At 38.0% G+C, this 61,557-nt stretch overlaps 4 protein-coding genes and 1 non-coding gene across 8 annotated transcripts in view; 1 reads left to right on the top strand and 4 right to left on the bottom strand.

Moving 5' to 3' along the window:
- Window positions 1,175–2,985, top strand: LOC109240509 (thaumatin-like protein). The gene is made up of 3 exons (XM_019407167.1): window positions 1,175–1,261; window positions 1,618–2,278; window positions 2,680–2,985. Exons 1-3 carry the CDS (start codon window positions 1,195–1,197, stop codon window positions 2,816–2,818), a joined length of 867 nt encoding a protein of 288 aa, XP_019262712.1. The 5' UTR covers window positions 1,175–1,194; the 3' UTR covers window positions 2,819–2,985.
- On the bottom strand, window positions 3,669–30,511 carry LOC109223647. 2 transcript variants are annotated; one of them, XM_019388035.1, is made up of 11 exons: window positions 30,158–30,511; window positions 29,301–29,523; window positions 25,285–25,432; window positions 24,419–24,526; window positions 22,811–22,974; window positions 16,840–17,005; window positions 16,459–16,595; window positions 13,621–14,308; window positions 11,997–12,109; window positions 5,199–5,454; window positions 3,669–3,742 (listed from the first exon to the last, which is right to left on the bottom strand). In XM_019388035.1, exons 1-11 carry the CDS (start codon window positions 30,360–30,362, stop codon window positions 3,713–3,715), a joined length of 2,238 nt encoding a protein of 745 aa, XP_019243580.1. In that variant the 5' UTR covers window positions 30,363–30,511; the 3' UTR covers window positions 3,669–3,712. The 2 variants fall into 2 exon arrangements, with proteins under 2 accessions (XP_019243580.1, XP_019243589.1); XM_019388044.1 differs by having other exon boundaries at window positions 25,285–25,440; window positions 30,158–30,510.
- LOC109223639 (patatin-like phospholipase domain-containing protein 2) lies at window positions 40,992–45,873 on the bottom strand. The gene is made up of 7 exons (XM_019388026.1): window positions 45,103–45,873; window positions 43,624–43,767; window positions 43,092–43,164; window positions 42,881–42,986; window positions 42,704–42,800; window positions 41,627–41,722; window positions 40,992–41,530 (listed from the first exon to the last, which is right to left on the bottom strand). Exons 1-7 carry the CDS (start codon window positions 45,691–45,693, stop codon window positions 41,375–41,377), a joined length of 1,263 nt encoding a protein of 420 aa, XP_019243571.1. The 5' UTR covers window positions 45,694–45,873; the 3' UTR covers window positions 40,992–41,374.
- Window positions 56,412–60,685, bottom strand: LOC109223619 (probable plastid-lipid-associated protein 4, chloroplastic). Of its 3 annotated transcripts, XM_019388017.1 has the most exons (7): window positions 60,290–60,381; window positions 59,851–59,919; window positions 59,602–59,715; window positions 58,307–58,405; window positions 57,662–57,736; window positions 57,379–57,446; window positions 56,412–56,785 (listed from the first exon to the last, which is right to left on the bottom strand). In XM_019388017.1, exons 2-7 carry the CDS (start codon window positions 59,857–59,859, stop codon window positions 56,713–56,715), a joined length of 438 nt encoding a protein of 145 aa, XP_019243562.1. In that variant the 5' UTR covers window positions 59,860–59,919; window positions 60,290–60,381; the 3' UTR covers window positions 56,412–56,712. The 3 variants fall into 3 exon arrangements, with proteins under 3 accessions (XP_019243562.1, XP_019243547.1, XP_019243555.1); XM_019388002.1 differs by lacking the exon at window positions 59,851–59,919 and having other exon boundaries at window positions 60,290–60,685; XM_019388010.1 differs by lacking the exon at window positions 59,851–59,919 and having other exon boundaries at window positions 57,658–57,736; window positions 60,290–60,664.
- Window positions 61,530–61,557, bottom strand: part of TRNAE-UUC — a 72-nt gene continuing 44 nt past the window's right edge. Inside the window, exon 1 of the tRNA in view lies at window positions 61,530–61,557. This exon is cut by the window's right edge and continues 44 nt beyond it. This is a non-coding gene — a tRNA (tRNA-Glu).

The following is a 61,557-nucleotide window of genomic DNA, read 5'->3' as shown; positions in this document are numbered from 1 at the left end:
AGAAGCACACACACATACAACAGCATATACATCCCTAAAAAGATAAGGATGCTCCCTAACCTCAGGCTCCTCACCGAGAAAGGAGATAAGAGCTTAGAATCTTGGTATGCATCTGTAATTCAATTTTATCAAATGTACGGAGGACGATCTTGTTTAAGCATGGTGAGTCTTTTTCTTTTATATATTCTTCATTATCATTTGATATTATTGGAGCAATTATCTATTTCTTACATTGTGAGATTCAATCGTTGTTGTAATCAAATTTTATGTTCTGTTATGCTTGTTCATTCCTATCATCTATCTCAGATCTAGAATAAATTATCTCTGGCTAGGATTTGCCCCAAATCTTTTTATTTAATTAGTTTAACAAAAAGGCCTAATGCTTTTTAGTCAAACATATACTAGTAAGTATTTTAGTAAAGGATGTCATCTATTCCCAAAAAAAAAAAATCAATGTGTAAAAACATTTTTGTAAAAGATCAAGTATATATACAATACATCAGCATCACTCGGAAATAATGCAAAGATATATAAATTTGAGATAAAAAGCAAAGTATTAAAACCACCACAATCTTAGATTCAAACTAATTAAAAGTTGAATTGTGACAATAGACTGACACCACTTGTATAAAATTCTAGGTAGGCATGTCATTTGAGATAGTTGGGAGGTGTCATCCAGTTATGTTCTAAATCTCATATGAATTTAGTACTGAAGATAAATGAAATGTACATATATAGTTTCTTAATAGGAACCATTCATCCTTGATCCTAAAAGTCCCATGAACTCCTAAATCTCAATTTGTTTGGAGGCCAAAGTATGGAGTTAACAAAAATGAACAGCCAATTAATGTGACTCCTAAAAGAAATCCCACAGTAGATGTATTTAATAAAGGAAAATTAGATATCACGATTCTTATTGCACCTTTATGTTAATATTGAATATTAAAAAAATAGGTCACTAGTAAGATAAGAGAGGGAGAGAGACAATTGTAACAAACACATAAGTGTAAAAAATTGTCAGAGATAAGGAATAATCAAGGAAGAAGAAAGGAAGCCTTCTCTTGGCTGGCCACAGTTTCTAATGTTCACTCTCCAATGCACGTATTCTTCTCTTAACTTTTGACATCTTTTCTTCTTCATATAAACTCACTTGTCCTACACTTCTTTCACTATCAAGGCTTGTTAGAGTACATAATGCTCATGGCTTCCCACTTCACTACATATTCCAAAGTTTGGTTTCTCTTCCTTGCTATTGCCTTAGGTAACACATCATCTCTTCTTCCTTCGTTTTTCGAATAAGAGACGAAAAAAGTTAGCGAGATAGCTCCCTTTTCCGTTAAGTAAATACATGAATAACATTTTATATCGTCAGAGTTGAGGGTAAAAAAATCTTTCTAACTTATTTCATTTTAGAATTAATACAGTGATAACACTTTTTGTTTCTTAGTGCTCCGTCCCCCTTGTATAATAAGTGTTACTTTGATTGCACGACTTTCTCTTATAGGGCCACTTAGATTATTATTGAGTTTCATGCTCAAGGGAGGATTAGTGTTTCCTTTTCTTTACACTTTTTGATCATTTTATATTTGTGAGTTTTGACACATTTTTGTGTGACAGGGGTAAAATTGTCCAAGTGTGCAAATATTACCATTATAAACTATTGTAAAGAGACAGTATGGCCTGGAATTACGCCTAAAAACAATTTCAGTGGAGATGGTTTTGAACTGAAACAAGGCCAATCTGCCGTTTTTACCGCCCCGGCCGAGTGGAGTGGTCGTATATGGGGTCGAACCGGCTGCGACTTTGACAAGAACAATAACGGTACGTGCCAAACCGGTAGATGTGGAACCGGTATAAAATGTAACGAACCGGGTCAACCTCCAGCATCAATTGCCGAATTTACCCTTGGAGAAACAGATTTTTACGACGTTAGCCTTGTTGATGGGTTCAACTTGCCCATAGTAGTAAAACCTGTAAATGGCAAAGGAAATTGCAGTTCTACTGGTTGTGACAGTGATCTTAGGCCAAATTGCCCTTCTGAGCTAGCTCTTAAGCTGAACAACAAGACGATTGCTTGCCGGAGCGCGTGTAACGTCTTCGACACCGATGAATATTGCTGCCGGGGTGCATTTAGTAGTCCGGTGTCATGTTTGCCTACAAATTATTCAAGGATTTTCAAAACAGCGTGTCCTGTGGCTTATAGCTTTGCCTTTGATGATCCAACTAGTGTCATCACTTGCTCTTCTACTGACTATGTTGTGTCATTTTGTTCTTCAAGGTAAGCAATTCTAATCTTCTTAATTATAAGTCCTTTTTTTTTAATAACAATGGTGGGTTCGAGCAATGGAAACAGTCTATTGCAGAAATGTTGTGTAAGGCTGTATACAATAGACCTTTATGGTCCGGCCCTTCCCCCAGACCCCGCGCATAGCGGGAGCTTATTGTACTGAGCTGTCCTTTTTGGTGTCAGATCAGCTTGTGCACACCTTGACTATTCCACTAGCATAAAATTTGGGTAACTCCTCCACTAAGGTTTAGGCAGATCGAAAGAAATCGCTTTTGCGCTATCTATCATTGGTGGAATTTGAACCATAGTCTTATGTAGTTTTTATCCCACTTCATTGACAGTTCGACCAACAAAGTTGGATGAAGAAATCTTTTATTTTGTTGAAATTGCAGGAACAAGACCCAGTGTACTAATCAAGGCAAAAACGTAACATGTAATGGAGCATATGGACTGAAGTTACTCTTTCAAACAATGCATATATTGCTGGTTGGATTGACAACAATGATTAGTCTTGGAGGGGTGATGTTTTGACAGAATCTTGAACAGATTCTTAACTTTTTGACTATCTGTTGGCAACTACATTTACTTTTCTCATTCGTTTTAAGGATTTTGATTGCTTTTCCTTGTATTTTGAAATTTTGTTCACAATCTCGAGAGTAGTCTTCAAAAGTGTGAAAACATCAAAATTTGGCCATTTACCCCCAGTGCATAAGCGTTCAAATTCTCAGTAAAACTGCATGTCTATGATATTATTCTTTTATGCTTTGAAGATGATAAATTCACATCCCCCCATCCCCCTACCACCCCCCACCTTTAAACCCCCCCGCCCCCCAAACCCAACCAAACAACGAAAAGGAAAAATTAAGGTAATGAGAACTTAAAAAGCCAGCGATGAAAAACAACAATAAATCACATCATCTTTATATTCTAATTGCTCTGTCTCCTTTTCAGAAGAGATTCATCCAAAATCAATAACCTTTTCAACTAGGGTCCAAGAGGCTAACTATAAAATCCCACCAAATATTACTGTTATTAATGACCAAAAAATGTTTTTCTGCTTCATCTTCAACCTGTCACTCCTACTGCTACCGCCAACTACCCGGATAAAAGAAACAAAGACAAGAAAAGAAAATACCTAGAAGAAGATTTACAATAACCTACTGTCTTTAGCTGTTTTTCTGGTTTTCCTACATCATCATTATGGACTCCTTTCTTTGGTTGGTGCAATCGGACTCATCATCCTCAATGGTAGCACACGACAACTGGAGCGGCAGGCACCATGTCCCACCGCTCCTTCAGAAGGCTCATGAATCTCAAAACCATTTGCCTTCGGAAAGTGAAGTTCTCGGAGTGAATGCATCAAAATCAGGAAAGCAGCTATGTACTTGAATGGAACAATTAGAGAAATGGTTGCAACAAAGTTAGTTAAGTGCCAGAGCAACCTTCCATCGTAATCTGACAGATTTTGAAAATAAATCAATTTAAGCGAAGACAAAATCGAGTATTAGATAAGAAATAACATTATTATCCCGAAGTTCAAGCATATATATAGTAGTAGACTCAGCATAAGCATTTATTGACCCCAAAATTATTACTCAAAAGTGGACAAGAATAAATAATTAGGACAATAATCTCTGTAAAATCCAGAACATGCAGAATCGATCCCCTAAAAACAATTAAAAGAGATCCAGCATAGCCAATTTTTTTTTAAAGAGCTACAACTAATTGATAGAGGCGGTGGTGAGGGGCTGCAGGATAGGAAGGATGCGGATTGTTGATTATTATCACCCCATTGTGGATTTTAAGTTTAAAACCCGGTGGGGGTTTTGGTGGGGGGGGGGGGGGGGGTGGGGGTGGTAGTAGGGTTGGAGGGAGGGGATCAGGAGATGATCCGAACAAGTTCTAAAAGGAGTTAAGCTCTAAATTAAGTGCTATAACAAAAGAAGCCAACATATCATATTAGCCCTCCCTAGAAAGTGCAACTTTTGGTCCCTCAAGAAAATGATTCAATTTAGGTGATCGGATTTCTGAATGGTGTTGGCATTAGGGATAGAGCTACAAGTGGTTGGGGATGAGAAGGTTCGTGTGATGATGAGTGGACAAGGGGACTACTGTATGTTCACTGAATTTAGCCATCGAGAAGGAAATGATTTAAAGAAAAAGGAATCTACTGACTTTAGGTATATCCACTAACTAGTATGTTTAAAAAACAGGAAAAAAGTTAAATGATTTAACAAACAGATTTTCTAGCGGTAACAGTGGTGTGCAGGCCAGCGTGTATGCACCTCTAATAATCCAGAGGGTGCCTTTGCTACCTCCTACTAGCACAGGTACAAAGTAATTAAGTCCACCAAGGCTTAGACAGGTGAGAAGCATTCACCTACTGTTGCTTCTGCGGGAATTAAGATCGATTTAACAAATAGATTGGCTAGAATAATTTTTACTTCATTACAGAGTTAGAACACTAAGAGCAATTTGCCCTTTTGTTCAGAACGAGAACGAAAAGATATATCACCTAAGCAACCAGACACCTAGGACATAATAATACAGTAGAAGTAATTCCAATTGCCCGTCAATTTTTTGAAGAAAACAAATGATGTCTCTGCTACTATGTTAGGGAATTTGAGAGGGCTTACATAATCTATCTACTTCATGTGATCTAGTATCCTTCCAAAATAGCTATAATGATTCTAATAATTGAAGGGATTTACCCTTGCAGAGGATATTTAAAAGTTCCACTCCTAAGCTATTGTTATCTGTCCTTAGCAGGCATATTTTGGATAGCACACATTTTAAGGATAGCGTAAAGAAAAACAATATTTTCTCTGGCCACAGAAAGACAGACCTGATTCCGTAGCAAGTCATGTTAAATGGGAAATAACAAGCAGTTACGAAATTTCTCCGGAGATACCTGAGGTTGGCCAGCAAGAATGATTGCTCGAATCTTGAGCAGCGACACATTGAGGCTCTGCAGATATCTTTCCACTTCACGCAAGGCCTCTTTAACTGCAATAATTTTCTGTAGTGTGTTTGATGGTGGTTGATCACGTATTGTTACCTTTCCAAAATATCTTCCAAGCCGACCTTGTTCCTTGAGCCCCTTCAGTAATAACAAGCCACCAGCCATGACAATCAAGATTGCTGGGAAAACATAAGACAGCATATTCCTGGTCCCAAAAAACTGAGTGCTAAGTCACTGATTTTTTTTGGAAGTGATTGAAATTAAGGTAGATAACTTAGCAAAAACGTCAGGAGCATGCTCACAAAATAAAGTAACTAAGTCAACACAAGTCAGCAACAAATTACTGTGATCCATCCAAAATATGTATAGATATTCATGGGCCACATTCATTGCACAGTGTGTCCTTTAAATAAAAGTAACCAAGTTAACACCAGTCAGCAACAAATCACTGTGATCCTTCCTGAATATGTATAAATATTTTTTTTTTTTGAGATGGTAACAGATCCAATATATTAATAAATCATCAGCACAAATTTTGTACTGGAACCAAGATTACATCAAGAAGAGCTAGGTCAAAACAAAATTAAACTTCCTTGTTCTTCTTACAAGGAGCCTAAGACTTCTATGATTGAATCCTGGTCATCTATATATTCTGCTTTACACCAAAAACTAAAAAGAAGAATAGAATTCATTTTGATCTTCTGTACAGAGCTACTTATATCTTCAAAACACCTTGCATTCCTCTCCTTCCAAATTGTCCACCAAATGGCTGCTGGGACAATTTTCCATCTATCTTTGTTAGATGTAGAGCTCCCCGCCGTGTTCCAGCTAGACAAAAGTTCATAGGTTCTTCCTGGCATTGTCCATCGGATGCCCCTGATGTTAATGAACAACTCCCACAGCTGTCTTGTCACTCTACAATGTAGAAACAGATGGCTAATTGTCTCTGCATCTTGGCCACACAAATAACATCTAGAGCAGATTGATAAACCTCTTTTCATGAGGTTTTCTAGAGTGAGTACTGCTTCTTTAGCCACCAACCAAGTAAAGCATGCCACTTTATATGGTATTTTGACTTTCCAGATATGCTTCCAAGGCCATAGGCTGAGTTGAGATCCTACCCGATTCAGATTTTTATAGGCTGATCCTACTGTAAACCTCCCGCTGCTATGTTTCTGCCATACTAAAGTGTCTTCCCCTTCTTGTAATCCTCTGCATTGCTCCAAAGTATTGTAAAATTCAGTTATTGTTGTTAGTTCCCAGTCTTGTAACAATCTTCTGAATGTCAAGTTCCATCCTTCAATACCCCATACCTCCTTAACTGTTGCCCCTTGTTGCTGATTCAAAGTAAAAATATCAGGGAACAAATTCTTCAAACTTCCAATTCCTAACCAGTTGTCCTCCCAAAATAACGTTTTCCTTCCATCCCTCACATTAAGACTTAAGTCATGAAAAAGGTTTGGCCATAAGTTCCGGATTGATCTCCATAGACTAATTCCATAAGGGTTCTTCACCTCTTTGGTCATCCAAAACCCTTCTTTTCCATATTTTGCCTTTATCACCTTGCCCCATAGTGTTTGTTCTTCCTTAGGAAACCTCCATAACCACTTCATCAACAGACATTTGTTCTGCTTCCTAAGGTTTTTGATTCCTAATCCACCTTCTCGTTTACTAATAGTCAGCTTCTTCCAGTTAACTAGGTGAAATCCTTTTTTTTCTTTATTTCCATGCCATAAAAAGTTCCTTCTCAGAGTTTCCAATCTATTTTCTACACTTGCAGGTAGAGGAAATAAAGACATCATGTAGGTAGGGAGAGCATCTAGCACAGAGTTAATAAGTACTAGTCTACCTCCCAAAGAGATATACTGTGTTTTCCATCTAGCTAGCTTTTTCTCACATCTTTCCAAAACTCCATTCCAAATTTCTTTGGATTTGCTTTTTGCTCCCAAAGGCATTCCCAGATAGATAGTTGGAGTTGTGCCTATTTCTCCTCCCAAGATGTTTGCCAGCATCTGAATATTAGGCACCTCATTAACTGGGAAAATCTGACTTTTTCTCCAGTTAATGTGAAGACCAGAGACAGCTTCAAAGAGGATGAGGATAATCCTGAGGTACTTTACTTGACTCTCTTCTGTTCCACAAAAAATAAGGGTATCATCTGCATATTGTAAGTGAGTTATTTCTAACCTCTCATCTTGATTATTTGCTACGTTGAATCCCTTAATCCACCCATTATAGTGAGCAGTCTTCAACATATTGTTCAAACCTTCCATAGCTAGTATGAAAAGGAAAGGTGAAAGGGGGTCACCTTGTCTCAAGCCCCTTTGAGAAGGGAAAAACCCTACTGGAGATCCATTAATCAAAATAGAGAACCTAACAGTACTAATACATTATTTCATCCAACTGATCCACTTCCTTCCAAACCCCATCTTGTGGAGAATTCCCAGGAGGAAATTCCAGTTGACATGATCATACGCTTTCTCGATATCTAGCTTGCACATTATTCCTGGCTCCTTCTCCTTAATCCTAGAGTGTATACATTCATTAGCAATCAATACAGCATCTGTGATTTGTCTCCCTTTAATGAAAGCCATCTGGTGTGAGTCAACTAGTTTGTGCATCACTTTCTTAAGTCTTTCAGTGAGAATTTTAGAAATCAACTTGTATATGCTTCCTATTAAGCTAATAGGCCTGAAATCTCTTAGCTCCTTTGCTCCATTCTTTTTAGGAATCAGAGTCACATAGGTTGCATTAAAGCTTTTCTCAAACATCTCCTGAGAATGGAAGTTCTGAATAGTTGCCATGATGTCTGTCTTCACCACCTCCCAGCATTTGATGAAGAATCCCATAGTGTACCCATCTGGTCCAGGGGCTTTGTCTATTGCACACAATTTCAAACAGTGTAAGACCTCTTCTTCTTCAAAATGATTCTGCAAAGCTTGTTGTTCTTCTTCGGAGATTGTAGGGCAATTGGTCATGCTGCAGGTAGGTCTCCAACCCTCAGTCTCTGAATACAACTTAAGATAAAAGTCAGTAATCTCTTTTTTAATAGCTTCAGGCTCTTCAATGATCTGCCCTTCCACTATCAGGTTGTCAATAGTATTGTTCCTCTTATGCGCATTAGCGATTTTTTGGAAAAACTTAGTGTTCTTGTCTCCCTGTTTGAGCCATAATACTCTGGATCTTTGCCTCCATGCTATTTCTTCCTTTATGGCATACTCTTCAAATTCCATGAAGAGTCTAGCTTTCTTGGCTCTTTCCTCCTGATTTAGGTCCCTTTGTTGCTGAATAGCATCCAGTTTAGTTATTTGATTCAGTATAACAGCTTTCTCCCTCTCCAGATTGCCATAGCTACTAAGACTCCACTCTTTCAGCTTTCCTTTAAGAGCTTTAAGTTTGCAGGCAAGGATATAGTCGGGTCTTCCTTCTATCTCAAGAGAAGTCCACCAATCTTGAACTCTGGCAGTGAAACCTGCAGTCTCCAGCCACCAATTTTCAAACTTGAAATAGGATTTAGTTTGCTCCCAATTCCCACATTGCAAGACTAAAGGGGTGTGATCTGAGCAAACTCTAGGAAGAATCTCCTGCCTGATGTTCCTGAAACACTCACTCCATTCCACTGATATGAGAAATCTATCAATTCTAGAGGATGTCTCTTGTGTGCTCCCGCTGGCCCATGTGTAATTTCCCCCTTCCATCTGAGGGTCAATCAGCTCCATATTCTCAATAAAATCTGAAAATTCTATCATTGCTTTAGTGAATCTAGTGCAATTTCTTTTTTCAGAGGGAAATCTAATTATGTTGAAATCTCCGGCAACCACCCAGGGTCCAAGAAAGAGACCCCTTACAGCCCCAATCTCCCACCACACTTTCTGCCTTTCTATATCACAATTTGGAGCATATACCCCTGTCATATGCCAGCTAAAATCTTGGGTTTGTGACTCAAACCTGCAGGTTAGAGAATAAGAGCCTGTAGTTATCACCTCCCCCTTCCATACTCTACTATCCCATAACATTAAGATACCCCCTCTAGTACCACTAGCCTCCAATTGCATAAACCTAATTCCCCTGTTACCCCATAGTTGGTAAACCACCTCTTCTATATCTCCTTCTAATTTTGTCTCCTGGAAGCAGAAAATATCGGCTTTCCATTTGGTAATCAAGCTACCCACCACCCTCCTTTCTTTCTACGGTTCAATCCCCTCACATTCCAAGAAATAATCTTGATATTCATGGATCCACAATTGAGGTTTCTTTCCCCCTGTTCCTTGCCCCAGTGCTTTTGAATTTCATGTCAGAGATCAAACCTTTGAGCTCTTTATTGCATTTTCTCTTGGGAATCTCCATGTTACTGACTTCTGCTTGTTGTCTCTTATTTTGCCTGCATCTGTCAATTTTCATGAATAGGGCCAAAGCTTCCTTTTCGCATCCTTGAAATTCAACTCCAAATTGCTTGCTAAGTTTCAAAATGTTTTGATGCACCCATAAAGATGCATCCATCTCCCCCTCTATCTCCTCTTCTTGCACATGTATCTTTAAAGGTTCTGCCTCCTCAACAGACCAAAGATTAGTCTCTGTTGTATCAAACATTTGCATGTTGCTTCTATCTTCCCCCGCCTCAAATTGAGTGGCCTCACCTTCAATGTTGGTCATAGCATCTTCAAAATCATCAGCCTCTTCATGAATGACCATCTGATTAAGTGACTGAAGTTGAGATGGAGCAGTTTCTCTCTCTTTGTTTACTGATTCTGCAGAGATTGGAGAAATATCAGGAGTAGAAGTGTTTGCCTCTATTTCCACCAATATTGGGTCTAATGTATTAGAGGAAGGCATAATGTTCTGGGCTATTAGTAAAATTTGGGCCTCATTAAATAAAAATGAGCCCAAATTTTCTACTTGCTCCTTGACTTTTTTTAAGTGTTGTTGGGCTGGTCCATGACCCATATTCTTCCTGGCCTTATTCTCAGGCCCACATACACCCTTTCCCAGATCACTTATACAATTTAAAATGGGCACAGTAGTAGAGGTTCCCATGTGCCCTTCCCTGTCTAAAGTACAGCTGTGGCTATCACCTCTGTCAGAATAGGGCTCTTTTGCCCACTGGTTTGAACCAAACCCCCTCCCTTCATCTTCTCCGGCTGAAACCCTCGTCGGCGATTCACGCCAAATGGGGATAGTAAAATCTAAACCCTTATCTGATATCGTCACCTCCTTTGGAACATCACCCCCATCTCCTTTGATTTTGATTCTCGCCCATTTCAAATGATTTTTAAGAGAAGTTTCCTCCTCTGTTTCCAGCCAACCTCCACAGTGATCTCCGATGGCTCTGAATTTCAGTCCAGAAGTGCAACGGCTGACCCATGGCTCTAATCCATGTCCATTCTCTTTTTTTCTGGAAGGAGCAGCAGCCGGCAGTCGGCGACCACCATTCTAGAAGGATTTTTGCTTGCTTCCATCTCCATTCTCCTTGAAGAATGTGTTCCGCCATGTGTTTGTTTGGAAACTGGAAGAGAAATCTGGATTCACCCATCTCGTACACATCGATTCCAAAAGCATTTTTCCAGGAGCTTACCGACCACCTTCGAATATCAGTGAGAGTAGGTTTCTCAGCCAGTCCTACGTCGAAGCTACCAACAACACATCTGCCCAATAGACCTTCATCATCATTTACAGCATCACCAGAAATCGATATTTTGTTGTTAGGGCCCTTTGTAATATGAACTTCATTGGACTCCTTCGTCTGCCATTTGCTGGCTTTGACAGACTCTGTATATGAAAATTTGGGATCTATCTTCCTGGCCCCATTTGTCATAACGGCTCCTCTATCTGCATTAATGAATCTCCTGATCTTTAATGCAATATCATGCCATCCCGAATTTAATGCAACTTCAGGAATAATAGTTACGGATCTTTTGTCGCGTTGGACTGAAACAAAGCTTATAAATCTTCCAAACTTGTTGTTCTTCCGGGAGCCAAAAAGGATTGAATATTGCTCTTTGAATTTCCATTTCCTTACATGTGTACCAGCATCTCTGGAAGCCTCCTGAAGAACAAAACATAGCCATTCCATGGATTTCCAGCTGAAGGTTGTTCTACGCATCAGATTACGGCTCCTTTCCACCCATTCGAACCAAGTTTCTGCCCTAGACTTGAGTCTTGTGACATCATAAGATTTAAAACCTGCAGCAAAGTAAATCCTATTTTCCCCCATACAGAAACAAAAGAAGTTTTAGGATTAATCACTGATGAATGATAATATGTATAAATATTCATGGGCCATATTCACTACACACGTATTGGCAAAAATTTGAGAGTACAACAGAGTGTAGCACTTCCCATGAATATCCACAACCTGCAACAAGAACTCTCCAGAATGGTATGAATATGGTTTTCAGAAACTGACTAATTTTTAGATGATAAATGCTTTAAAGACCATATGGGAGTTTTGGAATGGTAACTTGAATGGTTTCTCTAATTAGCATGAATCTAATGTAAAAATTGGACGCAAGGTGGCAACAATCCCAGAAAATTGCAACTTCATACTATTCAAGAAAGATAAAAATCATTAAGACCAGTAACGAAATTATTTATCCACAAGAAATTTTCCGTGCCAAGAAAATTATGCATTCGGACTTTATGATATTGTACGTATTCTACGCTTCCACATGTCTCATTAAACATTGAGGTATACAGGCAAACAAGATATCAGTGTGAGTAGACTTCTCGACATGTGGCAATGCATTTTACCTGAATATAAGCGTATATGCAAGTGCAAGAGAAGAGGCAGTCAATAGGGGATCCTCCCAACGCCTAAGTTTCTCAAAGTTGTTTACCAAAACTGTTAAAGGAAACACAAGTTCCTGTCAAGAAAGGGGGAGAAATAATAATCAATATTACTGATAAAAGAATTAACTTGTGTTAGAATTAGAAAACACAGACAAAATACAACAAGGCTGAACTTGTAAAAAACCACAGATTTAACAAGATATTACAGCCAATTTTCTTACAACAAAAACAGAAATCAATATTAGTTCCTGTCAAAAAGGGGAAAATTTTATTGTCAACTGCTGATGAAAGAACTTATCTGTGGTTAGAAAAACAAAGACAACATACATGATACGACAAGGCTGCACTTGTAAAACCACATAACCCAACAACATATTCTTGCCAATTTCTTTGAAGAAAGAAAGAGAAAACTATCATTTGCAACACAAATCGAGTACATTGCCATGTCTCTATCACATTAAGCTCCGCGTGCAGTATTCTTCCACATAGTACTATGAAAAATGCCAACGGAACTCTTTGAAATCAAGTGTTTCCAAACAGTACTGTCTCCTAAGACCATAAACCAATATGAGAGAGCCAGTCAAATCCATCTAGGTTGGTTGAGGCTAAAAATGTTCGCAGCTTATAACAAATGATATATAATTCTTACCTTGTGAAATCTTGGTAGAAGCTTCTAAGGTTGTTTTTTCCCACTGGAAATCATGGTTGGGTTTTTCCCTTTTTCTTTTATCATTTTCACATCATGGTAGACTTCTCCCCCCTACCCCCCCCCCCCCCCACCCCACACACACACAAATGAATGAAGTAACCCTGGCTAGATGTTGAGCCTCCATGCTTTAACATCCAATATAATAATGAAGTAAAAGAAGCACTGATAAAGGTTCTCCACGGAAGTCGAATCCTTTAAAATTTCAGCTTACAAGAAAAGCTGTCTCATTTGAAGCAATAACCACAAAAAGCAATAACCACAAAAACATTGTCCATGAAAAAGTAAACAACAGTCATAACTAGTGAGGCTTCTATAGTTTCTCTTTATAGTTTATATTACTGGCCTCCGGGCCAGCTACATGAAACTTCACTATTTCATCGGTACTTGTATCTTTCCTTTATCGGGAAAATTGGCCATTTTTGTCTTTACTCAGATTTTAACCATGGTTTCCCATAGTCTTCTTTCCAACTTCATCAACCGCTAGGGCACACCTTTGGGTACAGTGAGGCTTCTATAACTTTTTCAAGCACAAGATAATATCAACATATCAGCCTATCTTGTGCAAAAACAAATAGCAAAGCTCTCAAGTTATCCTCGTCGACCATTCAAGTGCAAGTCCTTTTGGAGAATACTTTTTTTACAAATTTAATATGCTTATCATACAACAACAACAAACCCAGTCTATTCCCACAAGTGGGGTCTGGGGAAAATTTTAAACCTATGAATAATTTCAAAAGGTTCTTAATTTTTTTTTCCTAAAGAAAAAGGTTGTTAATTGTTCTGGAGACATGAGATGTATATATGCAGAGTAATCAATCCGAAAGTCAGAAACATTTGCAGATAGAAAGAAACAGGAAAGGAAAGAGGCAAGACAACCTTAAAAAGGTCAATGTTACTAGGTATCCCTTCAATCATAGCTGCATCAATTGTGGCTTGTGTTTTCTCTGCTACTTGATATTTATCTCTACAGGTCACTGCTGCTTTTTCAATCAAATTCATATCAGCGACAACAAGATTTTTACTGAAAACTATCCCCCGTTTCGATAGGGAGTTCTTCCAAAAAGCAAGTGAAGCACTAGAATCCCATGATGGAGACTTCATCCACTTTCGCAGGTACACACTTCCATCTATGTCAAACACATGGCTACTACTTTCTGTTGCCTCGTTTGTGGATTTAGGTGATCCCCGTGATTGATACTCTTGATCAGTCACTTTTGTAATCAATGGTCCAGCCCAACAATTAACTGCTAGAGTTTGTAATACAATGTCACCATAAGGTGCATTTTGCAAATATGAGAACTGAACCAATTTAGTTGGCTCCTCCAAGAGCTTTTGAGCATATTGAAGAGCCTGAAGTCTCCTAACAGCATTGGTAGCATAAGAAATCGCTCTTGCCTTCCCTTTCTGGGCACCATAGACATTGTACACTGATTGATCACCTTCCTCCGGTCCAAATTCTCGTATGAACTTGTATAAAGCAATTACTTCGCTGATGCATGCATACCAAACATCCAGTCTCATTTCTCTTCCCCAGTCCACAAATTCTAATACCCATGTGTCCAACCTGATACGAGTACAATAAATTTAAAACAGAATATATCTATAAGCATTTTTGTATCTGCTAAAAAAAACCACTGCAAGATGCAAAACCACCTTAGAAACTGAACAAGTCAAAGAGTCAGTAAAATAACCATTACTTTTTGTAAAGATAAAAGTAGTCATTATTACAAGTATGAATGCAGGTTACAGCTTCGGGTAGGAGGTGTTGGATATTTCATGCAGCAACTTCCCATTCTTAATGGAAAAATGAAACACAAGGGAAAAAAAAGAGCACATAAATGAAACGATAACTAGTTGTCCAGAAGGATTTTGTAGGGAGAACTTGACATCAAAACACAAGGAAAATAAACGAACAAAAAAGACATCATATGAAACTATAATTCCAGTCAGAGAACTTGTATAGTCAACTAACCTGGGGAAGGACAAATGATTTTAGGATCGTCTAACATGCAAATCTAGGCTTGAATCAAAGCATGAAATTTGTCTGCAATAATTGGGAGAAAGAAGAAACAAGGGAACATCTCTGTCCCAAGGCCGAAATGACTTTGACAAAGTGCCTAATAAAATAAACCGAGTGGTTAAGGATTCAGATCAGGTGCAAATTACTAGTTACATTCAGAGGCGGATCTAGGATTTCTAGAACATGAGTGCACCGCTAAAGGAAGGAGAGAAAAACTAGTAATAAGTGGGAATTGATCCTTGTTCCTTTGGGTAAATAGTTCAGTATTCAACCAAGTGCACCATTCAACTTTTTGGAGCATGGGCCAACAGATAATATTAGAATAGTTCTAGAAAATACATACACAAAATACCTAGTGTGACAGAGAGACCATGGGTTCACGTGCCCCGTAATCTGGGCTATAAATCTGCCACTGTTAGTCATATGACAATTTTGGTGATTAGTTAATGTACTTCCTTTTAAGATTGGCATGAATATGTGAAACTCGAAGTTAGGATGTAACTAAAAAGCATTTCCAGGCCTACTTCCTTCTGTCCTAAATGGGATTGTCTCATTTATGGCTCCTGGTTTCTTTTTACGAAATGGAATGGTTAAGGAAGTCAAAATAATACATCTATTACCAGTAAAGTACAATAAGGAATACTATATTAATTAAAAATACATTCGAAAAAAAGAAAAGAAAAAGACAACCCCAATCACAATCTGACCATTCCCATCAAGACATACTAGAATGTTTGTCTTATATGCAACACTCGTCCACACACATTAAATAGTATGATGGCTTCAGTAGCATAGTATTGAGCAATGCCTAAAGTTGAAGCAGTAATATAGTTTCAGAAGACCGGAAAAAGTTAGTTTGTTTGCCAAAATGGGTGGAAGTTCTTTCATTGATAGGTTAGTCAAGAATGCATAACTGTGTGCGTGTTGCACTCCCTAATTCCTGCAAGGTACATTTAAGTTCAAGCAAGCTTTGAAAAGAATTAAGAGAAACTGAACTATGAAATTTTCTCCATGGATTTATGCTTAAATCTAAAGGTTTGAACTCCTAGATTAGTCTCTTCCATTCAAGTAAAATGTATAACAGAATGAATTTACTCAGGGGTTTAAAAGAAGAATTATGCAAGGTGTGGGGTCAGAATGCATTGTGATAAACTTAAGGCAAGACAACTTGAAAAATCATGCATAGTTTAGTCTTGTTCTCTTGTTCAAGTGAAGTGTCCTAAATAATATATTTTTTCATATGTTTACCAGTCATATAGTCAGATTCTTACTTAATACTTACCAAAAGAAAGAAAAAAGTTAGATTCTGTTATGGTTCAAGATAAGATTAGATGGACCGGTTCCTCCTCTTATCTGGATCTTCTTACAGAAAATATTGGTTGACATAATCTCCCTTCTTTTGTCTCTATGAGATGTGACAATGGTCTCTCCTAGACGTGATAAAACAGGTAGAAGTGTAAAGTGAGCATAACTTTTTGGAAAGCTATAGGTTCTGAGGAGAGATCTTTCTATATAGAATGTGATCTTAAGAAGCTGAAACAATTGACAGGTGGCCATTAAATGTATGTGCTGTCATGAAGGCCTAATTTGAGGCTCTACTTGAAGCTTGAGAGATGCCAAGATAAGTTCCATCCGAAGGAAAAAAAAAGGAAATGATACAGCCCAAATGGAATTGGTTGGAGAAGCTTACTCACTGAGGACCTGAAGTGACAGATACAGCAGAATCTAGAAGGTCAAATCCCAGAGGCCCAACTCTTGTTCTCTTTACGAGTGAACCTTCTACTGTAAGATCCAATCTTGATGCATTTCTTTTTCCCATCCAACCAACTGCCTGAAAGACACCAGAATTGATTATATAACAAGTGTGCATACTGTTCAACTAGCCAAATTAAACGAATTTCATCAGCCATTTGGCTCAATTATTAGGAGTATAAAGGAAAAATAGAAACTAAACATTACACTCAAGGATGAAGTACTTTCATTACCAGAAAGATACTTCCATTGACAGCGATGGGTTAGGACACCTCATGAGTCCTTGACACTTTCTTTCGAAGTATATAATTATTAAAGAGTACCTCAAAGTAAAGGGCTCTATCAGTCAAAATTAGTTTTCCAGGCCATGCCATATTATTCTCCCATTTAAGAACAGGGTGTTTTCCGCCAGAAGCAATGCACAAGATTCTCTCATTATGGAGCTGGGCGGAATCTTTAAACTGGTATGACTTCCTTCCTTCATGCACTCTAAAATAAGAAAATAAGCATCAGAAAAATGATGCTGGTGAATTCCAAATGTCAAGCTTAGTCAAGAGTTTTCTTCATAAGTACCTTCTAATAAATAAGAACAAGAATCAACAACAAAATTTCCCCCATCACCGAAAAGGATAGGACTACTCAAAATATTAATAAAACCAAACAACTAGAATGTTAAGAAAATGAAAGAAATTGCAGGAGATTTCACAAATGAATATTCTGAAGCTTTCGTATTCATCTGAATGCTAAATACTTGCCCTATTCAGTTTTATGTGATACGTTCACTTCTCATAGTCAAGTGGACTAGTTTTCTGGCATATTTTTTTACGTGGATTTAACATTAGTTGGGGTGGGGGCCTACGATGTGATACTAAAGTATGACCGAGAGAGATACATGCTAACTATGGGTAGGAAGCAGGAACCATTATGTAAAAAAAAGTTATTAATGTTAGAATAAATATGTGAATATATGTAATTAGTCCTAGTCCCTTATGTAATAGGAGTAGGTTATGTGTTACGAATACATATAAATAGGGTTCATTGTAACAGAGAATATTAATTAATAATATTTTCTCCCGTGTTTCTCACATGGTATCAGAGCATCAGTGAGAAGAGATCGATGTGCGTCATTCCACCAACATCCGGGAAGAAAGAACTCAGTCACCGTGCGATTTTCCGGTGACCTAAGTGACTATTTGCGTCAAAATCACTAATTATCAGTGTTGTGCGAAATCCAACACCACCAAAAGGTTCCCAAGAGATAGGCGACAAAACGCCAGAAAATTTCACCTGAAAAAACTCACTCACGCACCCCCATGCGCCTGCCGGAGATCTGCCACCGGCGGCGCGCCTGTCCCACACGCCGGCGCGGGAGGGCTGTTCCAGTCAGAATTTGAAAAAAATTCTTTTGGACAGTGTCATCGTCTTGCAATTCCGAGCCTACCCATCCAACTTAAACCAAATTCTGACCACTTTTATATTTTTCCGGCGTGAACAGTGATTTTTCCGGCTTGAACAGTGATTTCCAGAAAATTTCTGATTTTTATGGCATTAATAGTAATTTCCAGAAGGGTTTCCAATTTTTCGGGCGTGAACATTATAATGTCATTCGTCTTAGAAGCCGTTGACTCAAAATCCGTTGGATCTAATGCATTGAATCCAATCCAGATGGTTTCTTTACCGGATTATATTGAGTTCATTCAGTACAAAGCACGTAAACAGACATCTTCGGGAATAGCCTCCGTTGTTCAAACAGATAGTAGAGTGACTTGTGTCACCCAATCTTCAACCTCTGAGTCTTGGGTCATTGATTCAGGTGTATCTGATCATACTTCTGGTAACAGATCTCTTTTCACTAGTATTTCATATTCTCAATCTCTTCCAACAGTCACAATGGCCAATGGGTCTCAAACCATGGCATCTGTAATAGGTCAAGCAAGTCCACTTCCTTCCTTACCTTTAGATTCAGTTCTTTATGTTCCCGGTAGTCCTTTTAATCTCATAGCAATTAGCCGCTTAGCCAAATCACTTAAATCTGCTGGTTTATTTCTTGATGACCTTGTTTTTATACAGGAACGCAGTACGGGACAGATCATTGGTACCAGACGTGAATCATATGGACTTTATTACCTTATCCTTGCAAAATCACATGGACTCACATCTTGTCTTCCTTCAACAACTTGTCCCGTTACTGATTCACCAGATTTATTACATAAACGGGTGGGACATCCCAGTTTGTCAAAACTTCACAAAATGGTACCTGGCTTATCTCACTTGTCCACTCTAGAGTGTGAGTCATGTCAGCTCGGTAAGCATACCCGCTCCCATTTTCCGCGGCGTCTTGATAATCGAGCAGAGTCACCTTTTATTTTAGTCCATTCAGATGTTTGGAGTTCTAGTCGGGTCCGGGGCGTACGCAGGATTTTGTGTAAGCGGTGTCGACATTTAAAGATGTGATCGAACGAACCAAATTTTATAATGGCACCATATAAAAAATTAAAAATACCATATGTGATATATAAATAAAACACAATTAAGTATATTATTACAATTCTACTAGACAAATTTCGTTTTTTAATGTAATACATTCATTAGAACTAATACTAAATACCTTTTTTTCCATATTCACTTAAAAATTGTTTATTATGGCCCTAATATTATAGGCAATTAGTGATCTAGTGGTAACTTTGCCCTTAACTAATGGTTAAGGGTTCAATATCTCGATTTTTATCCTTTTAGCATACAATATAGGGGGACAAATATTTCTAAAACTAACAACACACGCAGCTACAAGGAATCGAACTCCTGATCTCCATAACAAAATTGCGACGCTCGACCAAGTGAGCTAGAAGCTTTTACGTTAAAGCAATGTCGCTTTTGTTATTTGTCTCATCTTTGCATATCAGTTAGATATTCATATACTATTTAGTAAACATTTCCGACCAAGCGGTGTCGGATGACAACGCTTGAGACAAGGTACGTCCGCCCCTGGTTGGGTCAGTTCTACCTTAGGATTCCGCTACTTTGTCAATTTCATTGATGATTATTCCAGGTGCACTTGGATATTTTTGATGAAAAATCGATCGAGTTGTTTTCTATTTTCCAAACCTTCCACGCTGAAATTCAAAATCAATTTGAGGTTTCTATCCGCACATTTCATAGTGATAATGCCCTAGAGTATTTGTCTTCCCCATTTCAGCAGTTTATGAACTCCCATGGGATTATTCATCAAACATCTTGTCCGTACACATCCCAACAAAATGGGGTAGCTGAAAGAAAGAATAGACATCTATTGAAACTGCTCGTACCCTACTCATACAATCTCATGTTCCGCTACGTTTTTGGGGGGATGCAGTTCTTACATCTTGCTATCTTATTAATCGTATGCCATCTTCAACTATCCAGAATCAAGTTCCATTCTCTGTCCTGTTTCCCCACTTACCTTTGTTCTCTCTTCCACCCTGTGTCTTTGGGAGTATGTGTTTTGTTTGTAACCTTACTCCAGGAAAAGATAAGTTAGCTCCTCGTGCTCTTAAGTGCGTATTTTTGGGTTACTCGAGAACGCAAAAGGGATATCGATACTAATCTCCTGACCTCCAGCGGTATCTTATGTCTGCTGATGTTACCTTCTTTGAAACCCAATCATACTTCATAAGTCCAGGTAATCACTTAGATATTTCTGAGGTGCTACCAGTTCCGTCTTTCGGAGATTCAGTCACTATCTCCCATTCATCTTCCTCCATAGCTCCAGTTGCAGCTCCACCACCTACAGCTCCAGTTGCAGCTCCACCACCTATAGCTCCAGTGCCACCAACTATAGCTCTAGTGCCACCACCTAGTCCAGTTCAACCTTTTACAGCTCCACCACTGCTGACTTATCATCGTCGTCCGCGCCCAGCATCAGGCCCAGCTGATTCACGTTTTGCACCTGACCTTGCTAATACTGCGGACTTGTCTCCTCTTAGTCAACCGATTGCCCTACGAAAAAGGGTACGGTCCACACTTAATCCTAATCCCCACTATGTCGGTTTAAGTTACCACCGTCTGTCATCATACCATTGTGCATTTGTATCATCTTTGTCCTTTGTTTCCATCCCTAAGTCTACAAGTGAAGCACTGTCTCATCCAGGGTGGCGACAGGCTATGATTGACGAGATGTCTGCATTACATACGAATGGTACTTGGGAGCTTGTTCCTCTTCCTTCGGGTAAATCGACTGTTGATTGTCGTTGGGTGTATGCAATCAAAGTTGGTCTAGATGGCCAGGTTGATCGACTTTAGGCTCGTCTTGTTGCCAAAGGGTATACTCAGATATTTAGATTCGATTACACTGATACTTTCTCTCCCGTGGCTAAAATAGCATCAGTCCGCCTTTTTCTATCCATGGTTGTTGTTCGCCATTGGCCTCTCTATCAATTAGACATTAAGAATGTTTTTCTTCACGGTGACCTTGAAGATGAGGTTTATATGGAGCAACCACCTGGTTTTGTTGCTCAGGGGGAGTCTAGTGGCCTTGTATGTCGGTTGCGCCGGTCCCTCTATGGTCTAAAGCAGTCTCCTCGAGCCTGGTTTGGTAAGTTCAGCACAGTTATTCAGGAGTTTGGCATGACTCGTAGTGAAGCTGATCACTCTGTGTTTTATCGCCATTCTACTTCAAATCTCTGTATTTATCTGGTCGTTTATGTTGACGATATTGTTATTACCGGCAATGATCAGGATGGTATTAGTAAGTTGAAGCAACATCTCTTTCAGCACTTTCAGACTAAGGATCTGGGCAGATTAAAGTATTTTCTGGGTATTAAGGTCGCTCAGTCTAGCTCAGGTATTGTGATCTCACAACGGAAGTATGCCTTAAAGATTCTTGAGGAGACAAGATGACAGGTTGTAGACCTGTTGACACTTCGATGGATCCGAATTCTAAACTTCTGCCAGGACAGGGGGAGCCTCTTAGCGATCCTGAAAGATATAGGCGGTTGGTTGGTAAATTAAATTACCTTATAGTGACTGGAACTGACATTTCCTCTCCTGTGAGTGTTGTGAGTCAGTTTATGGATTCTCTCTATGATAGTCATTGGGATGCAGTTATCCGCATTCTTCGGTATATAAAATCAGCTCCAGGCAAAGGTTTATTGTTTGAGGATCGAGGCCACGAGCAGATAGTTGGATACTCAGATGCTGATTGGGCAGGATCACCTTCTGATAGACGTTCTACGTCTAGATATTGTGTCTTAGTAGAAGGAAATTTGGTGTCTTGGAAGAGCAAGAAACAGAATGTGGTTGCTCGGTCTAGTGCAGAAGCACAATATCGAGCAATGGCTATGGCGACATGTGAGCTAATTTGGATCAAACAGTTGCTAGGAGTTAAAATTTGGTGAGATTAGTCAGATGGGACTTGTGTGTGATAATCAAGCTGCTCTTCATATTGCATCAAATCCAGTGTTCCATGAGAGAACTAAACACATTGAGATTAACTGTCACTTTGTTAGAGGAAAAATACTCTCGGGAGATATTGCTACAAAGTTTGTGAAGTCGAATGATCACCTTGCAGATATTTTCACCAAGTCCCTCACTGGTCCTCGTATTAACTACATATGTAACAAGCTCGGTACATATGATTTATATGCACCAGCTTGAGGGGAGTGTTAGAATAGTTATGTGAATATATGTAATTAGTCCTAGTCCCTTATGTAATAGGAGTAGGTTATGTGTTATGTATACATATAAATAGGGCTCATTGTACATAAAATATTAATTAATAATATTTTCTCTCATGCTTTCTCACAATTAAAAAAGAAACGGTTACTCAGTGGTATGTCAAACTCTTATTGAATTTTAACACTTAACAGTATGCCAAATTGTCGAGAAATCCTGCTTCAGCTTTTGATTTGTCAAATTAATAAACTAGATATTCTCTAAGAATTACGACTTTCTGAGTATGTGAGCTGATAATCTACCATAAATTTGACTTGTGCAATTACATGCACTTAACATAATAACGCTTTTTTTTTTTTGATTTGAACCGGGTGTCTGAGTCTCTAAGAGCCCCGACTAATCCCGGGGGTGCACAGGCCCTCGGCAAGGAGTTTCCCGCAAGTGCACCACGGTTAATTCAGGTTTTACCCAGTCCGATGGCCCTTAGAAATTGTTTGCACCCAGTGGGTTTCGAACTTGAGACCTTGAAAGGGAGCAAACCCCAAGGCTCAATTCAATTGCCACCAGGCCAACCCCTGAGGGTTAACATAATAACGCTTTGGAAAAGAAACTTTTGTAAAGAAACTAAAAAGAGAGGGTTCTAACTTGAGAAGTTCACCGATATATGTGGACCATGAGGTAAATGAGATGCCCTGATCGTTACCAGCAAGAGCTTTGAAAAGATTGTGTGCTGTTGTCCAATCAGCTATACCAGCAACAGCAGGAGCAATACGAACAAAAGCCTCTTCTCCAACTAGTCTTCTCTTTAGCTTCAGCAGGAACAGAAATATTTAGGTTACAGCAACAGAAGTATATGCAAGAAAGCCTAGAAAAATAAATGAGTCTTTTTCAAACACGAAGAGGCTTGACGTCATATATTTGTGTTCACAGTATTCCAGTGAAGTACAATCATGAAATACTCAGTTGAATATAATAAATGAATAATGGAGAAGCCATCTTTCCAAGATTGCAAATATAAAATACCCTAGCACATTAAGGAGAACTTTATATTTTTTATCGTCAAGGAAGCAATTAGGATACATGGAAAGCAAAAGTGAGGTCTGCACTAAATATGACCGAGAACCAAAAGATTTTGCTCCTCACTGCATTCACCTCCAGCCTCTCCTGTCCTAAACCTTCTTCATTCTCAGCAATTTCTTCTGTAAATTTTAATATATTTATCTATAATAGTCATTGATATTGCCACCGAGGGGTGTCCGCCTATATATTCTTCAGAGATACAAAATGGTTTAGAGAAAAGAAAACCAACTATTCTGTACACAATGCAAGGTTGTCCAAGAGATTCTACAAAACGAAATGGTAGTATTAAGCCCAAGTCTCCTACTCTCCTTACACCAGCCCGGAAAAGTGACCCCGAGATAGAATTGAATCTAGTAACTACATCTTCACTTTCGTTCATATTTAAAACTTTGTCAAGCATTTCCAGTTTATTCACCCCAAAAATGCACTATAATGACTGCAAAGGATTTTATCATCCACCATTTTACAGCACATTTACGCATAAACTATTCGCTGTTTCAGTTATATTAAATGTTTGAGGTTGTCCTTGGAAAAAATCAAGCAGACTCCAAAATTATACTCAGTTAAGTGGGAAGTTTGTTAAACTTCAACAGTCGAGCTTGATCTGACTGCACAAAGGAGAACAAAACTTTTTTCCCATCTCTCCTGCTCAAAAGAAGATATTGTTAGCAGTATTCCAAAGCTATCAAATCCAAGTTAGAAATCTACGGAGCACCACCAGCAAACCTCAGCTTACTTGATTAAACAGGCATCCTCACTGAAATAAACAAACAATCGAAAAGAATAGAGAAGGTTGGCATATAAAGAATATCCTACCCTCCACACCACAAGAACAAACTGAGGAAAGAAAAGGAAGGCAAAAAACAGAAAGAAAAGACAGAATATAAGTGGATTCTTGGCAGAGAGGTCGAAAAGATGGTATCAACTAACCATACCAGTTCTAGAGCATACACATCACCAGAAGTTTATCTTCTTTGGCAGATCATCAGAAGAGTAATATAAGGTGCCATACAATTGTAGCTGATGCTAACTTATTTATCCATCAGCTCACTTTTAACATGCATCTTTAGTTAGATTAACAGCTTAACACTAACCACCTAAAGCCAACAATCTAGGCTTAAAAACCCACGTCACATACAACCTATCATCAAATCTAAAGATCAGAGAAAGAACCTGGAGAGAGTGCTTCTCTGAAACTTTAGCTTGGGAGTCTCCTCTGCTCCTATATGGTCGCTCCCAGGCAAGCATAGTTACGAAAATCAGTCTCTGGAATGCAGGTTCCTGCAATCACATAAATATTAACAATGAGTAGATATAAATCTTAAACTTTTATCACTCATTCCTGACTGAAAATATCGAGTTTGTATTTCGTTTAAGCAAAATTCTAGAGACACTTCAGGCATGGAAAAGAAAACTAACTAACTGGAAACGTTCCTATTCCTAGAGGACCAAGGAGAGATCTCAAGGTTTCTATCTTTGTTTTTCTTCTTCTCTTCCTTGATCTGAATGGTTCAAACCAACATTTAACTGATCCTATACTACAGCTTTCAGAGCATGCTGAATCAACACAGCAGCAAAATTTAGTTCTTCATCATCAAAGACAAAATATCCAGCAAGTTATTGAAACTTCTTTTAGAAACAAAAACAAAAAGTAGAATTAAAAACATTATAACATCCATATATAAAGAGATGATGACTAACAGGATCACAAAGATACTTCAAGCCAACTAAGAGTTACATGTTCTCTTCTTCAGTTTTGGTTTGTCTTTTGTTAAATCATCAAGAAGCAGAGATCACTCTAAGGAATAGGGCTTAACCGGACAAGAAACTTTTCACCATATTTTAAAGCTAATAAATGGAAAACTGCGCTCTAGGCTCTAGCTTAATTGGATTGGAGGGGTGGGATTCAGGAGCAAACTGAACATAAGACTTCTAGCTCCAAAAAGTTTTTCTGTTTCACAAAGGCAAAGAATAGATGTTATGCTCATCAAAAAGCTTCTGAAAGACTAGAAAGGAAACATGAAGTTAAGCCAACAAACCTTCAGGCAAGGATGAAGGAGAGAAGAATCCTTTGACAGAAACCTAAAGCAGCAGTATTCAACCAAACTGCGAGCATCACTATGAACAGATTCAGGACCAATTGCTTTGAATATCTTCTGCATTTTCTTCCCGGTCAATCCATTCATCCTGCACATCTATCATATGTCGTATACAAGTCCAGAGTTTAATTAAAAAAACACATATAGTACTCATCATTGGTTTGTTCAGCATTGAAGCTAACCACAGATATCAAAAATGGTAAGCTCAACTCCACAAGTTTTAACACTCAATCGCAAGAATGACTTCCTAAAAGGAGTGAAGATTGCAAGGACAAGGATTTACAAAAATGTCAAAAACTTCTGCATCACCTAACTCCAAGAGGATTAAGAAATATGTTTCACCATATCATGATAATTTTACTTTAATTTTGGTTGGATTTTTTCCTTAAACCAATTAAACTCCCTCACTCCATTTCCCCCTCTCTACAATAACAATAACAACTACCTTCAATCCCAATCTAGCTAGTTGGCTACATGATTCCTCTATATCCATTGTGCTTTTTCTAATGCCAACAACTTATCTTTTAAGACAAATTATGGTTTTCTAAAACTAAAGGTTCTCTAAACATCACCCTTATCCCTAAACTGACATATAAATCTCTAACCAAACTAAATAAACTCCTGACAAGCACCAAAGCAAATATAACTGTCCAACACCAACCAAATCTATATCTCAACTAGTCAGTATAGCCTATATGAATCCTCTGCTTCTACTGTGTTCTTAAGTAACTTTGCATGGATTTCAAGGATAATGACCAAACCAAAAATTGTGATTAGAATAGACTTCGAGAATTTCTTCATCTAGAAGTTTTGCAATCCTAACCTAGTATGTCCCAACGACGCCCAAGATCTGGATGTGCTCAAATGTGACACATAATGAGAGGCTAAATTTTTTTTACCCCCTCTGTGGCATTTTATTCAACAGAAACTGATTGTGCACAAAGCTTAACAAATTAAATCAACTGATGTATGCCTTTTACGTTATATTTTTTAGTGAAGATATTACCATTCAAATTATATTGGAAATGCATTAACGTACAAGTTAAAATTTTGTATAACTTGATGAAAACATGACATCATGTATTCATGTTAGAACTTGGACTATTAATTAAATTTCAACTCTTTCAAAGATATGAAATTGCATCACATACTACTCCTTCTATTTCGATTTATATGAGTCTTTTATTTTGGTTGTTCCATCAATATATCATATTACACAAACTTTCACAAATTTCAAAATTTACATTAACTAACCAATCAAACTTTAATGTGATGTTTTCTCTGTCAAACAAACATTGCATGTATCACCTAAATAGCAACTACCACTTATACTATATACAAGTCAAATGAACATCTTGAGTTTCATGCCCAATCAAATGGTGCCAACTAAAATTGATATGAGGGAGAATTAATGAAAGTGACTTATATATAAAGAAAGTAAGTCAAATATTATAGATGTTTCAAAAGTGTGATGGAGGGAATACAATTTTTTTTTCTTTCTTAAGGCCTAGTTCATGTCAGCCCATGCCAGCATGTCCACAACAGGCATACCATTTCTTTCATGTTATTCAAACATCAAGAAGCACACTTCCTATACGAAAAAAGAGGCTGCTATTTTATTCATTATAGCAATTTGTTCCCATTAAGGGTGTGTTTGGTAGGAAGGAAAACATTTTCCGGAAAATATTTTCCAATTTTCCCATGTTTGGTTGGCTTAAATGTTTTGGAAAACACTTTCCTCATGAACTCATTTTCCTCCAATTGGAGGAAAATGTTTTCCCTATCAAAAGAACTTCATGCTTAAATTCTAAATTTGAGATTTCTGACCTTGAGAAATGACGTAAGTGATAGATGGAATCGTTCAGTAGGCTAGTTTCCATTTTCGATTGAGAAAGCGGCGGGCCCAGTGAGCTCTCCAATAGTGCACCGAAACGGGGCCGGAGAGACGGTAAACCTTAGATCGGCTAAGGGAAAACATTTTCCAAAACTCTTCTTCAACCTTCCCACCCTATTCCCCATCCCTACCAACCGCATCCACCCCACCCACCCACCCTCCCCAAACCTACCCTACCCAACCCTACCCCCATCCTAAATAGAAGTATTATTAAGAGTATTTTCTTTTCATGATGTAGACAGATTGCTTTCTTTTTAATTTCAACAAAATGAGTATTTTTTTTCATAATGTAAAAAAGTGTTTTCATTCATTTCAACAAAAAAAAGTACTTTCTTTTCATGACGTAGAAAAAAGTATTTTTATTTTCTTTCATTTTAACAAAAAAAATACTTTCTTTTTATGGTGTAGAAAAAGTATTTTCTTTCATTTCAACAAAATGATGTAGTAAAAAGTATTTTCCTTCGTTTCTACAAAATGAGTATTTTCTTTTCATGATGTAGAAAAAGTATTTTCTCTCATTTTAACAAAATGAGTACTTTTTCATGTTGTAGAAAGAGTACTTTCTTTTTCAAACAAAAAAATTATATTTTCTTTTTGTTATGTAACACAAATTTCAACGTTATTTTTACGTGAAAAAGTAAAGCAGTACAGTACTCCCTTTGGGTTTGTGTGAATTTATAACAGTGTTCTCAAAGGCGAAAAGCGCAAAAAAATTGTAAGGTCCGTTGGGGCTTTAAGCGCAAAGCGCAAGTAAAGCATGGGCTTTAATGAAAAAAGGCACAACTGGAGAAAAAGTAAAAATATGTATATGTAGTCCGAGACTGATAATTATAAGCATGAATAACAAATATATGGACAAAGAAATTGAAAAAATAATGTACGAGAAAGTGAAATATCAATTGTTTAATGTCGCCTTTCAGGATTACACTCATAGGCAAGGAAAAGTATGCGTTAGAGCCTTGATGAGACACTAAAGCGCACACAAAGCGAGGCAAAGCGCTCAACATGTTTTGAGCCTCGCTTCAGGGCTTAAGCGGGCTTTAAACGCGCCTTTGACAACACTGTTTTATAAAAGAATAATTAAACTCTTAAAGAAAATAGTGTCCTCAAAACGTTGGGTATTTGGGGTTTTGGGAGGGGGGTGGGGGGAGGGGCATAGGAAACATGGGAATTTGGGGGAGAGGGGTAAGGAAAGTAGCAGAAAAAATTATTTTCCTAAAAAATATTTTCTGCTCTCTAAACAAACACTAGAAAATATTTTCCAGAAAAGGTTTTTCACTCACTAATCAAACAAGGGAAAATAAGTGATAAAATCACTCATTTTTCAGGAAAACATTTTCCTTCATACCAAACACACCCTAAGTAAGCTATGTAATCAGATTGCTCATATATCCAGTCACATATACGAATATACTCCCCAACCAGAATACCTCAGGTTTTGCTAGAATACTGCATGAGTCGATACATACAACGCCTAGTATCCATCATTTACATTTAGGACTACTAGAGTATCTAATCCCATTCGCTCCACTAACTTGTGTCTCTCAGTGTTGGCCCAACAAAGTGTTTTGCCATTGGTGTTCTTTCTCATCTTTACGCATTTCAACACTCAACCAAAAATTCCCTCTGCCCCTACCATACTCCAGTTTTTCTTCTGTATTCACCCATTCAGAACATTTCGTTAATTAGCTTAAGTACATTCTTGAAGGACTTTATCTGAATGAATTGTCTCCTAAAAGAACTCTTTGTCAACAGAGATAGGACCGCTAAAGTGTCCAGAGAGGACTTTCTGAAGAGTCCATGCCCCTGAAGAAAACCTCGGAGAAAGAGAATTTCTCTAGAACCAATCAAGAAAAGAAAAACAGGGAGAGAGAGGGAGAGAGAAGGAGACTTCTTTAGAAACCAATTTAGTCTTAATAACATGTTCAGTGGCAAACTTTTCACAAACTATTATAGGAGTATGATTCGTGTTACTGACTTGTCTAATAAAGTGCCTAAAATCAAGCAGTTTGATGCAGAAATAAGTGGTTCCAAGTAATGTGACCATTAAAATGTATCTTACCTGCTAAATTGCTCAATGGAAAGAATAGCAGCAACAGAAAGATCACCATTCGGTGTTTGGCTATCAACAGTCTGCTCAGCCATGAACGTGTCCTCCATATCTTGAGTATCGTTATTCACACTGATTCTTTTATCATTTACAGTTTTTACCAGCGGTGAAGTAACTTCATTGAAAAAGTTTTGCGTCTTTGACAGCCAGTGATTTACTGATTCTTGCACTCTACCTGTAACAGGAGGTGACTATATCTGAGCAAGACTTAATAAGCTCAGAGAGCTACTTGTCGGAAAACTGGAATAACCAATCTAATAACTGTTTAGTTGCTAACCTAACAGGAAAGGTGAACCTAAACTATCAGCATTTTTTGTTTTTTTTTGGGATATAGTCTCTCATGTAAAATGTCAAGAAGAACAAAAAGTTACCTTTGATTACTACTTCAACTCTTCTGCATAATCACATAGCACAAAACATGACATCTTAAAGTAGCTCATTACATCTGTGAAGCTTAATTACAAACATAATAAAGCACTAGAACTACCACCCCAAGCCATAGAAGGGGAAAAATCAATATTGGTGAAAACATACTGTCAATAACCTCAACAGATTCAATCTTCAATCAATTTCCACTTTTGCTGAGGGTGCATCAAGGTCATTTACAGTGGAAAACCAGTCCCAGTGGAAACTTCTGCTTCAATTAACAAGGGGAGAAGTTTGTCCTAAGGCCAATTCAACTATTCTTACTGACATACGCTAACTAAAAAGACACTGGACCTAATTAAATGAATATTGAAATCATAAATAAATAAAAAAGACCAAGAAGAAATAAATTGAAGTAGGGGGAATGAAATTGGTGAACTCACTGGTATCAATATCATTGAACTTCCACTTCCGATCACCCACAAAATTGAACTTGAACTTATGGTCCGAAGATGAAGAAGAAGAAGAAGAATTGTTGGTGCAGCACAGAATCTTGGGCGAAAATGGATGATTGTGGTGGTAAGGGAGAGCATAAAAAGCTGGTGATGGGCTTCGTAGTTCTACTCCTGCAAGTAATTTGCTGTGCATCTTTTTTGTCCTTTTGGCTCTGAACTTTCAAGAACCATTTAGTTTTGTTCTCATTATTCTGAGAAGGAAGATTATTTGTGGAGTGTTTTTGTAGAGAACTGAAGACAGTGATCTTTCTTTGTTTTTCCTCTTTTTTTTTTTTTTTTTTGGTTTTCTATTTATTTGTTGGATCTGACATCGAAATAATGCATCGTACGGTCTGCTTGCTTTATGGATGAAGTTGGCGGGTCAAAGCTCGTTAACTTTTCATATTTGGGAACGCGTAAATAATTCTTATGGGCCTCTTTGAAGACTTGAAGTTCTGGAAACTAACATTTGGTCCCCTAATTTCCAACCTTGGCTATAATCTCATAATATGGAGTATCTTTTTTTTCATAAGTTGAAGTCATCTTTAGTCCGGAACCCAATTGTGGTTCTTTTGGACTCAAAATACATAAATAGGTGGGAAAAAAACTTAGTGATCAAAGTATATAAAACGTTTTTTTGAATCGCATTTTACCTTAACGTCCCAAACGGACGTTAAGGTAAAACGCCTTTTAAAAAGACGTCTTATGTAAAACGCCTTTTGTAAATACGTTTTACCCCATCTGATTGGACGTTTATATAAAACGTTGTTTATTAAGGCGTTTTACATAAAAAGCCTTAATAAACCACGTTTTGCCTCTTCATATACCCTTCCCCCACGTCAAACCATAATACCCCCCCCCCCCCAATTTAAAATTGAACCAGCGGTCCCCCCCAATTAACGAGATAAAAAACTCGAGTGGACCCCACCCTCCCCATAAAAAGTATAGAGTGTTGGTCCCACATCCTAGTTAAGGCCTTCCCTCGTTGTGGTTGCTCGTTTCGGACTAAAATCTCCAATTCTTCAACTTTTCAAAAAACATAAATCGAGGTATTCCGATTTAGTTTTTATCGAAACTCGTATAAAAATGCATATTAGTTGTTTTACATGTGTTCTATGTTGCTTCGTGTTTTTTTTTTTTTTTTGCGATTAAACTGGTATGTTATTTTTATCCGGACTTAGATATTAGTGCGCTAAAAAATATGTTTCAATTGAGGAAATCATTATTATTTGCTTAAAAAAATGTTACTAAGTTACTTTTACCTGTTGTATATGTATTTTCGTGAATGTTTTGTGATTAAATGTATTTGTTGTTTTTTATCTGGTTTACATTATTTATTTGCCTAAAGACTAGTAATATAGTGCCCTTTTAGGGTAGTAAAATATAATACCTTTTAGCTAGTAAAATGTAGTGCCTTTTAGTGTAGTTTCCATGTAGTTTAAGTATCTCTTATACTCAAAAATACGTCAAAATAACTGATAGATCAAACACAAACTCTGTCCAATTATAGTCAACATATAATTGGTGCTACTGGGCAGCAAATATCGAGCCTGAAACCCATATGTGAATATTTAATAATTATATATTGTATAATTATAAAAATTAATCATTTAATTTACAAACAAACATATAAATTATAAAACTAACATGTAAAATAATAGACTAACACATACAAGAATTCAGGATATCTTGGTTCTACTGGGCCTCAAATATCGATCCCGGACTCATATGTTAATATTTATAATTAAATATTGTATAATTATAAAAATTAATTATTTAATTTACAACAAACATATAAAATTATAAAACTAACACATAGAAGAATTCAGGATATCTTGGTGCTACTAGGCCTCAAATATCGAGCATGGAACCCTTATGTGAATACATAATAATTAAATATTGTATAATTATAAAAATTAATTATTAAATTTACAAACAAACATATAAAATTATAAAAGTAACATGTAATTAATGCTGTTTAATTTACAGTAGACGACGTGGAGGTGCCGCCTATTCATCCCGGACCTTCCAGCGATGAGCTACTGTCGTTACAGGGCGATCATAGGTCCACCCACATATGGGAGGGAGAGTTACTGACCCAGACTCTCCACTTCAGGAGAGTGGACGACATGTGGGACTTTCTGCATGGCAGAGTTCTCCATCCCCGTGTAGTCACACGCTTGCAAGAGACGGGTTTCTACAGGATTTTGGAGATCGGCGGCTGCAGCTCGATTGGTCTTTGGTCACGGCCCTGATAGAGCGGTGGCGACCGGAGACGCACACATTCCACCTGCTCATTGGCGAGGCCACCATCACACTGCAGGACATGGAGGTTTTATATGGGTTGCCCGTTGATGGACACCCCGTTGCTCTGCTACATGNGTTTTTATAATGGGGTTGACCCCGGTTTGATCGGGACACCCCCGTTTGCTCTGCTACATGGCATGAGAGTGATGATAGGTGTGCAATACCTGGACATGCTGCAATGGCTCACTGGTTTTTGGTCACAGGATGAGAATGTACTGGCTAGGACTAGTCGTTTTTCGTTGACGACTATTCGAGAGTATTCGGAGGCATTGCATCCTGACATCGACGGCGATACACCAGATTATCATGTTCACCGTATACGAGGTTGTTGCTTCTCGTTATGTTTGGAGGGGTCTTGTTCCCGAACACTTCGGGGAACCTAGTCAGCTTGAGATATCTTCATCATATTGAGCAACTAGATGATTTACCCCAGTACAACTGGATTTGGTTGTTCTCGCCTACTTGTACAGGCAGATGTGCCGGGCGAGCATGGGCACCCAGCGTGACGTTGCTGGATTTTTGTCGCTACTACATGTGACAACATATTCGAATACTCTATTCATTTTAACATACCTAGAAAAAATATATCTTAAATTTAATGTCAACTTTTTATGTTAGGTTTGGGCCTGGGAGAAGTTTCTGCAGTTGCAGCCACCTCTATCACCATTAGATCCGGATGTACCACCTCTGTTGCTCCCTCTAGCTAGGAGGTGGGTTCTCCCGCGGGGACATACGCGTGAGTACGAGGCTTGGCATAATCTCTCTTTGTGCAGGGATATCCTGGATTTGCTGGAGGGCACACAGGTAAATGTATATCTAAGTTTACTTGTCATAGCTTCACATGTGTTGCGTATACTCACGTTTTCTGTTGTTACTTAATAGTTCACCTGGACGCCATACAGTGACGCGTTGATAGCTGGCTTGCCCGATTATTGCTCGGCCGGCCGACTTTTGTGGGGCTCTTCTGTCCCGTTGATCTGCCTTGATATTGTGGAGCATCATGCTACCGAGCGGGTACTTCGCCAATTTGGCCGTCCGCAGCTCGTACCGACACCGTCCACCTGGCAGACCACACATTACCAGCGGGATGATCGTTCCAAGGTGGACGACGCATTTTTTGCATGGCTAGAGGAGCAGATGGATACTTGGGACCGGTGATTTGACCTGATTCTCCCCCCCCCCCCCTCACCGAGTCGGCCGGATACTGAGCATGATTATATGGGCTGGTACCGCGGCGTTACCCGACTTTTCGTCGGGAATCTCATTCATCGAGCTGGCGGTCAATACGTTCCATGCGCCGGGAGGCACGAGGCACTAGTATGTTATTTGGTATTCTTACTTATAACTGTGACGGAGTGTTCCGTAATTTATATTTTACATGTTGTGCAGGCTATTGGCCTACATTTATTCCACCAGTTGGGACTGCAGATGCAGCAGCATGCCGGCGAGGGAGTGACCATTTTGCATGAGTATGGCCGGCAGGTTACAAGGCTGACTGTCCGGACACTGCAGCGAGCCCGAGAGGACGAGCTCTTAGTGCACGTCCCTGATTATGTGGGGCCAGAGCACTACCATTGAGATAGGTTTGTCCCACGAGGTAGGGGAGCACGAGGCAGGGCTATCCCACGAGGCAGGGTTGTCCCACGAGGGTCGTGAGGGCCGGCAAGGAGGTGGTCCCCAGTAAGGGGGCATTGAGGCACCCGTTGTGGATGTTGGAGCTAATCCGTCGGGTGACCTCCATCAGCCAGACGAGCATCACAGTAGCATGCCATCATTCAGCCTTCAACTATTGCTCACTCTAGTGACTTCGCAGGTGACCCTGTCAGATCCATTATTGATAACGGGCACGAGCATTACCGGTGTTGATTAGGACAGTACTTTTCAGGCCCATCGACCGATATTGAGGATAGGTCGACCCGAGATGTGGATGGTGGGCGCCGACTTAGTTATGGCTCATCGTCAACGGGTGCTGGGGATCTTTCACAGGCGCAGGTATGTTTGTATTACTATTAAATTTAAATTTATTTTTATCTCATTGATTCGCCATAAATAACTTTATAATTTTCCTATTAAGGCTTCATCCCCGCCCGTCACGGAGGCCACTTTGTGCGATGCTGATCAAGATGCGACGAATGCTTATATTCAGGAGCCCGATGAGACCATGGTAAGACAATTTAAATTTTTTGACTTAACACGTACATTATTAATATATATTTTCATATACTGAGCTGACTTATTCTTCTGTAGGTTGCTGATGGTCCGACGGCCCCTTCTACCGATCCTGCCAGCACTACTGACGATCATGCTGCAGCGCATCCTGCAATAAAGAGGCGACGTGATGAGGATGATCCTGATAGCGTATCCAGGCGGGATGGGATGCGCCTCAGGCCAGCGGCTGCATTGAAGCACACAGGTTGTGGGACACATTGATTTTTATTTTTTGTATTTTATGTAAATAATAACAACAATTTTTTATGTTTACATTATATGCGCATTGCATTTTTATTTCCCCGTTTCTTCTTTATTTTAATACTACAACACAAACACAAACATATCAACTTAACATAAATTCAGTACATCTAATGAAAACACATGACACGGGAAACATAAAGATAAAGTACTACACTCAACATATACATGTCATTGTTTAGTCACGACCGCCTATTATTCTCTGCTCCAACCACTTAAATTTCTCTTCCAGCTTATTTTTTTCTTCTTCCACCTCTTTTAGTTTCTCCTTCAACTCCGCAATTTCTTGTTTATGTTCTCGTTCATATTCCCACTGTTTTTTGGTCAAATCATGATAATATTGCAAAGACTCTTTGTAGCATTCCTGCTTACAGGGTTCATCAAACCATGCCTCAATATTGCAAAAAATTTTGTTGTTGCCTCCAAACCTGTTTTCACACATCCAGTATATGCGCTCAACTTCACCATCATCCCAACAGTCCGCCAACGTACAACGTTTGCCACATTGGTACATAAATGCGTTCAGACATTTGTTAAAGCGAAAAAAACCCCTGCTTTTTATTAAAAGTTTTGCTATTTGTTATGGTTAAGCGCAGAAAATAACTAGAATGCGCCCGTTATTTATAGGCAAGGTAACACACATAACATAGTATTTAACTGCGCTATGCTAACACATAACGTAGTATTTAACCGTGCTATGCTTCGCGTGTTAAAGATTCTTTCGGATACAAAATAGCTTTTTCGCAGGCGGGCAGCTTTTCAAATCGACAAGACAACACACATAACGTAGTATTTAACTGCGCTATATATATTCACATATTTATCAAACATCTTCCTCTTCTGACAGTGTAGTTTTCTAATAATTTTAGAGTGAAATTCGAAAGTGAACGTAAAAAGTTACCATTTTTTAATCCAATACTATTTTTGATTACATGAACGGGAGGGAGAAATTCATTAATTTACTCAACTGAAAAATGTTAAATATCAATAAGATTTAACAACAATGGAAACATAATTTTATTTGATACATCTTGCAACATAAACAAGTACATACACTTATTACAACCACGTTACAAAAATAAAACACTACGTGTATCCTTGATAGTTGGGCACATTAGATGAACTTCCACCAGGAGCTTGATTACCACCGCCACCCAAACCAGCTGAAGGACATTTACGACGGTCGTGCCCTGTTTGCGACCATATGCCACATTTACGCGCATAAACGGTATTACCAACATCCATTTGGTTCCGTATACGCGTTCTTTTTTGCACTAGTAGCTTATGCAAATAGTCCTTGCTACACACCATCTTAAATGGTTTCGGCGGCCAATAATGTTCAGCACCCACTGGCTGCAACTGCCCACTATATGTGTTTAAGCATGCAACAACATTGTATTGCCTATCAACATAGTTGGTTGGCCCTAAACCTGTATGTTGAAAGCACTTCATGGCATGTGAGCACGGCATGTGATAGATGGACCATTTCCCACAAGAATACAACCTGCTGGCTTCATTTACGGTGTGTATATTATTCCCCGGTGTTGATGGATAGCGGTGCGAACTTCAAAAATATTTCGCTCTGCAATGCTGTAAAAATGAATGCCAATGTGTTCGCCTCCTGTATTTCTCAAATCTTTTCATTGGTATTAGCATAAATTCAACACCCCTCTCCATCAATTCCAATGCACCTCTATGCCTTTCAACAAACCTCTCCGTCATCTGTTTGAGTGACATCCGCACCATGGCAGTGACAGGCAATCCACGTGCAGACTTCAATAACCCGTTGAAAGACTCTGATACATTTGTAGTCAGGGTTCCCCATCGTCTGCCACCATCCGCATGCAATGTTCACTTGTGAAGCTCATGTCGCATCAACCAACGATATGCTCTTTCGTCTAACTGTCGGATCAATTCCATGCGCCTCCTGAATTTGCACTCCTGGTGATCAGTTGCAGCCATCCATATTAAATCATGCAAGTCCTTGCTGGGATATTTCTTCTGAAAATTGGCCTTCAGGTGCCTCACACGGTAACTGTGGTATGCATAGGGTTCCTGCTATTCAGGCAATTCTCTACAGAACTTAATATACCACCATGCTGATCAGCTATTAGATAAATACCTGAACGTTGTTTGACAACGTGCTGCTTCGAGTGGTTCAAAAATAGCGTCCACGTCTCTTGTCTTTCATTGGCACAGATGGGAAAAGCTAGTGGAAATATTTGTCCATTGGCATATACTCCAACGACGATCAACAACTTAGTATCATACTTTCCATGGACATGAGTATCGTCTATGGAAATTACCGGACGGCAATGCACAAAACCATCAATTGCTGGTTTAAATGCCCAGTACACGTCTCTGAATATATATTCCGGTATTCCTGCACTCCGCTCAAGCTTCTATTCAACAACAGTCCTGGGGTTAAAGTGTTTCAATGCGGCCTGTACTTGGGTAGAGATGCAAATGACTTATCCCAGTCACCATAAACAATTTCAAACGCACGTTTGCGCCCGAGATATTCCTTTCTTTTGGTAATAGTACACACATATTCCTGGTGGACGGATGTAATACACTATTTGATCTTGTACCTTATGGACGCTTCAATGTGTCGAATCAGTTGAAGAGAAATCAAGTCAACATCCAAGTTGAAGTTATTCCTATTGAATGTGTCCATTTCACGATTGTGGGTGCCAATATATTTACCCACTTTCCACAACCATGTTTTCTTCTTGCTCGCACGCAGCATCCAATGACAACCCGTAAACCATCTACGGCAAACAACCTTGTATACATCCGGACTTGACTCCCATACCATCATCTTACGGCACTCTTTTACGCTGTACATTTTTGCCGCCCTGCTTAGGCGCGCTTTATAAGGAAAAAACATGCACTTTGCCAGCACCGTTGCTCTTGACTCATCCCACATTGCTGTCCGAATTTCGTCAAAATCCCTTGTGAGGGCATCCACATCCGTTATACTTGGCAAATGATCAAGGTAGGCAATATGCCTTAAATGAAACAACACGTGGGACTCGTACACTCTTGGTCTAACGGGAGGTGGAGCATGCTCCCTCGTCAAATCAGGTTCGGCATTCTCTTCCTCCTCCTCCTCATCACCCTCGTCAGGAAGGGTGTGTCATCTCCGGACTCATCGGCATTGTTATCATAATCACTATTATCTTCCTGACTCTGCACATAATCCCGAGTAAATACGTCATCTACGGGCAACTGAGTGAGGACAGGACCATCAAGTTGCTCGTTTTCACTGCACAAATAACAAAATAATAAGCTACTCAAATTGATAAATACATTACATATAGCTATATCATTTCACTTACAAGTCATAATGTGTTGACATTCCATGATGGACATTATCCTATTGGTGATGCCTCCCGGATGGACCACCGCGATCCAACACACCAAAACTACGCATATTCCAACTGGGCGTGGGTTCATAACTTGTAAAATTCATATCTGGACGGTACCCCTGTAGAATATATGAGCGTTAATACAAATTCAATACAGCAAAAATAAACATCGTAACACAAAGGGAAATTGAAGTTTACCAGTCGTCTTGTGGATTACGTAAAGTAGGAGAGAAATTATTTCCTCGCTCCTCATTCGCTCGTGGATATAAGTTTAGATCTGGCCAAACTCTTTCAGCCGGAACCTGTTCGACTAAAACTTCTCCAGAATAACCATCCGATGATTGAGGGTTATCCCTGCTTTGCGCAACCTCATTATTGCGAAAGTCTTCAACCTTCACGTACATTTCCAATATTTTTATCAGAATAAGTTTCCGGTATTCATCCGGAGTCCCCCAAAAATCTCTTAGAGTTTCATCATCCTCGATGTTAAACTCAACGTAACAAGCAACCCCTTGCGGAGTCACGGAATACGAATATATTTCGGTTATTTTAAGATTCACCAAACGTTTGCTCAACCTCATTTTATTACATAACAACGATACCAGTCTATCGTACTCCATTGTAAGTGGTAACTTAACATGACTCTGTGAGGATAAACTATAGTTCACTGAGTAATTTGCCACCACAACCTCAACCCCCCCCCCCCCCCCAAGTATAATGAAACCCTTACTTTTCGCTCTTCAGACATTATGAAAAAAAGCTTGAGAATTTAACAAGAAGAAAAATTTATCAGGAGTTGAGAAATTTCTGAATGAATTTTTGCAAAACCCTTAACGCCTTTAAATAAGGCAATGCCCAATCCAGGGGGTCAAATTTTTGGAAGTAAAACGCTTTTTAAAAGAGCGTTTTACCCATTTGAATTATTGTTTATGTCAGTTAAGCGCAGAAGAGTTACTGTGGGCCCACAAAACAAGTAAAATGTATTTACAAAAGGCGTTTTACATAAAACGTCTTTTTAAAAGGCGTTTTACCTTAACGTCCCAAACAGATGTTAAGGTAAAACGCGGTTCAAAAGCACATTTTATATACTTTGGTCACTAAATTTTTTTTCCACCTATTTATGTATTTTGAGTCCAAAAGAAACACAATTGGGTTCCGGGCTCTCTTTAAGCTTGCCTAAATGCACAACGATCCACTGAAAGTAATTTGAGATTTTGGAAAGTTGAAGTTGGGTTTTTCAGATGACTTGAACAGAGAATAGTTAGATTGAAAAAGTATTAATTTCAGAAGTAAATAAGCAATCTAGGGCGAGAGATATTTCTCTATTATTATGTCATTAATACACTAGAGAAACAAGGCCTATTTATATAAAATGGACACACCCCATTTATGGCACATATAAACTAAATACAGATGGTGCCTACAATATTAACACAAATTGCGCTGGAATTGGTGGCGTAATCAGAAATTCTAATGGAGACTGGGTGATTGGCTACTGGAAATATTCCTATGCTATAAATCACACCTACATGGAAATATTAGCACTACAACAAGGTCTGCAACTAGCCATAATGCATACTTTAAGGCCAATTGAAATTGAAATCGATTCAACGGAAATCCTACAACTAATAGAACATTGCACTCCTATCTATCAAACTCTAATTGATTCTTGCAGGTGCCTATTGAAGAAGTTGGGGAATCCAGTAGGCCGGCATAGCTTCCGCGAGGCAAATTCTGTAGCTCACTTTTTGGCCAAGGAAGGATCCAAGCAAACAAGGTGCAACAACCTCTCAGTATTTTGGCAACCACCTGCAACTATATGCAATAGCCTGCAAGCTGACAAAGAAGCAGACCAAAAGAAAAAATAGTTTCAGTTTCTGTATGTAGTAACTTAGCAAAGCTTGAAAATCAAAGTGTCCTTCAGTTAGAGGACACTACTACCAGTACTTCTAACTTTGTAATGACGGCTCATAATAGAGCACCTGTAACAGTTTAGTAGTATCTATAAAATCATCCTATTAACCAAAAAAAAAAAAATGTCATTGCTCTTTCGTTGATGGAGCAATAAAGTTTGATAGATTGCTATTTATAAGATTTGACAGTAAATTTGAAAATGCAGCTTCCATGCAAAGCTTGTGATTTTAATATAATTCACATGGGGTCTTATTTTAAGTGTAAATAAATTTTTCTGGTTGAATTTCTTCTACTGAATTTGAAAATATAGATTCCAGGTGACTCACATGTAGTTTATTTTGTCTAAAATTAGCTTCTTCTCCCTTGGTGTGCTCATTTTCCACGTTGCTAAATCTCCGGTACGTGTTATTATCAAGGGCACTTTAGTCGGTCATAGCACTCATCATTGTACTTGTAACGGTATCACTTTTGATAGAATTCCCAAGGAAAGCATTTTGATAGAGATTTAAATCTTATTGATATGCAACAACAACAACATACCCAGCATTATCCCACACTGTGGGGTCTAATGTGTACGCAGACCCTATCCCTACCTTGCGAGGATAGAGAGACTATTTACAATAGACCCACGGCTCAGGAAGAGGATACTAAAAATATGTATTTAACAACTTTTTCTCCCTACAGCAATTTGCAATGGGAAATGTAAACTGTGACTGGAGTTATACAAGAAGAGAAAATAATGCTTTATACCAAGCTGCTATTCATTTTTCATCAGTAAATGTTACAGGAATGTCGAGCCCCAGTTGTACTCATATCCTAAATCCTATGAACTTTTTGTTTTTCTGTTAATTCCTTTCTTCCCTGGTTTAAAATTTACATCTTAGCAATGATGTATATACAAAACATAACATTGCTATTAACCAACCACCAGTTTCCGACCCTCTTCAATCTTCCTCAGTATCAGCTCCTTGTTAAGGCAAGGAGCGTTCTATCATTGTTGAAGTGTACCATAGAGACTGCTCTTATTTGCAGGTTAAATGAGTTGATTCTTGCAACGTCATTGTAACATCTCGTACAGTCTTGAAATAAATCAATCTGTATAAAGCTATTGTGCTAGACTGCTGCCAATTGAAGAACTATCATCTCGAACTAACTCCCCGACCGGGTTCTCCTGAGCCCACATAGCTGCATCCGTGTAACCTTGTTCAAATAGCTTATCAAGAATATCATCTTCTGCTGGCTCAAGCGCCCAACTGAAAAGCTGCAAATGTGGCCAAAAAATTAGATGACAGAAAACTTGTTATTATTGGTCTATCACTAGAAGAACCAGGCGATTGACCGTAAGATGTTCAAGTACCTGGCGGGGAGTCGCCCTATTTTCAGGGTTGCAGTCAGGACTTATCCCAATTCCTTGCAATCCCAACCGACTGGCTGGAAAAGCACAAACGCGCACCTGGATACAACCAATCAGTTGTTAACTGCCTCCAGCAATCAGATGAAAAGAAATCAATATCCTGATAAGTCACCACCGCTGTTTCTATTGTGGAACTGACAGGTAAAATCATAAACTGTTAGCACTAATGGGTGTGGCCTAGTGGTCAATGGGGGCAAACCTTGGAGACCAGGCTTCAAATCCTAACGGAGACAAAAAAAATTAGGTGATCACTTTCCATCTACCTAAACCTCTCTGTGGTGGGAGGTTGCTGGTAACAATCGAGGTGCACGTAAACTAGCCCGAACACCACCATTATATAAAAATGTTGCTAATAAATGCTGGAAGATGTAACATGAGAGGAAAAGACAAGTAGATTACTAATCAAACATACAGATAAAATCTTAAGAATTATAGGTAGTCAACAACCCAGGGAGATTTGCTGAATTTATAGCTATTAGTTTTAGGCTATATAAGAGAACATAAGGACAGGGAAAATGCATTTTGATTTCAGATAACTTATTAAACAGGAGAGACTACTAATTTATAGTGAGAATAATGTGTATATTAGCAACTCCGAACTAATTCTAGAGCCACAACAGACAGGGCTTTAGTTGACAACTAGTTATCAGATGACTTGATTTAAATATTTGTCTACAGATGTCCGAAGTCAATTAAATAAATGAACAGAAGGTAACAGAAATATCTCTTAATGGGTTGGATTGATTTACTGTCATCCTCTACATATAAAGTGAAGTGAAGTCGGGTGAATAGACCAGGTCTTTAGCCTTTTTTATGAACTTCATCAAACTCGCAGCATTTTTCTTAGAACTGCAAGTTGGTTATTTGAAACGTGCTTCCTCTCCAAAGATTATTTCAATGCACAGGACATACAATGGCAAAATCAATCCGCAACTGGCATACACAAATGACAAAGCAAGGTAGTCATGACTGTACATGTGCAGTATAGCAGACTACTTAATTAATTTCTTCAGAAGTTACCGTCTGAGCAGCAGATGTAGGTGGCATAAACAGTGTTAGTCCCCCATCAATACAAAGTTTATTCCTGAAAAGTGTGGCTGGCCTTGGAGCAAGATATCTGTGATTCACGATACTTTGAAGGTTTAGATTAGAGTGTGAGCTAAAAGAGAAGCCAATAAAGCCAGAAAGAATGTGTACCCAGGGATAAAAGAAGAAGTAAAGACAGCATTGATAAGATCCTCCTTAGAATCAAACTGATCAACCAATAAGCCTCTGGGCCTCCAAAGTATCTGTGTTACAGCAACTGGCATGAAGTGATTACATCATTCTCAACCCAGATAAACCATATTGTATTGCTTAAGAGCTTCAAAATATCAGCTTGCACGAACAAAAGTTAGTCTACACTTACCACGTACTCTTCCATTGCACCTAATATGAGCATCATCTGGAAGAAATTTCTCAAGAATTTCTCTAAGAACAGCCTGGTACGGAATGACATTATTTAGATGCTTTAACATTTAAATACCAAAAAGCTAAATACTTGTCATCAAGAACAGTACTCTAGATCTCGATGACACGAGGTAAGCCAATTTTAAACAAGTCAAGTCATTTTCCAGTGACATAGAAACATTTGCATTCTGTCACCAAATAAGAGATACAATTTTATGTGGACAAATCAAGTCATGATTAAAATTTCTATACGCCTGTCACTTAAATCTTTTACTCTTAGATGCCCAATTCATACACTTTGACTGAGGCAAACACATTAAAATTATCAATTAATCTATTTCATTTTCACGAATGACTGCTATTTATAGATCAAATCTGTTTCACAGACTTTGACTGAGATCAAACCTATCAATTATCTTAAAAGATTACAATTATGAACGTATATGAATTTTATAGCCTGCACAATTAAGAAATTCTGTCATGACACTTACACCAAGGCGAAATGCTGTCCCGCTGAGCCGACAATCTTGAGCTAATATTTTGGTAGCATCTAGAGCCTCTTGCATACTCGCACCAGAAGCAACCACTGCACATACAATTGCACCAGCAGAAGAACCAGCCAGTGGTGTTGTCTCCTGGGAAAGAAAAATGTCGGGCTGAGAAAAATCATCTTTGTAGTTGTAATTTGTATCCAAAATGAACATCCAACCAAGACCCTCCACCAGTGTTTAAAGTCCGGTATAACGGTTTCTTAACCTCTTGACCTTAATCCTCTATCTCTCAATAAGCTTATTAGCTAATCAAGCTGCTTGAGTATTCAAAGCAAAAGCTCAATAAAATACTTATAAAGAAAGGCAAACAAAAAGGTCTGTAGCAACTTAAATTCTCAAAGCATTATCCCCATTAATAGTAAATTCTCTTCTTTCGGTAATATTTCCCTTTCTTACACATCATGAAGTACCATCATAGCAACAAACATTAGGCCCAAACTCCAGATCTCAAGGGTCATATGGTAGCAACTAGATCCAAACAACAGATGTAGCAAGTACTTGTCCAATTTCTTCATCTATCCTAATTCCTATGTGATGTGCGGGGTTAACATACATGTCCCCGAATCCTCCAAAGAGCAATGCACTATGAAGTGAGCTGTACATACTCAATTTGGCTCGGACATCTGGCACTCGATTAACGTCACTCACCCATCAATAGTTAAATCCAATAAATATGTATCAATATACTACTGCTAAGTTCTTATAGAAGTCTATAGATCTTTCAACTACATCTTAATCCCAATTAATTGGTGTCCCCTATAAGAATCCTCTACATGCGTTTTGTTATATTCAAACTATCAATTCACTAACTGAAAGATATAGTGGGCAAAGATATTCTTAGTTCTTTACATTCTCTATAAAGTTCTCCCTTTTGAATGTATTTACCGGCATTTTGCTGGTATAAAACAATTATACCTCAATGAAGGGGAGTTTTGGAGCAACGGTAAAGTTATCTCCGTGTAACCTATAGGTCACGGGTTCGAGCCGTGGAAGTAGCCACTAATGCTTGCATTATGGTGGCCTGTTTACATCAATACACTTGGGAGTGAAGGTGGATGCTTCATGCACCAGGGTGCCCTTTTTAAAACAATTATGCCTTAGCCCCAAGCTGCATTTTACTGGCATACATCAATAAAATACTTACATGACCTCTCAAAAGAAATATAACTGGTAAGGAGCTGAAGCAACATTCTTTTATATCCAAACGAGCTCAGTAGCCTATTACTATGCTCGCCGTGGTTCATCCATCTAGATTCCCACTTCCTCCACTCCCCTTCTCCAAAGTCAAATAAAACTTGTTATGGATTAGCAAAAAGATTTTCTTTTGATATTATCTTACTTGATCAACTACAGAACCAAGAAAACAACAAGCAATATTATTCAACAACCAAATACTAAATAAAGTAGAATATACCAAACCTTGATATATCCCTTCTCAATGAGAAGCTTAGCAACCCCAAGATGATAAGGAAACAAAAGCCCAGCAGCAGAGAAGCTAAACCCAGGGCTAGTCACCGTTTTCATGCTCTTCTCAGCTTCCACATCTTTTTCCCTCTGCTCCCACACAACCTCCGGCTGAACCGGGTCCTCAACCACCGTCGCTATCCCTTCCTTTCGCCGTTCCCAAAAGTACGATCCACTCTCTTCTGCACCATTAACTATACTATTCCCCCGCCTCAAAACTCGTGATGCAATGCCAAGGAAAAGCTCGCCGGTCGCCACCGCGAATGACTTCTTCTCCGCAGTTGCCGCCTCCACCTGAGGAGGGGGAAAGGGAGGTTCTTTGATGGTGGGTGGTTTTGTATTGGGGTTAGGAGGAGGGGGTGGGGTAGAATTGGCGGAGAAATTGAGGGTACGAAGTGGGAAAACGAGATGGGGATTGGATTTAGGGTTTAGAGGAGGGCGAAAAGGACGAGGGTTTGAGAGGAAAAGGGAAGACATTGATTTGTGATTACGTTGTGAGGAAGATGAAGAATTCGAAGAAGATGTTTGGTTTATAAAACGTTTCATATGTATTCGTATATGTTTCGCCCTAACGTATACATTGTTCTTGACTTCTTGTATACTGCTTCTTGGAACAAATTATATGTACGACATGACATGTATGACAACGTAATGCAACTGTTTATTCTGTGCTCTGCAAATTTTTGAGTTTTGAGACAAAAAACTTTGTTGGTTTCGCCGGGGAGATCAATTGAAATAAGAAAAGTTTATATTTGTGTACCCATAAATATAAACTTCTCATTAATAAAAAAAAAAAAAATTATTTTTAAATTTAAAAAGGAATCATTATTTTTAGAACGGACTAAAAATAAAATAAGTTCCCACAAACTCTCTAAGAGTTATTACTATTTCTGCAGTTTGCACCGCATCTTTTAGATTTGTTTCTTTTTCCGTATACTCCGGCTATTTTTATCTTTTTTCTGCCAGATATTGGGTGTCACTTTCAATAGAGTTTTTTCTTGTTTAAAAAAAGATAGTGTATATTATATGTATACACTTTGATAATGGTGTCAGGTAGCTAAATATTCCAACCAGAGAACCTGCTCGCTCCCACAACCTGATGTTTTATGGAGTTTTGACATAGTTACTCACAAAAATAAAATTATTTATCCTTGTCTATCTATTTATTTTTTACTCATAAAATAATTACATTTCCTATCCATAATAGTTTTTGTGGGAAATTTTTTCTTTATTCTCCAATTCTTTTATTTCTATGCTTCTTTTGTTCTTCTTTTTCTTTTCTCCTTTTCTTTTTTTTTCCGTTTTCTTCTTTATTTTTTCTTTTTTCTTTTTCTAATTTCATTTAACTTCTTCTTCTTTTTTTTTTTATTCTTTTTCTCTTCATAATCTAATTTCATTTACCGTTTTCACTATTTTTTATTATTCTTTTTTTATGTAATAAGAAAAAATAACTGATATAGTAAATATTTGTTCACCTTTTTTTAATATAACTAGTACAATATATCTTCTATTTTTTTTTCTTTCTCATTTATTAAATTCAATTATTAAACTAAAATAATATTAGTTGTCACTTGATCTAATTCACTGAATGTCACATTGATTGCTGCTGAGCACCATAAATTACATAATCAGATTCTAAGAATCAACACGTAATTGCCATGCAAACCTTGATCTACTTCCCTATAAATATCAGTATACACTCTACCATTAGCAGTAATACAACCAGTTATAGAGCAAGAAAATATAATCTACGGCAACCAAATCTCCATATATACTAGTTAGAATAAAAATGACAATAAACTATTGAAAAATACAACAAAAGTATAAGTAGCAAAAAAGACTTCTAGTACCATGTGATACCAATATGGTATATATGTATACCAAGAGAGCGTGTGATTTCTCTAGAATATTGCTACAACTATCTGCGACTATACTATTGTACCAAAACATTAAAGGACGCAATAAAAGTATGAGAAAATTACATGCTCGTATTGCAAGCTGAATATTCGCAAAACAACTTGCTCATTTTGTATACTAAGAGGGTATATAGTTGTATGGGGTTGTTCCAACAAATGCTTATAACTATAAAAACTATATAATACACATAATTTATGTCCATCGGCACACAAAAATTCCAGCATTGCAACTCATGTTTATATAAATAATTTCATAATAGAATTCACTTAAGATGCAGCTAAAACAACCAAAACAATGTTCAACTAACATATGATACCTGTTGGCCCAAGAACAGGTGAAGTTTTGAAGATTGACAAAAGAACTCAGTCATGGACCAGGTCCATCTTGTGAAGCACAGTCATGATCAATCTATACATGTGAGATGCACGTGAAGAAGATAAGGTCTACTGTTCAAGCAGCAATATCTCCTGATCTGATCGAAAAGGTTGCATATTAGATAAAGGGAGAAAGTCTCCTTATGTGAAGAGAACACAATCCAAGATGAAGATAGTGTTAGAGTTTGAGAACATCATGAACTCTTCTACGATAGAAGAGCAGCAATTGAGTCCCAATCAGACTCTGATTACTAACCTATTAAATGACAGTGTTGTTCTCTTTTACAGGAATTGCACATACGCAGAAGTTAAACTACATTGAGAGCAAAAGAGCAAGATGATTTTGCAAGCAATTTATGTGTGATTTGAGTGTGCACTCGTGAAGCTACTTGAACGAGATAGAAGAACCAGTTACATTGTGCCTATCTTTTATTCTAGTTCAATTGTAGTAGGTGATTTAAAATTGTACCTTTCAGCTTTCATAGAAGCAATTGTATTAGGTACCTAGAGTGTTCAAGTTATAGCTAACTTGAAGTTGTCGCAACAGTTGAGGCTGTGTGCCACAACGGGATTAGAGTTAATCCTTAGATTTACAAAGAGTTTTTGTAAATGCTGTTTTGGCTCAGTGATTTTAGTGGAAGTTTGGGAAAATCCTACTAAGTAGTAGGTCGTGGTTTTTTCACCTTTTGAGCCAGGTGTTTTCCACGTAAAAATCTCTGTGTTCTTTATTTTCAGTATTTATTATTTCGCAAACAGTAGTAGTTGGAGCACGTAGAAGAACCAGGTTCTTCTATAGTTTAGTTAAACGAAAATTGGGTACCACACAAATCACCCCCCTCCCCTTGTGTGGTATTGACGCTTAAAACATCAATACCAATATGGCATATAACTATACCAATATAGTATACAGTTTTACTAGTTAATTTCCGGCAACTATATGAGTATACTACTATTACATAACACACATGCATAAAGAGAAAAATAAAAAATAGTGTACCACATATTAATATAATAAGGTATTTTAAGATATTGTACTATATTACTATTATTAAAAGAAAATCAAATATTGTACTAATTAAATGCAGCTAATACAACCAAAAAATGATTCAACTAGCATATGATACCAATATAGTATATAGCTATACTAATAGGGTATATAGTTGGAATGAATTGTATACTAAAATGGTATATTTGTATACTATTTGAGTATACAATACAAATTCGTCTTCTTCTCTGGTTCAACTATATTTCAACCCAAATTTCTAAAATCTACTACAAAATCTCCACCAAATTGACTAAAACTTTAGCTACAACCTCCAATCAACTTTCCAAACAAACCCATACAGGATCGGATCAAAATAATTAAAAACTCAAACAAATCAAGTTATGAGTTTCAAGCTTCAAGGTTCTTCAATGGTGGATTTGAATTTTTGTATAATAAATCTCCAAAAACCAGCATCAAAGGTACAATCTACACATCAAAGAACAATAACTAACGAATCTACACAACTGTGGATGAAAAACGGTTGCCACAGAAAGATTTCATCAACAGTGAGTACTTGGGTTCATCAGGAAAAAAAGGAGGATTGTTATTTTTTGGAGAGATGTTTGAAGCTCTAAAGAATTTGCCAAGATCAGTGTGGATTCTTCTATTGGTCACAACTGTGAACCGGATTGCTTGCTTTCCATTCACCTAATGGTCACAAGCTTCTGTACAATAAATTTTGAATTCTTGAAAACAAAATCTGTCATAAAATTTCAAGAAAAGAGCAATTTTCTAATGCATAAACTGGACGATAGAAGAAAGAAAGATGGTTGGCAAGTAAAAAACCGGGTAAATAGTTTGGGCTCCACGGGTAGAAGTAGTAAATAGTTTGGGCCTGGGCATTAAAGGGTAAATAGTTTAGGATTAATGGGTATAAAGTGAGATTTTCTCTTATATTACTGGTATATTTTGAGGAAATTATTGGTTAATTGTTGTAGTTTCTCTCTCTTTTTTAAACCAGCATGATTGGTTAGTTGAACTTGAACACTTATTTTAGTGGCCTGTTGGATACTGAAAACTAGTCTTTAGAAAAGCTATTGAGAACATTTTTAAGATAGTTATATTTAAATTAGTTTCGAAAAAAAAAATCACAACAATTATATAATCCAAGAGGATGAACCAAAGTAGTCATACATACGAGTCCATAAAGGCATCTAGAGCTGCTTTCTTAGCTCAGATGTTGACTTCGGGTCCACCATAAACTTACTTAATTACTCTGAGTTAGTTTAATTATTCACTTTAGGCTATGATCACCCATTCATTGTTGGACTTTAAAGCATTGGGTTTCAAAGACTTTAAGCATTGGACTTTAAAGTCTAAGAGTGTGAATTGGAAATGGTGGGAAATAAAATGGAGGAAAATGAAAATTTGAATGAAGTGAGCTTTTGTCTTGAACTTTGTCCCTCATTGGTGAGGGACAACTACATTTGTGTGTATATATATAGAATCACTTCTTAAAGCTCTTAAAAGGAGTTGAAGAGAATGAACCCTTGTGTCGTTGTCGTCGCTCGCTCGGCTCGGCTTCGGCTTTGGATTTGGATTTGGATTTGTCAAACGATCGATAAGATTATTTTTGGACAAAATTTATTTAATTAATTCTTTAATAATTAATTAAATATCAATTAGTTAGCCGTTGTCCGGGCGTGACCGCGGTAGGACCGCGCAAGAACACTGCTGCAGATTCAGAAGGCCACTCTGGCCGCGGTCCTGGCGTAACCGCGGTAGGACCGCGGCAGGACGCGCAAACTTCTGAACAGACACCTTTTCCAGAACAAACATCACACCTCTTCCAATAATTGCCTATAAATTCTGAGGCATGGCTTCGTTTTTAACACACTGAAAAAATTACAAAACTTCCTTCTTTCTGAAAATACTGCATTCTAATTCGCAGTCTCTCTCTCTCAAATTCGTAAGTGTGATTTTGCTCCGTTTTTTGAGTTCGTTGGTATCCTGCAGTTTGTATTGCCACTGTTGCAGGAAGGTTTATTCCGTTTCATCCTGGGAGGATTTAATCCATTACCTTGGCAACGTGTGAGGGGATTTAAAATTCCTTAAGGAAGCCAAGCAAATTGTGGGCTCGGAATATTTCTTATTCTTTACTGTTTTCCAGTTTCTTTTATTCTTCTAACATTTTTTTGATTTTGTGTTTTAACAATTAACAATTATTGTGTTTTAACTGTGTTGAAATATATATTATAAACTGTTATCTATATTTTGTATACTGGTTTGGAGACTAAAGCCTTCGTGCTTTCTACTCCAATAATTGTTCTGTCCGGTTTAAAGTATATCAAAACTTTACCGGAATAATAAACGTACGGGTTTGAAGTATATAAAAACTTCACCATTGTTACGTGTTGTATGTTTGGTTTGGTATTCAGTTTGAAGATATCAAAACTTCACTGATTTAACAAAGTTCTGTTTTGTTTCCAACTCTACAGAAAAATGACGAATGAAAACCAAACTAATGGAAATGTTGCGGGAACGGGTGCTACTGTTACGAATGTTGCTGCCTCGTCAAGCCGTTCAACTCCTGCTCATGCTATGGCACCAGCAGAAAAACCCGGAAAGTTTTCCGGAATCGACTTCAAACGTTGGCACATGAAGATGCTCTTCTATCTTACTACGTTGAGTTTGCAGCGATTTATCAAGGAGGATCCTCCGGTCCTGGCTGAAGGCACTCCGGATGACGAACGATTTGTTGTAACTGAAGCATGAAAACATTCTGATTTCTTGTGAAAAAACTACATTTTGAGTTGTCTGGAAGATAGCTTGTACAATGTCTATAGTGTCATGGAAACTTCAAAAGCGTTATGGAATGCGCTTGAGAAGAAGTACAAGACTGAGGATGCCGGACTTAAGAAGTTCGTGGCTGCAAGGTTTTTGGATTTCAAGATGATTGACACTAGGTCAGTCATAACTCAAGTCCAAGAATTACAAGTCATTGTGCATGACCTCCTTGCTGAAGCTATGGTCATAAATGAGGCCTTTCAAGTTGCCGCTTTCATTGAGAAGTTACCTCCGTTGTGGAAGGACTTTAAGAACTATCTAAAACACAAGCGGAAGGAAATGACACTTGAAGACTTGATTGTTCGTTTGAGGATAGAAGAAGACAACAAAAAATGCTGAAAAGAAGTCACGTGGAAACTCGACAATAATAAGGGCTAACATTGTTGAGGAGGCGCCACAAAATAAGAAGAGAAAGAAGGCTTCTGGACCAAAGAATTACCAAGCAAGAAAAAGTTCAAGGGTAATTGCCACAACTGTGGAAAATCTGGCAATAAGGCGTGGATTGTCGTGCACCAAAGAATGATAAGAAGAAGAAGAATCAAGCTTAACATGGTTGAAATGCTGAAGAATGGAGGACTTGTGTGCCATGTTGTCTGAATGCAATTGGTAGGAAATCCTAAAGAATGGTGGATGATCTGGAGCGACCCGTCATGTTTGTGCTAACAAGGAGTTATTTTCTTCTTATGCCCCCGCATGGACCCGACGAGATAATTTTCATGGGAAATTCGTCTACAGCAAAATTGAAGAGTTTGGCAAGATGGGTTGAAGATGACGTCGGAAAAATAGTGACTTCTAAACCAAGTTCTCCATGTTCAAAAATTTCGCAAAGAATTCTTGTGTCTACTCACTTCTTGTCAAGAATGGATTCAAATGTATTTTTGTTTCCAATAGTGTGTACTAATGTAAGAATGATATGTATGTACGGAAAGGTTACACTGATGAGGGCTTTTTAAGCTAAATATATAGCAGTTCCTATCAATAAAGTGAATGCTTCTTCTTACTTACTTGGGTCAAACACTTTATGGCATTCGCGTTTAGGACACGTCAACTTCAAAACATTGCGAAAGATGATAAATTTAGAAGTATTGCCAAAATTTGATTGCATTAATTCCAAATGTCAAATATGTGTGGAATCAAAGTATGCTAAGCATCTTTATAAGTCCGTTGAAAGGAATTCAAGTCCTTTAGACTTAATTCACACAGATATTTGTGACATGAAGTCAACACTATCTCACGGTGGGAAAAAGTATTTTATTACTTTTATTGACGATAGCACGAGATATTGATATGTTTATTTACTTAATAGTAAAGATGAGGCAATTGATGCTTTCAAGCAATACAAGAGTGAAGTTGAAACACAACTAAACAAAAAGATCAAAATGATAAGAAGTGATAGGGGTGGCGAATATGAATCTCCTTTTGAAGAAATATGTTTGGAAAATGGCATTATTCACCAAACAACTGCCCCTTACTCTCCACAATCTAATGGAATTGCGGAGAGAAAGAATCGAACATCGAAGGAGATGATGAATGCGTTGCTGATAAGTTCTGGCTTACCACAAAACTTGTGGGGGGAAGCTATACATACAGCTAACCGAATAATCAACCGTGTACCTCATAGTAAAACACAGTCCATTCCCTATGAAAAATGGAAAGGAAGGAAGTCTAGCTTGAAATACTTCAAAGTGTGGGGGTGTTTAGCTAAGGTACAAGTTCCTAAACCTAAAAGGGTTAAGATAGGTCCAAAAACGGTTGATTGTGTGTTTATTGGATATGTAACCAATAGCAAGGCATATCGTTTTCTGGTTCATAAGTCAGAAAATCCTGAGATTCACGTTAATACGATAATAGAATCAGATAATGCTGAATTCTTTGAAACTATTTATCTGTATAAAAAGGAAAGTGAAGTGACCTACCAAAAGTCAAAACGACCTCGGGAGGAAATAACAGATGGTATGCCTAATGAGGAAAATTCGAGAAGAAGTAAACGTCAACCTCGTACCTTCAAGGAAGCAATGTCTTCATCAGAAGCACAATATTGGAAAGACGCGGTCAATAGTGAAATAGAATCCATATTGAGCAACCATACATGGGAATTGGTTGATCTTCCTCCAGGTAATAAAACATTGGGTTCTAAATGGATTTTCAAGAAGAAAATGAAAGACGATGGTACTATTGACAAATACAAGGCAAGACTTGTTGTCAAAAGATTTACACAGCGAGAAGGTCTTGACTATTTTGACACATACTCGCCGGTAACAAGAATTACATCCATTCGGATGCTAATAGCGTTAGCCGCCTTGTATGATCTTCAAATCCATCAAATGGATGTAAAAACAGCCTTCTTAAATGGTGATTTAGAGGAAGAAATCTACATGGACCAACCTGAAGGGTTTGTGGTTCCGGAAAAAGAAAAGAAGGTGTGTCGTCTTGTTAAGTCTCTTTATGGACTAAAACAAGCATCCAAGCAATGGCATGCGAAATTTGACCAAACAATGTTGTCAAATGGCTTTAAGATTAATGAATGTGATAAATGTGTTTACATTAAGAACGTTCCAAATCATATAGTCATTGTTTGCTTATATGTTGATGATATGCTAATAATGAGCAAAGACATTGCCGACATTCAAGCTACTAAGCGCATGCTTGCTAGTAAGTTTGATATGAAAGACTTAGGAGTTGCCGATGTAATTCTAGGAATTAAAATCCAGAGGACTCCTCAGGGTCTAGCTTTGTCTCAATCACATTACGTGAAAATGGTACTTGAAAAATTCAAACACTTGGAATTTAGAAGTGCAAGAACTCCAATTGACTTAAATCATCATCTTATAAAGAATAAAGGTGCAAGTACGTCTCAATTGGAGTATGCTCGTGTGTTGGGAAGCTTAATGTACATCATGAACTGTACACGACCTGATATAGCTTGTGCAATAAGTAAACTTAGTCGATACAAGTAATCCAAACAAACATCACTGGGTGGCAATGAAACGAGTTCTGGGATATTTGGAATATACCCAAGACTACGCTTTGCACTACAATAAACATCCTGCGGTTATCGAAGGATATAGTGATGCAAATTGGATAACCGGCTCAACAGAAACAAAGTCCACAAGTGGATATGTTTTTACTATTGGTGGAGGAGCAGTATCTTGGAAGTCTTCCAAACAAACGTGCATCGCTCGCTCTACAATGGAATCAGAGTTTATAGCTTTGGATAAAGCCGGTGAAGAAGCTGAATAACTTCGAAATTTCTTAGAAGGCATTCCGTTCTGGCCAAAACCTTTGGCTCCTATTTGCATACATTGCGATAGTGAGGCTGCAATAGGACGGGCAGGGAGCATTATGTATAACGGAAAGTCTCGTCATATATGACGAAGACATAACACCGTTAGACAACTACTTTCTAGTGGAATTATCACGATTGATTATGTAAGATCAAAGGATAATGTGGCGGATCCGCTTACAAAAGGCTTAACTAGAGAGGGAGTTGAGAAATCATCTAAGGGAATGGGACTATGGCCGAGGACAAGTCAACATGGCGGTAACTCTACCTAGAATTTTGGATGTTCTGAGATCTAGTTCAAGGAGCTCAAACAAAGTTGTGATTGACCGGTTCAACATTGTCAAAGTAAAATCTTTGGTCCCTTCTCGTGATGAAGACAATGTTCAGTAACAAGGATATAACTTTACACGTTCTTTAATGATTACCTAAGTTTGATGTGGTATTTATCAAATAGTGTCAATCTAAAGGATTACACGTTTAGGACTCACCTATGTAAGTGTGAAGTGGAAGCCGCTTCAATGAGAATTCTGTAAGGCCAATTCTCTACACACTTACGAAACCATGCGGTGTTCATGGCTGAAACGAACACAACAATGAGAACCAAAAGACGGTTAAGGATTGGTTGTGTGACATATGGTTGTCTAGGTATACACTAAAGTTCGACGGTTCAAAGATATCAAATCTACCGATTGACCGAGTATATCCGACATATGTTCACTACGGAAAGTTCAAAGGGAAACCTACTTATCCAGATGCAATTAATCCTTACTTGCAAATCACACAGCTTTCATCTATGATCATTCTTGTTATAGCCATTCCCATTCATGTGGGGGATTGTTAGACTTTAAAGCATTGGGCTTCAAAGACTTTAAGCATTGGGCTTTAAAGTCTAAGAGTGTGAATTGGAAATGGTGGAAAATAAAATGGAGGGAAATAAAAATTTGAATGAAGTGAGCTTTTGTCTTGAACTTTGTCCCTCATTGGTAAGGGACAACTACATTTGTGTGTATATATATAGAATCACTTCTTAAAGCTCTTAAAAGGAGTTGAAGAGAATGAACCCTCGCGCCGTCGTCGTCGCTCGGCTCGGCTTCGGCTTCGGCTTCGGCTTCGGCTTCGGCTTCGGCTTCGGCTTCGGCTTCGGCTTCGGCTTCGGCTTCGGCTTCGGATTTGGATTTGGATTTGGCAAATGATCGATAAGATTATTTTTGGACAAAATTTATTTAATTAATTATTTAATAATTAATTAAATGTCAGTTAGTTAGCCGCTGACCGCGCCAGAACACTGCTGCAGATTCAGAAGGCCACTCTGGCCGCGGTAGGACCGGCAGGACGCACAAACTTCTGAACAAACACCTTTTCCAGAACAAACATCACACTTCTTCCAATAATTGCCTATAAATTCTGAGGCATGACTTTGTTTTTAACACATTGAAAAAATTACAAAACTTCCTTCTTTCTGAAAATACTGCATTCTAATTCTCAGTCTCTCTCTCTCAAATTCGTAAGTGTGATTTTGCTCCGTTTTTTGAGTTCGTTGGTATCCTGCAGTTTGTATTGCCACTGTTGCAGGAAGGTTTATTCTGTTTCATCCTGGGAGGATTTAATCCATTACCTTGGCAACGTGTGAGGGGGTTAAAATTCCTTAAGGACGCACAAGCAAATTGTGGACTCGGAATATTTCTTTACTGTTTTCCAATTTCTTTTATTCTTCTAACAGTTTTTTAATTTTGTGTTTTAACACAGTAGCGGATTACATTCATATATTACGAAAAAAAATTTGGGGGGGGGGGGGAGGTTAAAATCCCATAGTTGCGATGTATTATTGCTAATTCGATCTAAAAAATCCTGCTTGATCTAACTACAAGGAATACATTTATTTGCTATTATAATGGTCGATCACAGTTAAATTAGGCTCACTTGGAGTCTTGGAATACACTTATTTGCTATTATGATGGCCGATCATGGTTAAATAAAGAATTGAAGTAGGCTCACTTGGAGTCTTAGAATATACTCTACCAGCAATGAGGTTCAGATGTATATCTTGTTTCCAGCAATGAGCTGAAATACTTCAGAGAACTTCTTTTAACACTGAATTCCTACTACAATGGTTCAAACAGCAACCACATTGAGACAATCACCATCAACAGAAAATATGCCTAAAGAGGGACTCTATATGATGGATCCACCATTCTTAGAATAAACAGGTTTCCTTGGTTGCCCCTTGATATCCTGTAAATGATGACGTTATACGAAAAAGCAAAACTAAACACAAAAAGGAAATTAGATGACAAATAAACCAGAAATAGAAGGCAACAGGCAGACAGTTTATTTTTGGAATTATTTTCTCTAATGTCACAGGTTCAATACATAGAAGAACTTGAACCTGCGGTCCAATCACCCCATTTAACCTAATGCAAAGATGGATCATGTTCGATAGGGCGGGAAGAAGTCCTTTGGAGTATGTATTTAACTTTAGAACAATAAATTACTAGTCTATCATACCAACTTACTAAACATCAGTGTTCCCATTTCAAATGTATATTGCTTTTATTTTCATAGAATTGTTGTACAATTAGACACCTGAGCACGCCACATGTATCGTGTGGTTCATGTTCCCCACAAAAGAAATGCGAACTGCAATTTCATGGCTAATAAGAGAAACGTGAGCATGGTCTTTATGAAACGAGGAAGCTAAATAGGAGAACTGATGCTGATCGAAATGCAGTTTGTCAGTGGTCATGCTCTCTGAACATGACTAGCCTATAAGGAAGATCACTACACAAAAATCATTAATAATTACAGAGTGGGTTCTTTTTCTTTACCTCAGTTCTTCGTCCAGGTATGTGATTTCAAGTTGACCACGACCACTTCCACGGCTTTTTATGGGTATCTACAAGCCAGAAAAAAGATTGATCCAAGAAAAGTTAACAAGTAAAGCTTAATACATTCGTTTTAATTTTTCTACCCAATTCGCCATGAAGCAAGCAGTAACAGAGAGATAGGTAAGTAGAAATAGAGATATCTTGTTGTCACAGTCATGTGCTTAATGATACCATGAAATGCAGGCTACTTATATTTCCAAGCCAAATTTAAGGTTTTACCTACCAGACCAGCTATCTTGAAAGAGTCAAATTTTACAGCAACTCTCCGTTCATTGAGAGGAACTAAATTGGCAGTGGCCTGCAGAGATTGTAAGAAAACTGGCCTCAATTGTATTGCAAATATCAAAGATGAAACATTTCCTTTTTAAAATTGACAAAAGATAACCCTTTCTTAAATATATGTCAAATTTTTCTCTTGGAATCCAGGACAATGAGAATCTCACCATGACGAAAAACTTAACTTTTATAACTTTCAAGGAGCAAAAACCAGCCTATGATATCTATCCTGACAGAAATCAAGCATCACCTTTTTACCTCTTACCTTTTCTCAGCAATTGCAAACATCGACAAAAAGCAGCAGTTCCAACAGCTTATAACAAAATCACATACTTATACTGAGATCATTATCGATCCAAGTTTTTTTGTCCATGTGGTCCTTCTTATTCATGGAAATATTTCATATCTTAAAGAAAGTGGGAGTGAGTGTGTGTGTCTCTTTGTTTCCGGGCAAAAAGAAAAACTTCAAAGTTCAAAACAATTTTGAAGACCTTCTGGAAATCTGCAGGCTGCATATATTAATCAAGGTGACTAAACTAAAGGGATATCAAATAAAAATCACTACTGCTCTCTAAGAATTAAAAAAGAGGACCTGATTGAAAAACGGCCATGTCTCCATATTCTGAGCCCTCAGTGTATCTGCATTGATAGCCTGGTAAATTTTTCCAGTCGGTCTCAAAATTTTGAGTCTCTGTCACAATAATAACCAAACAAGAACCTTGTCATTAAAGTTCAGATTGAAGCACATCAAACAAAGAAATTACATAACAGAACACTGGTCATAAGCTCAGTAGGCAATAGCTCATATGTATATCACTGCTGCCTTTAATTTTTCCTTTCTAGAATCTTGCTGTCGTTTGTCACTTTAGACTGCGTCAGTAACACCGTGTTGGTGATTGGAGTGAAGAAACCAAATTGAAAAGTGTGATCTAAAACCAACATTTAAACAACAGAAGGAAATGAGAAAAGGAGTTGATCAACCAACACTCTCAGAAGAAGAAGGAAAAATAATTTCTAAAGGCAACCTCCGGAAGGCAATGAAAATAGAAAAATATTATTTATCATGCTTGATATTGGATGCATGGAAGTACTTTTATTGCTATTTAACCAGGAGAGCACTATAAATCCCCATTAATAATGGAGCAAACTGATAGTAAGGACTATGCAAATTGGAAAACTAGTCAAGCACAGAAAACACCCATTATAATCATAATCAACCGATCAACCATATCATTTTGCAGAAACCAAAATGGAGGAAGCACACCACAAAATGGAAGCCCTCTTAAATACTGAACCAAATAATATTCCACTGTAGTTTAAGAAGTTGGAGAAAAGGAAAATGGAGGCGCCAGTGGTGCATTAATCGGAGTTCTTCTCGTCCATTGGAGTACCTGATCCAATTTCTTGAGGCTAAGTATCAATACCTAGGTTACAGCACACTAAACTACCCAATAATATTTTTTAGACTAACAAACAACAAAAGGATGTCTAACCTTCTGATTATTCCTAAAACAATTATAGGAACTGAAATCACATGCAGATGAAGCAACTTTAATGTGACTAGATGTAGACATCATCCTTTGCTTATCTCATTTAGTCCAGTGCAAAGGAAGATAAGTAAGAATCAATTAACTGCTTTAAATTTTCCAATTCATGGGCAAGCACCTATGTACTTGATAATGATAAAAGAACAAAAGGGTAAAAGTGACTAACTACCTATGTATTTTCCCTTTCTCTGCACACCATAGCGTTTTACTTGTAAAACTAACAATTTCAGTAATTGAAATAATCTGCTCATTAGAAGAAAAACAAAAAGGAGATGATAAATGACCAGGAGCATCTTAGCTTACAGAAATGTGCAGAAGAAAGAATAAGATTAGGCCAGACCTTAGTTTGGAGAATTGATTGAGATGTGGTATACAAAAGCTCCCACTTTCCATTCAACAAGCCTGATTTCAGGGGCTCCTTCACTTTATTAGCTGCCTCAAGTTTACTTACAATCTGCAGACAATTAGGCATGAAAATGCAATGAAATAGGCACGAAAAGGCTTCCCGCTATCGACCAGCAATTTCCCCCCTATTCAATTTGCTAAGCCCAAAGGAGGATATCAAAGACACTTCACAAACTAAACTCACCGCGTTCATTATGTCCACGTACTAATGTCAGTGATTCTTCCGAGCATAATCTTAATCGTGTTTATTGAACTGCACGAACCAATTCACATAAGCTTAAATTGTTGGAGATGAGACACTTTAATTATGTTTGCAATACACCCCTCACCAGTAACCAAATACTTTTTCCTAAACCAAGCACACTGGAGTAGTATTTTTGTTATAGGAGGAGGCAAGAAGGAACCCAAAATGCCTACGCGAGGTAAGAATTATGCTACCATAGCATATTGAATACTTGTGTGAACTCCTATCTAACAGATTTAACTCACTGCAAGTGAACACTTTATTTATTTAATTTAGCACTACAATAAAGTCCCAAAATACCTAAAATACAATTAACAAATTTTCAACTTCACGACATCAGAAACTATCCAAGAGGAATTCGAAAATAGAGATTAAACACCTGATCAACAAGCTTTTGGTCTTCAGTAGTAGCCTCGGCACCACGATCAAGAGGGGCTATGGCTTCGAAAAGCTCAAGCTTAAGGCTCTCAATGTCTTTGCTTTTGGTCGAGAAAAAAGGAAAGAATGACACCTTTGTCCTCCACTTCCAAGATTCCCGTACTTGCTCCAATCGCCTCTCACAATAAGGCGCATGATTGACCGGTAAATTTTTGCAGAAGGTTTTTGATGAGAAATTTGCATTTGTTGGGAAAGAATGAAAAGTGGAGATTTCCTTTAGTTTAACTGAAGAAGATGAAGACAGACAAAGAGTAGCCATTCTTTTGATAATTTGCTAAAAAATTTAAATGTTAGTTTATTTTTGGTATATTATGGAGGAATTTGCCCTTGAGCGGATAAGAATTTCGCACATAGCTAATTTCAGTTGGTTCCCGCTAGGATTGGCAAACGGGCGGGTCGGGTCGGATATGGTTCAGGTTGAAATGGGTAATGAAAAAAGCGGATTAATTATCCGATCCGATCCATATTTAATACGGATAAAAAACGGGTTAACACCCATATTATCTATTAACTCCTTGTATATGATCACTTTTGGGAGAATTCTTAGTCTCCCTAACTTGAGGAACCCCCAATTTGAGACTTTACAAATGTAAAAGTTAGACCCATGGGTTATCCATTGATTACTCAATGGTTATCCATTTTTTAAATGGATAATATGGTTCTTATCCATATTTGATCCGTTTTTAAAAAGTTCATTATCCAACCCATTTTTAATGGATAATATGGATGGTTAACTGTTTTCTTTGAACCATTTTGCCACTCCTACTTCCCGCCATGGTGGCCTCACACCTAAATTATTCTCTGGTCAATTTTATTTTTGGGAAATTTCCTATGTTTGTCAAAAAAAAAAAAAATTGTTTTCATACTTTTGTGGTAGTTTCTATAATCAATTCTTTATTAGGAAGAAGGAGAAGATTAACTTGCTTATCTTCGTTTTTCTCCTCTCATTTTCTTTTTTTAGGCTAACTAGTATAAATTTCTTTTGAGAGGGAAAGAAACAAAAAAATGAATTCCGTTACCGGGAACCCGGGTCTCCTGGGTGAAAGCCAGATATCCTAACCGCTGGACGATAACGGAATTGTTGTCAGCTTCTCTGCGTATTAGTATATAGCTAACATGGATACAAAAACTAGAATTCCGTTTCTGTTTATATTTGAATAGGAATGGAACAAAAAATTGAATTCCGTTACCGGGAATCGAACCCGGGTC

The sequence above is a fragment of the Nicotiana attenuata genome, chromosome 1 (genome assembly GCF_001879085.1).
Source record: "Nicotiana attenuata strain UT chromosome 1, NIATTr2, whole genome shotgun sequence".
Classification (NCBI taxonomy): domain Eukaryota; kingdom Viridiplantae; phylum Streptophyta; class Magnoliopsida; order Solanales; family Solanaceae; genus Nicotiana; species Nicotiana attenuata.
This window is presented reverse-complemented; position numbering and strand designations above follow the sequence as displayed.

What these genes read in the sequence shown, in the direction of transcription:
- LOC109223619 (XM_019388002.1), bottom strand. Translation starts at nt 60,607, where the DNA reads ATGGCTACTCTTTGTCTGTCTTCATCTTCTTCAGTTAAACTAAAGGAA. An exon ending in ACCAAAAGCTTGTTGATCAG is followed by an intron (nt 59,716 to 60,289) that starts GTGTTTAATCTC and finishes AATTGTCTGCAG; the next exon opens with ATTGTAAGTAAACTTGAGGC. An exon ending in TACCTGGACGAAGAACTGAG is followed by an intron (nt 56,786 to 57,378) that starts GTAAAGAAAAAG and finishes CATCATTTACAG; the next exon opens with GATATCAAGGGGCAACCAAG.
- LOC109223647 (XM_019388035.1), bottom strand. Translation starts at nt 30,362, where the DNA reads ATGCACAGCAAATTACTTGCAGGAGTAGAACTACGAAGCCCATCACCA. An exon ending in TCTGTCACTTCAGGTCCTCA is followed by an intron (nt 14,309 to 16,458) that starts GTGAGTAAGCTT and finishes TACTCGTATCAG; the next exon opens with GTTGGACACATGGGTATTAG. An exon ending in GCATATACGCTTATATTCAG is followed by an intron (nt 5,455 to 11,996) that starts GTAAAATGCATT and finishes TTTTGGGACCAG; the next exon opens with GAATATGCTGTCTTATGTTT.
- LOC109223639 (XM_019388026.1), bottom strand. Translation starts at nt 45,693, where the DNA reads ATGAAACGTTTTATAAACCAAACATCTTCTTCGAATTCTTCATCTTCC. An exon ending in GGACAGCATTTCGCCTTGGT is followed by an intron (nt 43,165 to 43,623) that starts GTAAGTGTCATG and finishes ATTCCGTACCAG; the next exon opens with GCTGTTCTTAGAGAAATTCT. An exon ending in CTACATCTGCTGCTCAGACG is followed by an intron (nt 41,723 to 42,703) that starts GTAACTTCTGAA and finishes GGTTGTATCCAG; the next exon opens with GTGCGCGTTTGTGCTTTTCC.
- LOC109240509 (XM_019407167.1), top strand. Translation starts at nt 1,195, where the DNA reads ATGCTCATGGCTTCCCACTTCACTACATATTCCAAAGTTTGGTTTCTC. An exon ending in CTTCCTTGCTATTGCCTTAG is followed by an intron (nt 1,262 to 1,617) that starts GTAACACATCAT and finishes TTTGTGTGACAG; the next exon opens with GGGTAAAATTGTCCAAGTGT. An exon ending in GTGTCATTTTGTTCTTCAAG is followed by an intron (nt 2,279 to 2,679) that starts GTAAGCAATTCT and finishes TTGAAATTGCAG; the next exon opens with GAACAAGACCCAGTGTACTA.